This window comes from Phaseolus vulgaris, chromosome 2 (genome assembly GCF_000499845.2).
Source record: "Phaseolus vulgaris cultivar G19833 chromosome 2, P. vulgaris v2.0, whole genome shotgun sequence".
Lineage (NCBI taxonomy): Eukaryota > Viridiplantae > Streptophyta > Magnoliopsida > Fabales > Fabaceae > Phaseolus > Phaseolus vulgaris.
The window spans coordinates 28,328,414-28,394,866 of record NC_023758.2 but is presented as its reverse complement, the minus strand read 5'-3'; the positions used below and the strand labels follow the sequence as shown (position 1 = coordinate 28,394,866).

The 66,453-nt window shown below is 31.0% G+C and overlaps 7 protein-coding genes across 10 annotated transcripts; 4 read left to right on the top strand and 3 right to left on the bottom strand.

The window, feature by feature from the left end:
* The first annotated feature begins 2,615 nt into the window (after positions 1-2,615).
* Positions 2,616-5,912, top strand: LOC137811239 (binding partner of ACD11 1-like). The gene is made up of 5 exons (XM_068612902.1): positions 2,616-2,834; positions 4,093-4,196; positions 4,301-4,376; positions 4,994-5,074; positions 5,167-5,912. The coding sequence occupies exons 1-5, from the start codon at positions 2,829-2,831 to the stop codon at positions 5,737-5,739; spliced, it is 840 nt and encodes a 279-aa protein (XP_068469003.1). The 5' UTR covers positions 2,616-2,828; the 3' UTR covers positions 5,740-5,912.
* Positions 5,913-11,616: 5,704 nt separating this feature from the next.
* On the bottom strand, positions 11,617-12,389 carry LOC137811238 (uncharacterized). Its single transcript, XM_068612901.1, has 3 exons — positions 12,110-12,389; positions 11,969-12,016; positions 11,617-11,885 (listed from the first exon to the last, which is right to left on the bottom strand). The coding sequence occupies exons 1-3, from the start codon at positions 12,309-12,311 to the stop codon at positions 11,758-11,760; spliced, it is 378 nt and encodes a 125-aa protein (XP_068469002.1). The 5' UTR covers positions 12,312-12,389; the 3' UTR covers positions 11,617-11,757.
* A 1,384-nt stretch (positions 12,390-13,773) lies between these two features.
* Positions 13,774-14,986, top strand: LOC137811243 (uncharacterized). The gene is made up of 2 exons (XM_068612905.1): positions 13,774-14,051; positions 14,333-14,986. Exons 1-2 carry the CDS (start codon positions 13,921-13,923, stop codon positions 14,775-14,777), a joined length of 576 nt encoding a protein of 191 aa, XP_068469006.1. The 5' UTR covers positions 13,774-13,920; the 3' UTR covers positions 14,778-14,986.
* Positions 14,987-16,019: 1,033 nt separating this feature from the next.
* On the bottom strand, positions 16,020-20,639 carry LOC137811241 (plastoglobulin-1, chloroplastic). Its single transcript, XM_068612904.1, has 3 exons — positions 20,003-20,639; positions 17,408-17,603; positions 16,020-16,593 (listed from the first exon to the last, which is right to left on the bottom strand). Exons 1-3 carry the CDS (start codon positions 20,593-20,595, stop codon positions 16,282-16,284), a joined length of 1,101 nt encoding a protein of 366 aa, XP_068469005.1. The 5' UTR covers positions 20,596-20,639; the 3' UTR covers positions 16,020-16,281.
* A 3,865-nt stretch (positions 20,640-24,504) lies between these two features.
* LOC137811237 (inactive poly [ADP-ribose] polymerase RCD1-like) lies at positions 24,505-33,616 on the top strand. Of its 3 annotated transcripts, none has more exons than XM_068612898.1 (8): positions 24,505-24,902; positions 25,288-25,350; positions 29,211-30,445; positions 31,213-31,454; positions 31,729-31,826; positions 32,769-32,894; positions 32,973-33,068; positions 33,320-33,616. In XM_068612898.1, exons 3-8 carry the CDS (start codon positions 29,358-29,360, stop codon positions 33,344-33,346), a joined length of 1,677 nt encoding a protein of 558 aa, XP_068468999.1. In that variant the 5' UTR covers positions 24,505-24,902; positions 25,288-25,350; positions 29,211-29,357; the 3' UTR covers positions 33,347-33,616. The 3 variants fall into 3 exon arrangements, with proteins under 3 accessions (XP_068468999.1, XP_068469001.1, XP_068469000.1); XM_068612899.1 differs by having other exon boundaries at positions 24,622-24,902; positions 27,435-30,445; XM_068612900.1 differs by lacking the exon at positions 25,288-25,350 and having other exon boundaries at positions 24,537-24,902.
* A 2,430-nt stretch (positions 33,617-36,046) lies between these two features.
* LOC137811236 (inactive poly [ADP-ribose] polymerase RCD1-like) lies at positions 36,047-42,605 on the top strand. 2 transcript variants are annotated; one of them, XM_068612895.1, is made up of 8 exons: positions 36,047-36,485; positions 36,865-36,922; positions 38,781-40,049; positions 40,873-41,114; positions 41,475-41,551; positions 41,799-41,942; positions 42,025-42,120; positions 42,286-42,605. In XM_068612895.1, the coding sequence occupies exons 3-8, from the start codon at positions 38,929-38,931 to the stop codon at positions 42,331-42,333; spliced, it is 1,728 nt and encodes a 575-aa protein (XP_068468996.1). In that variant the 5' UTR covers positions 36,047-36,485; positions 36,865-36,922; positions 38,781-38,928; the 3' UTR covers positions 42,334-42,605. The 2 variants fall into 2 exon arrangements, with proteins under 2 accessions (XP_068468996.1, XP_068468997.1); XM_068612896.1 differs by having other exon boundaries at positions 36,104-36,443.
* Positions 42,606-48,113: 5,508 nt separating this feature from the next.
* LOC137811235 (probable inactive shikimate kinase like 2, chloroplastic) lies at positions 48,114-52,339 on the bottom strand. Its single transcript, XM_068612894.1, has 8 exons — positions 52,051-52,339; positions 51,066-51,256; positions 50,795-50,989; positions 50,499-50,560; positions 49,730-49,796; positions 49,526-49,644; positions 48,852-49,028; positions 48,114-48,599 (listed from the first exon to the last, which is right to left on the bottom strand). Exons 1-8 carry the CDS (start codon positions 52,246-52,248, stop codon positions 48,490-48,492), a joined length of 1,119 nt encoding a protein of 372 aa, XP_068468995.1. The 5' UTR covers positions 52,249-52,339; the 3' UTR covers positions 48,114-48,489.
* Positions 52,340-66,453: the final 14,114 nt, after the last annotated feature.

Genomic DNA, 66,453 nt, shown 5'->3' with positions numbered 1-66,453 from the left:
AATTATTTTAGAAAGGCAATTATGGAATAGGAATAATAACTTCGGGAAAAATTATTGTGGAATGCAAAAGTTATTTTATGAAATCCCTTTTCTGAAAGTGATTATTCTTATTTTGGAATTGTATTTCCATAATGAATTTTCTATTTATCAATTTAATTATGGATTTTCAATTATAGAATGCATTAGAGCATCTTTCGGATTGCTTATTATGGAAGGTCTTTCCCGAAAATGATTTTCAAAAGTCTATCTTTTGTTGTTTAACCCTAAAATTCATATTTAATTATTGTTTTTTACCAGAATCAGCTAACCTAAGCTTCTAAACACGCCTTTCACGCACAACACCGAATTTAAATTTTGCTTACACCATCACTCGAAACCATCAACCGCCAACACATTCTCACTTTTACACTATTTCCTTTCAAATGAAAGGTGCAAGGGCAATTGTAATATTTAAAAAAAAATGGTATAATGAAGGTCACAAATAATAGTGCAGGAATCAAAAAGACTACCTAAAATTGGTAAAGGCCAGATAATTTGGTATGGTTGTTTCTTCCCGCACCAGATCATATCATTTCAAACCTGCACTCAGCACAATTATATAAAAAAGTCTATTTTACTTATTTAAAACATAGGTTCAGTAAGGCACACACAACACCTGGGTCATTCATTCCATACACTTGAACATGGCGATAGAGATGGAAGGAATTGTCAGAAGAAGTATGCACGGGAAAAGGCAGTGATGGTCGTTGGAAATCCCACATCGACTAGAGATGAGAGTCTTTCATAGTATATAAGTGGGTGCAAACCTTAACCCTATGATCTGATTTTATGGAGTTGAGTTAGGTTTAAAATTCACTTCGTAATAATAGTGGATTGTGATACACCGTTCTTATTCGAGAAGAATATAAATTTTCGTAAAACTTTTGAATCTGTATATTCTGAAGTATTATTTTTATTACGAATATCCATATCCATAAGTCAAATCATGAATATCAACAATCTTCCAATGCAAACATCCATAACTAACTGACCTAATTCCAGATTTCAAAATTCAAAATATATAATAACTAATTTTGAATTGTTTCATCCATAAACAAACTTGAATAATAAAGAAAATTTTGAATTATAAATTTTATGATGAGTGAATGTTTGAAATGATCTGTGTAAGATGAAAAAAATCATTTGGTATTATTAAAGCAACAAGAATGACCCCTTACAAGTCCAAAAGAAAGTAGCCTAGAATTGTCATAATCATACCAGATAAAAAGAACAAAACATAAAGACTTAAAATGCATTTGTTACAACACTACTATATAATATAATCATAACAACACGGAAATATTTAAGAATAACAAGTAATGCAAACACGGTGATCTTAAATTTATTGTAATATATTTTAATGTTAATTACCTTTATATAATAAAATTTGTTAATTTCCTACAATGATAATAATATGATAACAATGCTAATAAAAATATAATAATAATAATAATAATAATTATTGAAATGATGAAAATAATTGTAAGTATTAATGTTATTAGTGATAGAAAGCATTGATAATAACAACAATAATGGAACAAAAGTATTTCTTTTAGATATTTTACATTTTGAAATAAAAAAGTTGCCTCGTGACTTATTAAAATAAAAATAAATAAAGTTTATGGTATTATATTATTATTGTGATTGAGGTTTTTGTGTAATTTTTTAAAATTAAAAATAAAATAGGAAAATTTTATGTTTAGTGTGTAGGAGAAATTATTGTTAAGAAGTTTCATTAGGACAAGTTATTTTTTATTTTAAAATAAGTTTAATTTGTCTTTTTAATTTGATAAATGCTAACAAGTGGTATTAGGATTTTGATTTAGAAGTTGGTGTGAAATTTGTCTTTTTATGATTTTATCAGTTAAAAGCCAAAGATGAAAGTTTATAAACAAAAAGGGTGTAGAGATTTTTGTATGAGTAGCAGAAGCTAGAGTTACCACTTTGCTTAAAATGGAAAGATAAATAAATATATATAATTACAAATGGTAATAAGAAATGAAAAAAAATATTTCTTTGAAAACTAAAGTTACATTCTAGAAGATGACTTGTTTAATTTGAAATCATGTTTTTTAATACAACTGAGATTTTCTTAAATTGGAAGCAATCATCATGTGGTGGATGATGATGGAGAGAGTTCGTGAAACCCATGACAAACTCACATGCATACATAGGGATACACGTCAACTACTTCATGCTTGGCACAACCATAATGTTCCAGGAATTTTTTTATAAAATAAAATAAAAATTCTAATTGAGAGACCAAGTGCAGGGTGCTTCTAGGTACACCCAAAGATCACGAGATCATAATTTTTTTTTATTATAAAGTTTTTAATTTCTCAATCTGGATTAATAATGTTTAATTCATATAAAAAAATCAAATAATCAAAGTTATGTGAATATTATATATCAAGCTCATTATGATTATAAGAATGGTGATAGAAATTTCTGAAATATTCAATAAAAAAAGTCATTAGTAAAACAAAATAAAATACTAACATTCCTAAATTGAAAGGGAATCTGTTGGGAAAAGTTGTTTATTCACGCGTATTCATGCTTAGTTATTTGAAATCCTCAAATCCACGATTTTGGCACGTGATCTCTGAGCTTCCACGTGCGAGTCTAACCGAGTTTAACCAAGGCACGTGTGTTGAATCGCTCTTAAATCCCGAAACATTTTTTTCTTCTTCGCTGATCTCGCTCCTCACATCACCACTTGCGACACCACCAGAGTTTACTTAAGCCGCCACGTTTTCATTCACCGGAGATTCTATCTGTTATCATTTCCGATGTCGGTGAGTTCTCACCGCACCGTTTCTGACTCTCAATCCGCAAGTGTATTCTATGATTTTTTCTTCTTCTCACATTTAAGATTTCTGAAGATTTTCTGGCATGCTAATGAGGTTTTTCTACTGATAAATTTATCTCACATGGTTAGGAATGAAAATTTTAATTGTTTTTACAATATATTTAATTGCTTAATTTGTGTATTTTGATTGGTAGCGATTGTTGAGCGGTTGGTATTTTGGGTATACGAACCTGAAGACATAATTGTTGTGTTCTTAATAGGCACTCAATGTTCGATACAAAACAGTATCGGTGTACTGTTGCTTAAATCATTGAGTGAATAGAATCTAGAATTCTAAGTTGTTGTTCCAATTTGACATGTTTTATTCTTTTTAGTTCTTGTGAAAATTTAGGGATTTGTTTCATGGTTGGCTTATCTTTAGGGATAGTGGAAGTGTCCACAAGTAGTTTCGAGTTTATAGTGATATTGATATGAAACTTTTGACTATCTGTAAGCAACAAAAAGATTGAGTTGATCCCAGACAGATGTTCATGTTGATTGTTGCACATAATATAATATATGTTCTATTACTTCTGTAAAAATTGACATTTTTTTTTCGTCACTGGGTAATCACGGTGAAAGAAACATGATACGGGAATGAAAAATTCATCTTAGTTGTTGATAAGGGTTTCTGGGGATGGAATTACTTGGAAATGGCAAAGTATTGAATAGTGAGAGATTGGGAAGGGTAAATTACCTCTGTTGAGATTATAAGATTTAGATTTAGTTAGGAAAGGAGGAAGAGAGAAAGCAGACTTTGAATAACAGTGCGTTATGATGAGTTAAGAGTTAAGAGATACAAAGCACTAAATTTATTTATTCTTATACTAGACTCATAATCCTAATCAAAGAGGAAACATATTAAAAAATATCCTTTTAAAGGCAGTTTGTAAATGCATAAATAATAATTACAACAATTTTCAAAAATCATTTTATGAATCACTTATCTTCTGTTCTTAAACTTTCTGTCTACTTACAGCTTCATAAGATATACATTATAAAAATAGATTATAAACATGCTTACAAGTTATTACATATGAGACATCATAAGAGGATTTCTCTTTAATAGTAAGTATTTCCGTTGAGTAATGTGCTATGAAATTTGAATTTGTGCTTTTTGAGTTTCAGAAATTTATTGCATATGACGAAGAGAGTATTCTGTAATTCCAGGCTTCAGAATTTTAATACTTGCACTCTTTTCTCAGATAAAAACTGTCAAAGTCGTTAATGTTTCCTTGGGAGCAACTGAACAAGACATTGAGGAGTTCTTTTCATTTTCTGGTGGCATTGAATATGTTGAACTACAGAGGTCAGTTATTTTGCTCAGTTTCTTGAATCCCCTTTTAGGTTGTTTACATTTCTAATTTAGCAATTTTTGTTATACAAATAATAAATTTATGTATATTAATGCAGCCATGATGAACGATCTCAAAATGCTTATATTACCTTCAAGGAACCACAGGGAGCTGAGACTGCCGTACTTCTTTCGGTAATCCACTTGCTCTCGTTATATTAATGTTTGTATCATATTAAATTTGTTTCAACAACAAAAAATGTCATATTCATTATTGGTGTTGAGATTTCAAGCTTTAGAACTGCAGAATTGTTTGTCATTATCTATAAGGCATACACTGTGCAGAAACGTTCAGCTTTTTAGAAACTTAATGCAGTATCATCGAGCTACCTAAAAAAAAGTTCTATTTGAGAATCATGGAATTCCATATGATTAAAGATCTTACAGTGTTTCTTAATACTGGAAATCAATTTTCTGCTTTGCATTGACATGACATTACCTTTTCCAGTGCAATTATTTAAAAATTTCAATCATCCTCCAGAATGAGATTGAGTATAAATGTAGTTTGATTCGGTTTATTCAACAATCTTACTGATGGTAATCTGAACATGTGTTGTTTTTGTGGTGATTCAAAAGAATAGTCACTTGAAGTATGGACAGTTAGCTGTAATTCACAATGTGCGACATTATCTGATTGTATTATTTCATGTGACTATTAAATTTAGTGGCTTTCTTGTGATTACACTAATGACATACACCTTGCTCAATTCCACAATGTATGACCAAATATAACCTAGATTCATTTTTCTTAGGGAGCAACCATAGTGGATATGTCAGTTACAATAACTCTGGATCCGGATTACCAGCTTCCACCGGCTGCCTTTACATCATCTGTGAGTCCTGCTAAGACCCTCTAACTACTACTTAAATATTGTACACAAGTAACTTTGTTGTTTTGGTCTTGCAACCACTAATATTTTTGCAGGAAAAGGACAATCAAACTCCTGGTGGTGCCGAATCTGCTTTCCGGAAGGCAGAGGATGTGGTCTCTGGCATGCTAGCCAAGGGCTTTATCTTAGGGAAAGATGCTGTCAGCCAAGCAAAAGCGTTTGACGACAAGCACCAGTTATCGTCCACAGCCTCAGCAAAAGTTTCATCTTTTGATCAGAAAATTGGACTCACTGAGAAAATAAGTGCTGGTGCTACAGTTGTTGGTGATAGAGTTCGAGAAGTGGATCAAAAATTTCAGGTTTCTGAAAAGACCAAATCAGCATTTGCAGCTGCAGAAAAGACAGTCAGCAATGCTGGTTCTTCCATAATGAAGAATCGGTATGTGCTTACTGGGACATCCTGGGTCACAGGTGCTTTTAGTAAGGTTTCTAAGGCCGCTGGGGAAGTAGGACAGAAGACTAGAGAGAAAGTGGCGAGTGAAGAACAGCAACAGAAACAAAATGTGGAAGATCAGCACGCACAGGTCCTTTCTGAGTCCTCCAGGCAAGCAGAAGCAAGTGAGCAGAAGAGTTCTAAGCCTGCTCCTGCTCAGGGTTTGATCCTTTGATTAGCTTCTTTGTATGTATGTATATACTTTCTCCGAAACTGTCGCCAAGTGTTTCAGGATGATTACAACCTTTGTTTTTTTTCACTTATGATGTGAATGTAGGACTCATTTACTGTTGGACATGAGTTTAATTATTTAATTTTCTTCTATAATATACTTTCCTAGGTGTCAAATAATTTGTTTCTCCTATTTATTTTGGTGACAGTAGTCCAGAGGAACAGAGGAAGGGAAAATTAAAACTACACAGACAAATAACAATTACAGGCCGAAATTAAAAATGATAATCATAAAATATATAAAATAGTGTTTTAGAAAATACGTTAATTTCATTTCTCTTCAGAAAAGTATGAAGTTATACTGTTTTAATCACTGTAACCCTCAGAACAATTTGATCCATCAAATTTATCATGCGTCCCAACTTAAATTGTCTCTCAAAATCCACAAAATGTCAATATTATGTGGTTAAATATATTCTTGGTCCTTATATATATTTTTTTTAAATTTAACTTTTGCACATGTATATTAAAAATTAATTAATTAGTTCTTAAATGTAAATTTAGTCCTTTTTTTATCAATTTTGTTACAATAAAAACCACCTCTAAAACTGAATTTAAATATAAAAAAGGATTAACATTACATATTTTATGAATTTAGTCTACTAAAAATTCTGTAACAGTAATAAAAATCCTCACTAAATATTAAATTTAGATATAATAATATTAAAACTATATATTTTTATAAATTGGAAGATTGAATTCATTCCTTTGTAAGTACAAGGACCATATAATTTTGAAACAAAATACAAGAACCAAACAGTTACTTTTCCCTTTTTTTTCTCTTCTGATCAAGGTCGTGTATACAAAAAAAACTAATAAATACAGTGTATTGGATTCGAAATTAAGTTCACAATACCTTATATATTTTAAAAAATAATTTAAATTATTAGGTGGTATTTTCTTATATTCTTTATATTTAAATTTTTAGTATGATTGTATAATATAAAATAAAATATGTATATACATACACATTGCACTTAATTGGGAAAATTTATTATTCATTTAGAAAGTTTTACAACAAAAAAAACTTGTTGGTTTAGTACGCACTAATTTGATACTAGTGGTTTTGAATTTATTATTTTATAAACTGATAATAAAAAAAAATACTGATGACATAAATTAAAGTCTTACTAGAAGTATTAAAATAATTTTTTACATGCAATATTATTAATAATATTTACAATTATTAGCATTTTCAAATGTAATTTTTTTTATAATTAAAAGTTTTAAATATAATTTGAGAATTTTTATGTTGTAAATCGGTGATTGGATAGATTACTATTCGTGGTACATTAAATTTGTTTGATTAATAATAATTGGAAATCTTAAAGTGTGATGATTATATCTATAAATAATTTGTGATTCAGTAACTTGAGACAAGTTAAAGCTAGAAGATTACTCTCTTTCTCTAAATACTGATATTTTCTATATTTTACTATAAAATTGCTATTAGCAATATATTATAGAGCTTAATATATAGCAATGGCTATAAGAGGTATGCTCCCACTTTTCAAATTATTATTCATCACCAAAGCATTAGAGAAAGTAACGACTCTCCTTAAGTTTCAATTAGAAAAATTAAAAATTATCTAAAATGTTCTTATTCTCAACATCTTTAATTATTATATGTTTACGGAAGATGTTAACCTTTAGGAAATTAGTTAAGAAATTGAAAATAGTTTTTTTTATTGAGATGCATTCAAAATGTTTCAATGTAATTTTTAATACATTTCATACTATTTTTAATAAAAAAAATATATTCTTTTAAGTGGATGGTGGTTTCAAAAGTATGTGTTTAGTAATTTTTTTTTATGGCTTTTTCGTTAAGAGTAAATGACTGAATGAAAAATTTATATAAGTATTTTGTATCAAATAAACAAAAAGTTTTGTATTTGAATATTGAATATCAAATATTTATAATAATAATAATAATAATGATGAATAATAATAATAATAATAATATTTTTTATATCTGCAATGAAAAGGAACTATTTGGATTTTCACACTTCACATCCTTGGTTCTCCTTCTCACTCAATTTCATTTAGCGGTATATTAATTTTATATTTTTGTTATATTTTCCAATAGTACTTTTATCACTCCATTACCTATATAAATATCTCAAATTCAGTAGTCATTTATAATTTTAAGTTTAAAACTGAAATCATACTAATTTTTTTTTTATTGAAATATGTTTATGAAACTGTAAACTGGAAAGGGTCTTAATTTTTTTAAATTAATGAATTTTAAATGAAAAAATATTTTAATCATGCAAAAGACTATATTCACAATGAATATGAGTCTAATAATAGAACTTTATGACACGACTCTGATACTTAGTCTAACTTAAATGTCTAACTTAAATTTTTTCTTTAAAATTTCATTTTTTTTCTAACATTGTACCGTTATGTAACTGATGTTCCGACTTTAAAATTATTAAATTAATATTATTAAAGTTAAGCATTACATATGAAAATTTGAAAATTGGAAGCTCCATTTAAGTAGTGTATATAAATTTTATATTCAAATGATGAGGGGGTTTTTTTCAAGGTTACCGTTGAAACGTGAAATTGAAAACTTAAGGCGATGCCGGCATGAAATATTTATTTAAAAAATATTTTTAAGTTTAAATTTAATTTTACAAAACCAGTTAATAACGTGAGTTATACTTATATTTGTAAACTATGAAATTGTGGTATTATATATTGAGTCTGATTATTTTTTTTACATTCTTGTAAATAAGAATAAAATTTGTATAAAAAATCTTAAATAATAATAAATATTTTATATAATAATTTCATAATTTTTTTATATTATTATAATAGTTAAAATAACAAAATTATGTATCATCACATAAAAAAATATTATTAGAAATAATATAGAAAACTAAAACCAATTTATATGTTAAGAAAAATGATATATAAGTAGATAACCATAAAGAATTATAAGAATAATTTGATTAGAAATCATTTCTTCCTAAACTGAATAATTTAGTTGAAAAATATTCTTCTTAATTAAAATAAGAATATTTTTATTCATAATTGATTAATTGATGTGGGATTTTACTAATAGCAGCCACACATGCATGACATGAATCTATGTCACTTTGTTTTAAACTTTTTGCATTGTGAAGTAATTTGTGGAATGAGAGAACTTCTTCAATGTCTATTCACGAGTTATATAGTTTTGCCAAGTTCAGCTCGTGAAACCATGCCCCACATTCTTTTATTTATTAAATAAAGTTGTTGTTTGGTGATAACTGTAGTTGGGATATGGACCATTTCCTCTTTATTTAAACTTTCATGTCATCATCAACTTTTAATTTTCAATAAATGCAAAACCAGAAGTTGTGGTGGGTACAGTGGATACATATTAGATGAGTTTAGAAGAGACAAAACCAATGAGATATAAAATTTATCAATCATGAAATGTTATCATAAAGTAAATTTTTAATCCTCAATCAATTAAATTGATCAATTGGTAAGCTTAATCGTTACGCAAAATTGCTTAGTAGGGATTCAACTTTAGCCCCACTACCAACTAAAAGGGGAGGAACAAAAAAGTGTGCTTCAGGAAGAAAATGGAGCATAGGTGTCAGTGGGAAGAACTTTGCATCATTGTTATGTTCGCCACATGACTTTGTGGATATACTAACCACTTACTGATTTTTTAATATGTTAAAAATTTATATTTTATATTTTAATTATTTAAATAAAGAAATTTAAAAAAAATTAAAATAAATAAATCAGATAAAAAAAACATAATTTTATTGTAAAAAATTGTGTCAAAATTACATAAATTTAATATATAAATTAAAGTCGTGTTAAAATCATGTAATTTATTATAAAATTGTACAAAAGTAAAAATCTACACTGCTTCAATAGTGCATATGTTCACAGAGGCCACTGTTAAATTATACCTATGTAATTATATATTTCACAAGTATATTTATTTATAAATTATACAGTATTATGATAAAAAAAATAAAAAATTCAATTTGTCAATGTATTGTAATTACCATTTGGTGAAAACAATAGTCAAGTGACTTTTTGTTTTTGTTTATATTATGAGTGTTTTGAATAATGGGATAGGTACTGAAGTGACATTATTGGTTAATTTAGTTGATTTTTTAAATTATTAATGCACCAGAATAACTTTCATAGATTATAAATAATGTTGAATTGAGAATGTCAAATTCATCTTGATGAAGTATTGATTAAGATTGATTTAAAAAATATAAAATAAAATACCTAAAAATGAGAAATAAGGTTTATGAAATTTCAAATTCTTAATTTTTTTTACACAGCAGATGAAATATGTAATTCACATACTTTATGAAATTCTAGTTTTAAAAATATTGCAACAATGTATTTTATTTTAAAGTATTTCAAATCTCTATTTAAATAAATTATTAATTGATTTACTTATTCAATTGTATGAGTTGGTAGTTTTAATAGTGTTTTTCTTTGGTCAGTATTAGTTTGTATTGTTAGTTCAACATTTTAATATTCGAACATACATATATTACCATTTGGCCAAGTCAACTCACGCAACCATCAAGGGATGACGATACTTTGACACTGTTTTAATTTTTTTATATTCGTTCTACAACCAATAATAATAATAATTTATTATAATATAAATTTAATTTAAAAAAAGTTGTAAAGTATTTTTTTTTCACTAAATTGTATGAATAAATTATATACGAAAATTGTACAAATTGATTAAGTATCCAAATTTTAAAAAATATTTAAATAAATAAAAATTATCAAGATACACAATAATATCTAACATATTTAATAAAAAAATTGGCAATTATTTCCTCTTTGGACTTTTTTTTGCCAAATGTACCCAGTCAACAAGAATTATACATGTTTATTAATTAGTTTAGTCTGTAACGATTATCTAATATTTCTAAGACAGTTTTACACTAATTTGTGTGTCAAGTAATATCCAAAATGTTTTAATACTCTCCAAACAATAATAAAATGCACTAAATTAATAAATAGTGCATACTTCAGCTGCACTAGTATAATTTTATTATTTCAAATATTACTTAGGAATTAAAATAATACTGGACAAATATATATATATATATATATATATAAAATAATTTATTTTGGTGTTATCCGAGGATTAGGCTACGTGTCTTCTTCTTCCAATGGATGTCGTGAATGCAATATAAACTATATATATCTAAAAATTGATGTGATGATATATTCTATCATGCCTATCCTATCTATCTTTGAATATCATTAGGGAGCAGCCAATAAAAACCTCCAGGAATGCCCCACGTACCAGACACACACACGCTATCATAGTCTGCGTCCGATCATACATATACTTTACTAACCATTATTCAAGTTTCATCCAAACACACATAGACCAAACAAATGAAGAAAGGTTCCAAGCAAACACATATTTATATCATGAGTTTTTCACTTAAGCACCGACACTTTTGCCCTCTACAGTACTTTTCCTGTTCGTTGCTTTCCATTAACTCCCTCATACAATGACACCTGGACCTAACCTCAGAGCAACTCAGGTTGCACGGACTTCCCATGCACTCAGCGGTAACTCTTTCAGTTTCTAAAACAGCCAACACCTCACCCCAATTTCCTTCATCATAAAAAAACTCGTCAAATTCCAGCTGGCACTTAACCGCAACCCGAGGGTGCAGTAACGGTCCCCAACTCCAGCTGTATCCAACATTCACCGGGCGCACGCAGGCTATCTTGCGCCCGGAACACAATACCGTGAACACTCTCACTCACTCATTTCCTTAGCAGAGAAATAGAGATGACAAAAACAAAATGGAGAATCTAAGCAGGTGAAATTGGTTTTTATTTTATTTTAAATTTTGTGGCGATAAATAAAAGCGAATCGGATGTACAACGTGAACAAGAATATAGAATGGAGGCAAGGGAAAATATTACGGAAGGCGAGGAGCGAGCACATGTGAGCTTAAAAATCGGCGAGTTTCCGGTGAGAGCGAGATTTCGGAATCTGTTGCAAAGTTCGGATCGCCAAAACCTCGCTTCTTTTTACATCCATGTAATGTCCAATGTCGCCGCCGATCTTGTCCGGCAAATCTAGAAACAGATCGATACAAATGCATGAACAAAAAATAATTTAAAAATAAAAAAGAAGGTCGAAATGCATTGCTTTTGCGTACCTAAACGATGCGAGGGCGAGCGGTTGAATCCGGAGAAATGATTCAAGTCTGAGAGGAGGAGGAGGAAGAGATGAGGGATTTTGAAATTGAGAAATTGAAGTATGTGATATTATTATATGAAATAGGTGAGTGGTGGAGTACCTGATGGAGAGGGAGCGTGGGAGAAGAGGTAGAGGATGAAGAAGCAGAGGAGAGTGAGGACAGGAATGAAGTGAACGAACTTGTGCGGTGATGGAGGCGGCGAGGAGAGACGGTTAGGTTTGGGAGCATCGTCTTCATCGGAGAGGAGCGCCTCTAGTTTGGGGACTTTGGGTGATGGTGAACCCAGGGATTGTCTCTGCATCGTGGCTGCTACAAACAACAGAATGAGATAGAGACGAGAGAGAGAGATAGAGAGTGTGTTTCTTGTCCACTATGAATGAATTTTATTTTTAAGCTTTTTCTTTTCTTTTCTTCTTATTTTATTTTATTATTATTATTATTTTTATTTTTATGCTGAGTTGCTTGTCTTCTTTCTTATTGTGTTTCCTTTTCCTTTACTCATCTCTTTGTTTTTGCCTTTTCACTTTGGGATGCCTTTTTAGGTTCTCCCACCTCTTTGCTCTAGGATAAATTAAAGAAAATTAAAATTTAATGTACTGTAATTTTAATGTTTTATTTTTAATACTATCTTACAAAATGTGGATGAATTTCTCTTACTTATTAAAATAAATTTAATTTAGTTGAATGAGTTTTAATTACTTATCCTTAGGAAAATCAAAATATAATATTGGCATTTATTTTATTTCTAAAATATTATATTATATTGGGTACGTTCATTTATATTTTAGGTTCTTTAAGTTTGTTTGATGAGAAATTATCGGTAATAAATGACAGTGGATTTTTCTCCCTTTGATGATATAACACGAGAATCCAATACAATTATGCAACCTAGGAACAAGAGATAATTAGGCTTATTTAATCAACCCTAAAAAAGCGAAACACGAAGGACACAATGCAATAGGATCAGCCTAAAGAACCCAAATAGGCTTCACCCACACAAAGCCCAATATGAATTCGGCTTTGCTGTTTCTACTTCTTATTTTGCTAAGCTTTTACACCCTATAATTTTTGTAAATTTTGTTTAAATAATTTTGACAGAAAATTCCACTATTTAGAAAATATACAATCAAAATATGTCTTCATTGTGTTAAGAGAGAGTGCATGAATCAATACAAAACTGAAACATGTTTTCATTCTGTATTGTGAAATTCTTAATTTTAATTATTTATTTACTCAATGTACATGTATATTTTCAAAATTTTAGGTCGTGTATATAGAAACTACTCACTATAGCCCATATATGTATACTTTCAAGTTTATTACCCTTTAACACATTTTTAAATCTATTTTATTTTATGTCATTCCAAATTGTAGAAACTATTAAATAACTAACATTTTTAAATATATCGCCTACGTAAAAAACAATTATAAATTTGTGTATATAATAAGTTATGTGATAATGCAAATTAAAGTTAGTGAAATAATTACAGACTTGCTTAACTGAGATTATTTTTATTGTTACATTTTAGAAATATGAAGTAAGGGCACGTTTTTTATTTGACGGACGTGCCACTTCAAACTATGGGGTCACAGAATGTAAAGACGTGCATAAAATAATTGCAAAATATTAGTATTTTTGGACATTGGGCTGAGCTTGAAAGTTCAAGGCCCATATGAAGAAGGTAGAACAGTTGAGAGGTGCAAAGGCAAAATTGAACGCCAAAAATGGTGCAAGAGGAGGGGAAATGAAAAACGCAAGAAGGAGCGTCACCGAAAGAAAATTCTGGAAGCGCAAATGAGAAGGGGAACAGAATATTGGGCGGCAACAGGAAAAGGAATTGTCAACATTAGTGTTCAAGAACATTAGAAAATCGAAAGAGAGGAAAAAAGTTGTAGAGAGAGGAATTTCAATGGTGTTGTGGGAGATAACGCTAGGAACCGCGTATTTCTTGGGTCTCAAGCGAACATACAAGCTCGCTCTCAGGATTCAACGCAGGGTCGTAAGCCCCAAGTACCCTAAACTTCGCCAATTTCTTCACAGGTTCCTTCCTCTCTTCGATTCCCAATGCTTTTCTTATTCTTTTCTACCGGTAGGCAATAATAGGGTTTTGATTTTATTCACACAAAATTGCAATAATTTTGTTAAGGATTGCTAACTATTAGAAAATGAATTGTGACCTCAAGATCCAGTGTTTAAAAGGATAGTCATTAATCAATGATCAATCAATTGCTTTTAGCTGATTAAAAAGAACTAAATGTAGATTCCATCATGAAATTACGAATGGATGTTAGGGACTTACGTTTCTGTTCGGTGTTTTGCAGACGGACCCGTGGTGTGTTCGATGTAGCAATCAAAGTTCATCGGAACATTCAAGATAGGGACATAGAAGTAGGTAGGAATATCGGGAACTTTATATTGCGGTGCCTGGACCGAATGAAACCATCGGCGCAGATTCGTGGTCCACCACCTTCGAATGGTAAGCCCACTGAAAGCATTGGAAGGCATGCCGCAGGAGGTGGCAGTTCCAATCACAAAGGTTCTGGGACGTTGAGGAGGGACTCTGATAGGAATTTGTTTACCTCAGCAAGGACAATGGCGTCTCCTACAGTTCCGAGAGTGATACGACGGTCAAATCCTGGTGGGACTACCATCCATGGCAGGCACTTTAGCGTTTCTACGCCTCAAATTGTCTCATCAAATTATAGAGTAAATTTGTCAGGGGGTGTTGTTAGGAAGGACATTATGCAGTGGATGATGCATAACTAACCCTTTTGGAAAATGATGGTGGTGGCATACGCAAATTTGTCGTTCTGTTATCGTTGTCTCTTTGTATTCTGTATAGTTCATCAGGCTTCCTTTTGGATAACCAGTGGTTAAGCGTTTGTTTTTAGTTTTGATTAAAAGAACTAGTTGTTAATATGATGGATAATTTTCCTGTTGAATGAATAATGACATGGAGATTGTGCTGTTCTTTAGTTTGTTTTTCCCAGCAAAATTGGTTTGTGCAACTTGTAGTCTGATTTTTTCCATCCGTCAACTGCTCAGGCATACCGTGTTTATGCAAATCTAGGTACCGTGCTTATATGATATTCTAATGCATTCTTCTTTGGAGGTGACATTACCCTTTTTTTCACAACTGTTCTCACGCAAAAGTACAGATGCGAATGTAGACATAGCAAGTATTATTAACTAACCAAATGCAGGAATCACGGAACTGGTTTTCTAGTTTTATTTTTTGCTCTCGAGAATTTGCTGATTTTGAAGCAGAGGCTAACAAAGCCCGAAAAGGTTAAGCTGATGAATAATTGCAAGTATTTATTCTTATAATGTATTTATACATTTTAAAAATACCCATCAACCGAAGTTGGAGCTAGATTTTCAAATGTTTCTCCAAGTGGTAAGTGATAAATAACCTAAAACTTCAGCTTCGCTGTCTAGACAAAAATTACCGCATTCATTTCTATCAATTCTAACTTATCTAGCCGACAGAGTATGCGTTACGAACTATGCGTCATCTACACAGTCATCAATTCCTTTACATTTAGTTCGGTACGAGAAAATCGAAGTTATTGTCTGTGACAGACTATGGCATGTATCTTAGGTACAAAATGTAAGACCCTACATAGATGATGACATAAAAATTTTAAGTTTTTATGTTTAAAATTGTTTTTCTTATTGGCGGATTTCTTTTCTGAAAACTAACAAAGCACAACACAATAAACGAGTCCTAATTCCTAAACATAAAGGTCAATGAAAAATAAGTTTTGTCGGGAAAACTACTAATTTCCCTGGTGGGTTTTTTTTTCTTTTGAAATGAATTGATAATGTTCAGTTATCAAACGGTAGCAAGAGAATGCATGCCATTATGCACCCCAAAACAATCTCTTGAAGAAGGGTGAGAAATCAATAACAACCAAGTCCAAAGTATGCAGAACAGCAACAACTGCGTACAAAAATACCCATTTTGCATATAATTTTAATCTAGCTCCCAACTAAGACAAAACAGTCTCAATCTCAAAAGTAGCTTCATAAAATCGATTTCATATTCCCTCACCAAATCAATATTTCACCGAAGCTAATAAGGAGTAGACACTGTCTTTCCGATACTTTTATATACTGTAAATTGCAGCCTGAAAACATAACCCGTCATTTTTAAATATACATCAGCTTGAGAGGAAAAAGAATTGAGACATTTTGAATAAACCTTTCAGATTATTTTCAGGGGACGGGGACGGATGGGAGATGAAGAAAGACTATGATGATTACTTTCCTATTGATCAAGAAGGGGACTTCCTTCTCTTGCCAGGATGAAAAGACCACCATCCCCTCTTGATATTCGCAAGTCCTGATCAAGATATGTAGTAAGAAGCCAGGAGCTTGTCCTCTCGCCAGGGATGGGAATCTTCAGAGGCGGCTGACCAGAAATGACCCGCGATATGTTTTCCACCAGACCTTGCAGTGGACCAAGGGATTGTTGCAGAGGCTGTAGGCTAAGCTTTTGGCCAAAAATGTCCACATTTTCTGGTAGTTCAACTTTGGACTTTATCTCTGGAGGTTGTACTGAACCTTCTTTAAAAGTGACCTGCTCGCATTTAAAAATGTTAACAAGAGTTCTCTGATCACTGAAATCTCAAAAGTTCATATGCACACTACACAAACTATGGATTAACATACGACTTTTGCCTGCATAAGAATTGCAATATCATTAACAATAAGCATTATACATATCATATTTGCGAGATAGAATAGAAGCGACTATATATTTAACCACTTAATTATAAAAAGATGAACTCTTTCAAGCACCAGCAAATTACAAAGCATGGAATGATAAACGTAGTAAGTATTTTTCTTTTAACATCATATTAGCTGTACATATTATCCTTTATCCTCTTCTTTTTTTCTTTTGGCCAATAAATCAATACAGTCAAAGATGTCAAAATGCACAATTGAGGAAGTAAGGTGAAGCGTCAGCACCTCTTGCAGTCTTACTGATCAAAACACTGTCTTCAGCGTTACAGGCGTGTCTTCATGGTCCAGGTGAAGCACACCCTTAATGAGTTGTCAACCATTGCAAAATAATAAGGTCATACCATCTAATTTGCATTAGACTTTGACAATTTTGGCACAACCAGCTCATGGTTTTGTGAAACATCTTAATCTTTTATTTATTGTGAACATTACCTTTATGGCTCAAATAGTTCATTTATATGGAAATCTGATGCAATATAGTGAAATATTTTACTCTTCCTTTTAACATTAAAATAATTCATCAATGAGAAATTCACTTTTGGTGCCTTTCACCTTTAGATGTTAACCCCTAGAACCTTTTGTCATTTTACTACCTTGTCTTTAAAAAATCAGCATTCATTAAATAATAATGTTTTTCAAGGGAATACCTGTATTCTTGCAGGGCTTCGAACTTCAAATGAGGCAGATGCACTGAAAGACAAAGATGCAAAAGGGCTAGATAATGTTGTGGAGTTTATAATGGTGAAGCTACTGGTATCAATTGTTTGAGAAATCCTGTCCACCTTCAACAAAGGCAATCTTCCTGCTGCTAGAAGAGGAAACAGTTCAGAAGATGCTGTGTACCTGAAAACAGTTTGACAAGCAAAGAAACAATGACTTTATTTAAGAACTAGCACAATACATTCTGAGTTTATTTTAATGTCAAAAGGAATATTAAGTGTTGAGTAACAAAAACACTTCAAAGGTTTATAATTATGAGTTTTGCCTGTAGAAAATTTTACTTGATAGCTGTTACCCCAATATTATCCTCAATTTTCAATCAGCCAGCAATGTAATATAAGCACATTACACTAAATATGAATCCAATAAAAACCAGAGACAGTATGAGAAACCACCAAAGTACAAATGGCAATCAACCTTTTAAGATTCTTATAATGATAAAAAAAAAAAGGAAAGAAACAGAGCAAATCATTCATCCCGGTGGACCAGGGTTAATTAGTTTAGTTAAGTCAGCATTTGGTTCTGAATACTGCAATACTAACATTAACCCTTTCCAGTAAAACTTCCTCATGACCTTTTTCACCTTTCCAACTCGACTTGCTGGTTGTCCAGCCATTTCCAGGGCTGATTAGTTGAATTTAGAATAAATATAAATATATACTGTAAAAAATGTCTATAAATATAAATTACTTAATTGAATATATTTAAGCAAGAAAACAAAATTAGAAGGAGCCATAAATCATTATTGGTCAAGTTTAGATAATTTTTCCCTCCTTTCTCAAACATCTAATCCACATGCACTTAGAAATTGTTTCATATATTTTTTTAAGTGATACTTTTCTATATATAATTATTTGATTTTTGTGATGTGCATGTGATGTGACGTGCCTTTACCATTACTTCATATTGCCAACAAATATTTGATAACATTAATTTAGTAGAAAAGTAATATTGATATGGCATTATTCAAAGGTTGTGTTCCTTCCTATAATTTTATTCAAAATATATAACATATCATCCCTTACTTACAATTCAACATTATTTAAAGGTGGTTCAAGTTTCCTCCTCCTAAGGATCCTTTTGGTTTCTAATAACTTATTTCATCCCTTATTCAAATTTAAAAAGGTATCCTTTTGCTATTTAAAAGATTAAATAAAAAGTATTCTTAAAAATTAACATTAAATTTTAAGGATTAGCTTAAATTTGAGGTACAATAAAAGAAAATTTAGCTTGCAGCTACAAACATTTAAAATTGTTCAATTGTAAAAAGTAAATATTATTTAAAAAATATTATAAGAATGAAACTTCTTTATTCACAATATGCATCTCTAAAAAATCAAAATAATGATATGTAGACAAATATTACTTAAGAATTATATTATATTTTTTCTAAACACACAGGAAGCTATGGATTAAAGAATTTAGAAAGATAAAAAAAATCTATAAACACACCTAATAATAATTTATGGATATTGTAATTATTTTGTTCCTTGCACAAAAATATTCAATTAAGTAATTGGTATTTATATGAAAATTTTCAAAAGTTGCGTTTTTGTTGTTGGTTATAAATTTGACTTAAATGACTGACAACCAACATGTTATAATTTCCCTTAGCTGACTGGCTCAATGAAGGGATTTAGTTCCTTGATGGGATTCCTAGCCCACTCTAAAAGGCTTTTTAACAGTTGCAAACTGAAGTTCAGCCAAGTTATACTACTGCAATGCAATTGCTGTAAAGAAAGTGTTCTAAACTACAAAAAAATAACATGGCTTCCCAACAGTCACAAAAATTCCGTCTCAACTTATCCTGGAAACTCTAATCAACAATTCATACGATGATCTTGTGCCATAAAGAAACCAATGAGTACTTCGTACTTGTTTAGAGGTTGAGGTTGATGAAGAACAACAATCTTAGTTCAACAACTTCCTCTCACCCACTTCTTCTCCCCTATGAATTAGTTGGTGATGTAGATGATACAGGCTTGTCATTCTCAAGGACATAAACCATGAAGCCTTATCTATCAATCAAGTAATAACATATTCGTAAGAAAAGACATCCTACATCATACAACAAACCCCGTGACAGGCTCATGAGGAAAGAGCCACCAACCCCTCAACATTTCACCTATAAATATCATATGGCAACCTCAGTCAAATACACATAATCGATATACAGTAGCCTTTGCTCAAGTTCAACAGAAATGTCAACCATGAAGCACTGTTCCAGTTCTCCATAACATCAACCAAACTCACCTAACCTAATTATGTGAAACAGTGATCTTCTGAAAATAGTCTCAGATGTTCATCGACTTAAAACATGTTTAAATCCTATAATCTTCTCTTACTAGGTTCACATGATGCGTTTATACTTATCTATTGCTCCAGTCAAACACTCATTAAACAATTATTGGAAAACAATTCATTCAAAAACGCAATGATACATAAATCATGAGACATTTTATATGCATAACGATATTATAACACACACGAAAATCACAATTCGTAAAGAAATTCACACTTACAGCAACACCCAGTTCCCATCTAGAATGGCAGGTTCCTCCACCGGAGCAAGGTTAGGGTTCACCGCTTCCAACTGAGTCACCAACTCGGACACCTCAGCACGAACCTCGGACCCGGCTTGAATCCCTAACTCGGTGCCATAGAGAGTATCTACCAAAGCACGCTTCAGCCCCTCCACCTTATCATCCACTCCCTCCTCTGCCGGAGTCTCAGCGATCGGAGTTCCGTTCCCGCCGTCTATATATCCGCCAGCGTCGGGTGCTTCACCTCCTTCCTCCCATTCGTCCTCGTACTTGGGAGGATCCGAGTCGGGAAGCTTGGACGACGACGCTTGAGCTTCGGGCTCGAGGTCTTCGCCCCACTCGTCGGAGATCTTCCCAGCCGGTTTGCCAGCGTCGTCAGCGGCGGAGGCGCGGAAGCGACGAGAAGGGAACCTGGGAGAGCGAGGTGTGAGAGAGAGGTGAGAGAGCGGAGAGGAGAGAGAAAGTGGTTTAACGTTTTGAGAGAAGATGAAGGGAGTGCGGGAAGTCACGGGGACGAGAGCCATCGGAACAGGGTGGCTATAGGGTGAAACCCAAACTGAAATCTGAGCCATTTTTTTCTGCTTCTCCTCTGGTTAGTACAACACAGTTATGCTTTATAACAACCACAAATAACTAATTGACAAATTAAAATGAACCATGAATAAGAAATTTGACATTTATTAATAATATTAATTATTTTTTTTCACTATTAATTTCAGATGAGTCGATATTAAAAAAAATAAAAAATGACATGTAAAAAAATATATTAATTAATTAATTAAATTTTTTCTTCTGTAGTTTGTTTGAAGTTTTTATTTTTAATTTGTAGTTTTGAAATTAGAGGGTATAATATGTCCATGTTAAAGTTATAATTGATTTAATGGTGATAGATAAAAAAATAATAATATTTTACTAAAAATGGAGTTGTTTGAAATGAATTGGAAAGATAATTAAAAATAAAAATTATTTTACTATATATGAGATTTGGTATTTTTGAGAATATATATTTTTTTTATCTTAAGTTTATTTGTATATAAAAATTGTCTATTAATATTAATTTAAAAAATTAAAAAAAAAAATATTTTTTTAGATAATTCATATCAAATAACAAAATAATTATTTTTTTAATAAAATAAAATACATTAAACGAATCAGAAAAAATTTATGTAGAATAAGGGTATAAAAAAAATCTTCTTTATATACCTATATAAATTATTATTGTTTATATCACATTTTTATAAATCCAAAACCCATAATTACTTTTTTTAACTTTTTATTCTAGATGCATCTCTATTTAAAATGCATAAATTCGCCTATTTTAAAAAACATTTGATATTTTCTTACGATGACGTGTGTGTTTTTAATAATTAATTTCATTTCTTATTTAATTTAAATTGAACAGTGTATCTTTTCAACATTTAAAAGTTTAAATAAAAACATTTTCTTATGATAACGTTAACTTGGATGAAGTTTATTTTTTAAAATAAAAAATAGCATGTAATTACAAACATTTTAAGTTTTCACTATTTAACAAATACATAAAACAAAATAATTGTATATAGACAGGTATTAGTCGATAAACTATAATATTAAACACATCTTAAATGGATAAACATAAATAGACTATATAATTGAGAGACAATCGTGTTAAAAAAAACATATGATAATAATAATGGATATTTCTATTGGGTTTCTTATTTAATTTTAAATAATTTTTTCTTTATCCATTATGATCATCTATACATACAATGTATTTAAATCACATTGGCCACACAACTCATCAATCAAGTTATATTTAATGCACATGTGAGGTAACATACTGTAAAGTCAACCTTAATGTTACATGATACTATTACTAATTAATAAAATAGTATAATAACATCCCAGAAACATATGCATTAATATATTTATTAAATATCACATTAATTATAATGATATATATTAGTGACTAGTTAAGATCGTCTAACTTTGTAAGTAAATTTTGATTTCATTAACATTAGTATGATCTATTAATATTTTCACACAAAATCTCATAACACATGTAGCATAAACAGTTTGGATGTGTGATGATGATACATATTTACTATATAAAAAAATCTAAAATATATTTAAATTTTTAAATTATATATGTATGTGTGTTTTTTATCTTTATAAAAAAACTATATTTTCTACTTATTTTTAGTTATGCAATTCAATCAATCTCACTTTTTATTTTTATTTTTATCATTCTCTTGTTTTGTATATTTTAATAAAATAAGTATATAAAGAATTAAAATTAAACACTAAGAAGATAAACATAACACTGTAACAACATTTTTCATATAACCAAAGGTCCAAACAATTTCAAACACCTAAAGTCTAATGTAAAAATTAAAGGATAATTCATATTACATAAAACCATTTAAAGTAAAATAAATAAATAACAAATAACAGTCACTCATTCATGTAATCGTATCATAGATGACTTCAAATTCCTAAATAATAAAAAATGGTAGAAAGATACATAACTAAAATAATCAAAATAATCATAACTAAAATAATTATAACAATCATAAACATGTATGTTCCAACCAAATAAAGTAATAAGATTAATAAAGGTAGGTTTTAGGATTTAGGGTATATTAACACAAAAATATATCTTTTAATATAACTTTAAAAATCTTTATTTTATCTCTTAAAAATGATTTTTTTTTATATTTTTTTAATGAAAAAATATCATGAGACCAGTTTTTTTTTTCTTTTTAATTTGAAACAGTTAAATTTTGTACAATAAAAAATAAATGTCACCCTATTTTTTTTTTTTATTACAGGTAATATTAATACTGTTTGTTTTCATAAAAAAAATTATTGATTTGAGAGTTTAGGTTTAGGATATGTATTTTTTAGAAGCAACGTGCAATAATCAAATAGGAAGAAATTCCAAAATAATCAATACTGATAACCTAAAGCTGTGATGGTGGCAAAATGAGAAATGTGTTCTAAATGGTTATCATTTCTAAGTCTCAGTTATTTATTTTAATTTTTTAATATTTTTAAGATAAGGTTTCAATGAAATCAAATAAATGATATATCTAAAACTATTATGACTAACAATTTAAAAGACGTTTACCTAAACTTTAACTTATTGTTTAATTGATAATTACAAAAATGAACACTTTTGAATTTATCTGTTTAACTTGTTGCAAAGGCTATAAAAAAACAATTGTTTTTTTAGCAACAAATCGTTACATGAATTTTTTTTATTTTTATTTTTTGTTAAATCTTTTCTTTTATAAATTAATTCAATTTTTTAAAAATTATAGCAATCATTTACAAATTTGAAATAAAAATAATAATTATAAATTTAATTCATTAATACGAAAATATTTCTATTTATTCTGTATGTATTGTTTATATTATAATTTAATAAAAAAATTATAACATATATTTTACTAATTAATGTTATCATTATCATTATGATATCCATTACTTAGCTTAATCTATCAAACCTAATGTTGCATCATTTTTTTACTTTTTAAATTATTGTGTACGTCGTCACAACCATCAACATCGTCAACCCCACGACCATTCTTCCCATCTTTCATGATTACAGACTATCGCAACAATGTCAGAACGCTTAAGGGGTTAAGTCAATCGTGATCGAAGAGGAGGCATATTTTGTAAGAGATATTGTCGTCAACCGCCGACAGTCTTGCAATCACCAAAAACCCTAAACCAAAATGTTTTCTTCATATAATGAAGTGTCCATAATCGCGATTACCTGGCATAATGGATTACCTCGTCATTCATAATCAACTATTTATACTAAAACTTACCATTTTACCTCTCTGTAACTCTAATTTATACGATATTGCTCTTTCGCTAACCACCATGTCACAACCTCAAAGACCCAGAACGACCCATAAATATGAATGGAACACCATAAAACCACCTCCCGAACCACCAAAATCTTTACATGCATGAAAAATAATATATGTATCATGAACAATGAAAAACATGCAGAACTACCATGCAAAAAAAAAAAAAAAATTTCATATTTATGAAGTAACACTTAATTTTTTTATTTTTTCTAATTAACGAAAGTATCAAACATTATTGAATCACTCCACTAAACTCTGAACCAACATAATCTTTGCATACATAAAAAATAGCATATAACATCATGAAGAATAATGACATACAAAACTACCATGCACAAAAATAAAGTAAAAACATTTTTATAATTATAAAATAAGAACATTTTCATCAATTGAACATACTTATCTTTTTAGTATCATAAAATTAGAAAAACATTTAATTGATGCAATTGAAAAGCTGAAATGGTTGGTAGTATTTATTATTTTTATTTGATATCAATGTAAGACCATTACTAATAAACAAACTAAAATCATCATCAACATTGAGCAAGATTTGATGAATGATCAAGGGTCATTAATAAAATTTAAATTCCATAATTAAAATGTAGCCGATCAAAATTATGTAATTAAGTTTATTTTTTTAATTTTCAAGATGCAAGTCCAGTGAAAACGGGCTGTGAGAAAGCAACATGCGAGCCTGGTAGGTTTATCAAAGCCCTAGAATGAATCTTGCATGAGTTTACTTGGAAAAGGGGTGGTGGTGAGAACACTAGGGGTCTATAGAGTGGGAAAGGTCTCCACTGTTATGTTTGTCCTCTAGTCGTTTGGGTTCTACCAAATCCTGTCATTCGCCGACTCAACCACATAGGGTTGTTCTTCGGCGAAGAACACTACCATTGCATGTATCTTCATCCTAGTTGATGCACTGGAGTTGAGAATAGAGATTAAGAAAAACAAAAAAAAATAAAATTCTGTGGCAAATAGGTAACTCTGTGTAGTTTTCTGTGTTTCTACTGTCTGAGGTAATTCTGAAACCTTCTCTCGATTCCTCCATATGTTTTATTTTCAATTGGTAGTTTGAATGATTGCGGTGATTTTGAAAATTTTTCGCTTTTGTTTGGCTTGCTTTTGTTTGGCTTTGCCATTAGAGGCAGTATTTGGTAGATCGGTTGGGATTGGTTGTTTTCTGTATTTGATCTGATTTTGATGTTTTTTTTCCCATGAATTTCTAGGCTGATTTTGCTATTAGAATTTGGAAGTGATATAAATGTGGAATTCTTTTTGGCTGTGTTTTGTTTATAGAATGTCTTTGCTGGTTTATTAACTGCCACGGACCTTTCGATTTCTTGATGTTTTTTTTTTCTCTGTTTTTTTTATGATTTTTATGCTATTAATTTCCATCACCAGGAGAAGAGCTGTTTCAGGAAGAAACATGTTGAGTATGCACACACTAGCTGCATGCATGGCTGGGTACGCTTAAGCCTTTTAAATTCATTTATACATGCGCGATTAGTTAATTTTGTCGTAAATCTTATGTTTCTCTGATTTGTGAATTTCTTGATGTTTAAGGTTTGGTGTTTGTCTAGGTTGCCTAGATAATTGTTCTGGTTTGGTGAGAATTTAAAATAATAAATCCAGTTGCTACCTGGAATTTAGTTTATTATTTTTTATTCTCTTAGTTATCCATCAATCTCTCATTTTATACAATCAGGGGTTACTCTTAGTTTTCTTGGTCTAATTGAATTTCGAATTTTGGTTATTTTCCTTTCTACCTACTCTTTGTGGTCGTACTTGTAATGGCATACATCAAGCATGCATGATTTTTGGCCTGTTTTTTCTGGAGATATTTTTGCATTGCAAACTTAATATAACAGCAGTGCATTTTTTTCATATATTTATATTTGCATCTTTATATGACTCTATTGGAGTATTTAGATGATAGCAAACACAAACTATTTGGATATAAACTACTAGTAATTGGGTTCAGAAGTACTAACTATTCTCGAAAATCTATTAATTATCTAATATTGAATTGTGCATTTGTGTTGGTGAAAATTGTATATGATCTTAAAGTTTAAGTCTTGTAAGGGGAGGACTTTCTCAAGCCTTAGTTAAATACTTAGGCTGTGTGTATAGGTGATGTGGGACTAAACACACTCCTCACTCCTAGCACAATGAAGGTGCCAACAACCCTCATGCCTTAGGATATTGGCTTGCAACATATATAATGTGGGTGATCCAACAATGAATCGAGGATGGACTTTGATCACGTATTATTAGAGTATAGTTTTACTCTGTTATTTTTCTTTTCTATATACTCTGCACATCTATTGATGGTAGGCTGTTTTTCATTCTATTGTACTTTCTAACTTAGAGTTGGTTAGAGCACGGGTCTCTAACTCTTATCATATAAATACTATATTACTGTTTTCAGTGGGCTTTCATTTTAGATAATAGTTCAAAAAGTTCCCCAATATCTTTCTCTAATCCTAGATCTATACGTGAACAATGCCTTCTTTGATGACACCCTTGAGGAAGAAGTCTACGTGATCCAACCTCTTGGATTTGAAGTCTCAGATAAGTTTTTTGTCTGCTGGTTGAACAAGGTCATTTATGGTCTCAGTCAAGCTCCCACCGTTTGGTCTGACAAATTGAGAGCCACATTGCTTCTGTTTCAGTTTTCAGCAATTAAATGTTATCCATCTCTATTGGTCTATTGTACTCAAACATATGTCATCTACATTCATGTTTATCTCGATCACATTATTATCACTAGGAAATCTTCTACTTTGATACAAATTTTAATCTCCAAACTTTTGCTCTCTCTTTAAGGACCTCCATGTGCTTGTTTACTCTTTAGCCATTAAAGTCAAGCATAAGTTGGATTGTTCACTCATTCTCACCCAAGGAAATATGTTCATGATCTCCTAATAAAAATCATTGATTGGAGATGGGACGACTAATTGTTTAGGTTATTGCATGTTGCATGTTGTTATCTTAGTCCTATGTTGCAGTATAATAAGAAATTTAAAGCTGATTTTTAAATGAAGCTTGGAATGTATGATTGTTAGATAAGTTGGTTGGAGATATTGATGAGATCAATAAGATTGATGCTTAGATTGAGAGTTTCAAGTGTAAATATGGATTATTTTGGTACTCTAATAGCTTAACATGCACTTAAAACGAAAACTCCAGCACAATAGTGGAAATTATATGGTGATGAACATCCACAATTACAAAGGTTTGCTCTTAGAGTATTGAGTTTGACTTGTAGGTCATTTGGTTGTAAGTGTAATTGGAGGGCTTTTGAGAGGGCAAGAACTTAAGTTTATAAAATTGATTTTATAATTATTTACTTATACCACCTATTATGTGGGTATGATGTGTTAGTTCATTTTTCAGTTATTTAGGTCCACCACAAAAATAGAAATCATTTATGGTGAAAGACCATGTATGATGTGGTGTTTGTGATGGCTAATTCAAGATTGAACAAGAAGGATGTTCAAAAGACAAAAATGACTATAACATTGATAATATTGCTTTTGATGATGAAGGTGAATGAAGAAGCAAATTCAACTTTGGATGCTTCAGATGAAGACATCTTAGTTGAATTTGGAGAAGATGTTAGTGGTGTTATTGCATCTAATGATGATTTGGAGATTCCTCCGGTTGTTGAAAATGATGAAGGTCGTGGAGGAGATGACATCAATGAAAATGAAGATAGTGTGAAGGACGATGATTATCCTGCTTTTAATATGAAAAATCTCCTTGGATAGTTTGTTTGTATTAAGCAATTATGATTCTACTGTTTATTATGAGTAATTTTATGAATGGTTAACCTATTTGTAGTTTGTGTATTGAATCTTACTACTTAAGACCTACTATGTGTTATTTTTATTGTCTCTATTATTTTAATGCATGCACAAGTCTATGAATATAGTTTTTCATATACTCAAAACTCTTATTATGATCCTGAAATTCCAATTTTTTATCCCGATCCTCGAGTTTGACAACATTGGTATTGTGATGCTGATTGGTCCTTTGACCTAGATAACTAATGGTCTAGATTTGGTGGTACTATGTTTGTAAGATCTAATTTGGTATCTTGGTAGTCTAAAATGCAAACAGTTTTTGCTCGTTCCAGCATTGTGTTAAGAGTATATTTATACTTTGTCTTATATTTCTTTTCTATGTACTCTTTTTATAGCATAGATGGTATGCTGTTTTTCCTTTTATCGAACTCTCTAACTAGCTCTTTTTGTATCACTATTTTCAATGGGTTTTCAATTTAGGAAATAGATCAGAAAATTTTCTTTGTATCTTTCTCTTAAATCTAATACAATTGGAATTATGCTTAATGCCTAACTCAATGACATGAAAACAACTTACAAGGTGAGAACTTCCTTAGCCTTAGTTATGAATACTACTTAGGCCATGTCTATTGGTCCATGAAATCATTAGACCTAAGAGTTTCAATTAGCACAGGCTAGGAGTGACTGCAATTAAGGCAACTTTCGAATACCTCTTATGTCTGGTGCTTTAAAAACCCAACCAATAATCAACTCAATCAATATACCGAGTTAATGAGTTACTAGGCAAACTAGTAAGTCACTAGTTGAACCACATGAGTTCTTTAGGTGACTTAAAAGAGAATATTGTGTAAATATACTATTTATTTATTATATATATACTTAATATTGTTATGGTCATGTGAGGATGGAGGTTCTGGTGCTTAAAATGCCTCGGGTCCTATTCTTGTCAAGGGGGGAATTTTACATTTTCATTCAGAGCATACATTTCCCTTTTAATCAGCACACAGCCCACAGATTCCATTTATTGCTATGTGCATTTACTGGACTTTGTGTATCAACTTTTCTTGGACCACATAATTGCCAGTAGCTCCCGGGGCCATGTGCTTCAACTTGCTCGTGGACCTCACCATAAAATGGTTGCCTGGAACTGGTTAGCCGGTTTTACAAGTGGCTCTGATATATGAGAAGAAGTTCATGTAAGATTGAAGAAATTTCGCCTAGAATGAATAGGCAATGGACAATAGCATTATCCTGTTCATTGAGTTTATTTATATTTAAAGTCTTCCAAGTCAACTGACTGTCTTTTGGATGTTGTTGATTACTCTTTTAACGATATTTTATTAGTTCAATGCTGTTTGAGATAGTACTTTTGCGATATTTTACTTGTGTAAGTATCATATTACTTCATTTTGTTATGCATGGAATGCTTTTATTGATTTATGCCTTGTTCTTTATTTTTTAACTTATAAAATGATCCTATATATTAGTTAAATATTCTAAAATGTTTTAAATATCCAGGGAATACCAAATATTCTTGATATCGTGGTCTTCTGCATTGCCGCCACAGTTTCTTTGAAGTTTCTCAGGGTCTAGGGTTGTATTCCATTAATGCACCTTAGAATATTTACTTAGGCTTGTTTGTAGATAGTTTTCTTGCTGAAAGAAATGGAAGTGAGAACTGCAAAGGCATTGGATCGGATTGCACTCAGATTGAAGAGAAAACGAGCTACCCAATATGCTGCACGTATATGCCGAGCTTTGCAGCCTTCAGGCAGGGTTGTGAAACAGAAAAAAATGGGTGAATTTAGAAAAAAGCATGCAAATGCTGGTCCTCATATTGGGCGGTCCTTGAGTAACCGCTTTTTAAGTTATAAAAAGAGTGGGAAACCGGCTCGTCTGATGTTCTATAAGAATAGCGAGTGGGTGGACTTTCCTAGGGATATTCTTGATTTTGTTAAGAAAGATCTTGAAGTCAAGAAGTCGGTTGTGGAGGTGGAGTTAAATGGGTATCATATGGTGTTAAATTTTTTCCGTATGTATATGTTGAACATGAAAACTGGTTTGCAACAACCGATTGCTTGGATTGATGAGGCAGGAGGCTGCTTTTTCCCTGAGGTCTATGCTGCTTATGATGAACAGCCTTATAATATCTGCAAACAGGACAGTGGAAAAAGTACAGAGTCATATGATTCTAATGAAATAAAATTACAATTAGAAATTGAAATAAATGGGCTGGATCAGTGCAAGTTGAGGGAGTGTACAGAGGAGTCCAATTCTTTAGTTAATGGTATTAGAATTGATACTAAACAAAAAAACTGTCCATATGATGTAGAAGTAGAAAATAGCATTAACAAAAAGGACTGTGAAAATGTTGACGAATCTATACAGCAAAATCAAGACATAGATTTAGATGCATATACTGAATCTATATATGGAAGGTTGGATTTCAATTTTGTACACAAGATATTTCTTAAGGGAATGAACAATAATGGCATTACTGATTCTGACATTGTTGGAATTGACCGGTGCTCAGGTGCGTCAATGCAAGCACGATTGGACCTATTCTTGAAGCAAGTTGATATTACCAAAAAATGTCATGGAAATGCTAATGTTCAGTATGCTTGGCTTGCTTCTACTAAAGGAGAACTGTATACAATGATGGAGTATGGGCTTGGCCACTGTAGACTATCTGCATCTAAAGGCATATATGGCACTGGTGTTCATCTTGCAGCTGTTACCTACCCTGACACCAGGTTAATTTTGATATCTTCAACTGCAAACAACTTAATCTTTCAAATTCCTTTTTTTTGTAGTCATGATCAACTTATATGTGGCTTATCTATTATCTGGGTGAAAGTAAGATGAATGGTTGTGTACGAGCTTCTTCTGATTTCTAGATTTAGCTGCAAAGTTGATGAACAATTTGATTCTATATGTTCTAATGCAATTGGTCACCAAAATCTATCTAAATTATAGCATGAGTCATAGTCTCCACTACTGCAATTTTATGTTAGAAATTTCTATGCTAGTATTTTTTCTCATCGTCGATCTTACTTTTGTTCTTGACTGTCCATATGTTCTTTCTCTGTACTCTATGCCATTGAAGAAGTATTTATATTTATATAATTTTTAAGGTAAACATTATTGTCTAGATATTGATAAAAATTGAATATATCCTAAATTTATGTAGTAGAATACTGGTTATAAAGTGTGTTATTCATAACTGCTGGAATATTCTTTAACCAGTTTTTGCTGTACTACTTTTACTTTCGGTGTAGAGTTGTGAGCATATTTTCTTCCTGGTTTTGTTCTTTTCCTAATTATTATAATTATGACTGTCAATTTTTTTGTTGAGATTGTTTTATTATATGTATATTACACACAGTACTTTTTTTCCAATATCTACTTTTATCATATTATTATGTTTATTTCACACTTTATTGTGCCTACTATTATGTATTTTATCTATATCATTCTTTTGGAATGTTTAGAGAAGGATTAAATTTTGCTGTATGTACAGTGCACGTTATTGTGATGTTGACGAAAATGGGGTTCGACATTTGGTCCTTTGTCGTGTAATAATGGGGAACATGGAGATTCTCCATCCCGGCACTGGTCAGTTCCAACCCAGTAGCTGTGAATATGATAATGGGGTGGATGACATTCAATGTCCGAGATATTATGTGGTGTGGAATATGAACATGAACACCCATATCTATCCAGAATTTGTTGTTAGCTTCAAGGTGCCTTTTGATGCTGAAGGTGATAAATTGTTCCTTTAATTTTCCCTGTTACTATTTAATATTATGTACTTAGTACTCAATGAAGTAGAACAAAAGGCAAACTAGTTGATACACGTGGATCTTTCTTTCCTTTTGGTTGAAAAATTTCTATAAGATGTTAGTATTAGGAAACATTGCTTCTTCAATAGATTGTTGATACCTCCTCGTGGGTGGTTTCTGATGCGAAGTTGTATGAGTGTTATACCTTTCTTAATTTTTTGTCTTGATCATTAATATGTGATGCATTTTTACAGCTCTTTTTTGTGGAAGTGAAAGGAAGAATACTGTTTCTGGGGTTATGACAGCCTGCCATGGACCTCAAGGACTCTTAAATTCTTGTGCAGTAGTTAAGGTATGTTACTTGATATTTGAGTTTTAGACTGATTCTTTCCCAGGCTTTGTATGTTAATACCTATTTTATAACATTTGATTTTACCTGCAACTGTTATCTTTGTTTCTGTTTACCTTTTGGCCTTGTATTTTCAATTTAATATTTAAAAGTACATTGTGTGTTTTAAGGGAAATAACTCAGAAGGAGTTGGAAGTTTCATGAAGGTTTGACTATTAAGGTAGTCTGATAGTTATAAAATGGTCTGAGTTATGGTTGCAAACACAAATTAGAGTTTTGGTGAGGAAAAACAATATTTATGCCAGAAACAGATTAGGGTATGGTTTACTTTCCCAATAATCAGTTGGTAATTTAGATTGAAGGTGATTGGGACATTACGATAGCTTCATAACATATTTGAAGTTGTCTGAATGGTAGTCTGTTTTCTCCCCCACAAGGAATTCAGTCATTATTGTTTTAATATCTCATTTTTTTGGTTTTTAGGTCCTGTTTTGTAGATAAGAGAGAAATGGAGTGAATGGAAATAAAAATAAGTGAAAACAGGGTGAGAAATAAAGTGGAAGTTAAAGATATTTGGTTGAAGATAAACGGAGAAGAAATTAGGAGAGAGAGAGAGGAGAGGGGAAATAGATTAGAAATAAAGTAGAAAAGTACTGGTGGGACCCACTCATTTTTAGTTATTTCCTTCTATTTCTTCTCTATCAGACACTCTTAATTAAATGTATTTTTTCTATTTTCACTCTCACCCTCCAACCAAACACGTTTGGTTTTCTATTAGAAAAGTGCCAAATGTACAGTAACCAGGAAATACTAGTTTTACTTTTCTGTTTACAGTTTCCAACAAACACTTTTTTGAAATTTGTCTTAAGTCAATATTGTTGGCATTATTGCCCCATATAAAGATCATAATAGAAACAATTTTGGATTTGTGGGATATTTTTCCAGGGAACAACTGCCGCAAGAGGTCCAACATCGCCTTGGATGCCTTTTCCTTTGCTTTTTGCTGCTATCAGAAACAAGGTTCCTCCTAATGATATGGAACTTGTCAGAAGACATTATGAACAGTTCAGGGTATGTAAAGTAGCTCCACTTGTTGCCTACGCCTTGATTGATGAAATATCTCTAATATATCGTGCTGTTCTTGTTCAGTCAAAGCAGATATCCCGGGAAGATTTTGTGAAGAATCTGAGGTTAATAGTTGGAGATGCTCTATTGAAACTTGCAGTGACCCAACTTCAATCGAAGGTATAGATTACCTTTTTTTTTATAATAGGTACTGTTTACTTTTTAAAAAACTTAATTTTGGCTTTGAAATCTTGCTATTGGTCTTCAACTGTGGTATAATATTAGTTTATACCTTATAAAGGAATGACTGGCTATTAAGTATGTTGGGTTATGAAATTCGTATTTGTAATAAATTTTGAAATCATAGGCAACTAACTTGCTTCTGCTATGTGGTCATACCTCCTAAATGATGTTTAACTGGCTGCATGCAGATACCATCCAATGTTAAGAAAGGCTAAGGCTTTAGTATTTTGATGGATATTTCTGCTTTTGGAGGCAAATATTTTCAATTTTTTGCTGGACAAGTCAATTGTGATATTATTAGCTCCTCCTAGCCATTTCTTTTCATCTTCTTTCGTCATTTTGGAGTTTGAATGTAGTTGATGCTAGAACTTCATTAGTTTACTTTAAACCATCTGTTTTCAGATACATTCTCAACCCACCTATTTGCTACCTTATGTTTTTTTTTTATAATAACATTCATTAAATATTTCCTTTTGTCTTTTTCACTTCCACTTCTCATCCGTATTTTGGATTGGTGTATCGCATCATAGAAAATAAGTTTTGAACAACTCTGGACATGGAAGAAGACCCCAATTTCTTGAAAGATGAATCAAACTTAATCATTCTTAAGGGACATAATTATTTGAAGATATTGTTAAAATTAACAGATAACAAACAATTTATATTTAGTAACAATTTATATTTAGTTACTAAGGTTCATTGACCTACGGTCTATTAAAACCTGGTATAGTTACTTTTTTTTTAATCTAAATTATCCTTCTTTTTTCACGTGCTTTGTATGTCACATTTACAAATACTGTATCTCCACGTGTAATCTAAATTATCCTTCTTTGTATGTCACATTTATAAATACTGTATCTTCACGTGTAATCTAAATTATCCTTCTTTGAATGTCACATTTATAAATACTGTATCTTCACGTGTAATCTAAATTTTATCCTTCTTTTTCACGTGCAAACAATCATGTTACTGATATAAAAAGAGTCATCTATTTTTTATATTAATGTAAACATTTAAGTTGTGCTCAATAATTTCATAAGTTGCAATGCATTTACAACATGGAATACCACGGGTGTAGAAAACAAGAAAATTCTCAATTTCCTACTAGACATTACAATAACTTCACAGAAAATGATTTAGGTTTCCCCATAACAGAATGAGGAAGCTTTTTGTGAACCTTCAATTTTTTTTATAGATTGCTTGTTTTGTCATGTTCACTGCAATTAATTATGAAATTGCATGATTGTTAATTGATACGTGGAAAGGAAAATAATATATATTTTTTTTGTTAGTTTGGGGATAGGTGGGTATGAATTGTTTTTTTTGGAACCAATGGTGAAATGGAAGAAAAAAAGAACCCTTTTTATTATTTATGTTAAGTTTCTTGTTCTTCAAACCAGTCTAAAATGGTTGTCAGAATGTATTTGATTTCAGAACTAAATTAAATTTTAGGAGAGAAAACAAACCAATCATACAAAAACCTACATTATGACAACGACGTTAGTACTTAAGTCGTTGATGCATCGAGGGTATATGTGACGAAAGATGAAGAAAATCTGGATGAGCTAGCTCCTTCTTATGAAGCTTTATGCTCATTTCTTCTCCAATGTCAATCCCACTCTAACCAGACACTTCCTAAAACTCGATGTTTATAATCGTTGAAAATCCTATAAACTCGATGTTTATAATCGTTGAAAATCCTATAATCATGGTTTGCATATGATGGAGAATTTGCAACAAACCAGATCATACCTGAAGATAAGTATACATCATCATCTCTGTCATTCTATATACTGCATCATCATCTTTTAATGTAACAGAAAAATCAAATTATATATATTTTAAAAAATAATTGGACGAAATTAATTTTTAAAAAAGTACTAAACTAAATTAACTGTTAACCCTTAATGCAGGGATAAAAGATAATTATATATTAGAACTCGTGTATAAAAAGAAAAAAAAAAATCTTAGGAGAAATGTTTTATTTGTTTCTGATTAATAGCTGTTTACTAATTGTTTTGCAATTTATCTTATCCACTTTATAAGACCTATGAGGTTCAATTTTATCCAATGTAGAATGAGATTACTAGTCTTCTTATATAAACAGAAATTTCATTACTGATCCTAATCTGAAATACCATAACTCACGTAACTAGTCTTTAAAAAAAATGCTTTTATTATTAAAACGAAAGTTACAATATAAACAATTGTCCATATATATATATAACAAAATCTAATCATTTATCACATTTTTATATTAACTTTAATTCTATATTAATTAAATCAATTATACCAAATTTCAAAGTCACAAATTTATCAAATATTTATTAATACATTTAATATATACATCATCTAAACCTTAAATAAATAAAATATGATTTTAAATATTTTTTTTAAAAACAATAAATACAAAAAATTAATCATTAAACAAGTCGTACACCAATAATATTATTTTAATCTTAAATAAAAGAATTGAAATCTGTACAACTTTGCACTACTTCAATTCTTTTTATTTAACACCCTAAACCCTAATAAGAATTTTAACTAAAATAATACCTATTAAACACAATTTTTTTAAATAAAACTTTAAACTAAAATAGTTTAGCATAATATAATATATTTCATCCAATTCTTACACCATCACTACTTTATCAAACAAAATTAAATTGTACAACAAAATACAACTTACCAGTAAATTTTTTTTTTCTTAACAATTTTGTAATAAATTAACGCACCATTATGGTGCAAAAATTCTTAATTTACTCATAAAAAATATTAAAATACATTTATATAGTCAACCTTTTCATCATCAGCAAAAAGACATCTCTATGTAACTTCTTGAAAAAGAAAATAATTATATTATATTATTTAAAAAAAAAAGAGAAGAAGTTCTAGAAAGAGTAGAAGATATGGACGACAGAATTGAGAAAGAAGAAATCAGAAAAGAAAAAAAAAATAAACGTTGGTGAGTCAGCAAGCAACACGGTCCAATAAAACGGAGTCTGTGACAAAAGTAAGGATAACCGTGGGTGAGTATATGAAATTCTCAGTGTGAACCTTATGTGGGTTTACTTGGAAAAGGGGTAGCGAGAAATTGCAGAATCTAGGGGAAACGCCTCCATTATCAGTTCTTTTTCTACGGCGTTGTTTTCACTTAACCCTACCATTTGTCGATCCTTCAAGTTAGGGTTTTTCGCGTTCAGCGAAGAAAGGTGTAAATAGAAACCCTATCCCTCCGATGCACACCAAGGGAATTGAAAATAGAGTAAAAGAAAAAAAAAACAAAAAAAAGTGGTGAAAAATTTGTCTGAGGTAAATAGGTAATTCTGTTGTTTTGCATGTTTGTGCACTCAGGTAATTTCTGAAGCTTATCTGGATTTTTCGTTGTGCTTTTCAATTCAGAATTTTTGTATCTGCGAGGGTTTGAACATTTTTTTTTGTCAGTTTGACTTTTCGATTTGGGGCTTGGATTTAGTAGATCGGGCTTGGGTTTGGTTGTCCATGGTGTTTGAATCAATTTTTCCGTTTATCTGTAATTTTTTAGAGCTAATTTTGCTTTTAGAAGTAATATTGATAGTTTTTTTTTGGGTGTGGTGTTTTAATTTGTTGATTATCGACGATGCGGTGTCGTTGGTTGTCGTTGACCGCCACGACTTTGCTTTATTATACAGTTTTTTTTATATATGTAAATTTTTGTAAATTTTGTTTTTATTCTGTTAAATTCAATCATCAGGAGCAGAGCTGTTTCCGGGGAAAAGCATGTACAGTATGATCACTAAATGCAGTGCTGGGTATGCATAAATTTATTTAAATTAGTGTCTTTGATCAATTTCGTGGTATTTCTTAAGTTTGTTTGATTTTGTGAATTTCTTGTTGTTTAAGATTATCTGTTTATAAGGGGCAGCGGTACGAGGGATACAGTCTTTTTTGTTAAATGATTTTTGTATCGGGTGCACTAGGTGCATTTGGAGGCCTTAAATACGAAAAATTGGTATATGGTTTTGCATCAACGCCTCACACACAACCCTTTTCAAAATTTAAGAAAAAGAGTTACTAGTGTGTTACATGGAGATTGGTCCAGATCACGTAATCCCGGAGTGTGTAATCATTTATCCTCAAATACATCCTTTTAAAATCCCGCCCACACATATATTTTATGCTCTATTCTTCAGTTTCAAGCATAGTACTAGTTTGGTTTATTCGTATAGCCCTTTCATAGATGGTGAAGAATTGGACAATGTCTTGCAGTTGAAATTTGTTTTCTCCAAATGTTGCATTAGATTCTTGTATCTCCTGCATAACTTTTGCATCGAGTACACTGTAAATTAACTAAAAGCTTCCGAGGCAGTTTTAAGCAAGAGAGTTCAGTTTTTAGGTGTTTTTTTGTAGTCCTTTCTGTGAGGATAGGTGGAGTAGAGTTGAAGTCAGGGAATGGGTTTATTAGTGCGGGTGCCACAGAAACAGCTACAGTTATTTTTATGAGTTTATTTGGACCGTTTTAGCGAGAGTACAAAATAATAAAATTGTGATCCTCTTGAATTGATATTGTTGTTTTTTATTCCCTATGTTATCTATTTATTGTTTGATGTACATTGTAATCATTAGCGTTTATTGTTAGTTTTTGTACTGGTCTAATTGAATTTTGTAATGTAGTTAAAATCGTACATGATTTACTACCTACTTTTCTTGGGAAACTGTTGAATTGCATAATCACAATTACAAGGAATACTATTTTTGGTCTATTCATCTATCAGTCGTGTCTGACATAATTAGACTATTGAGATGTAAACTTCAACTGGGAATGGAATACTATGTTAAGGAATCTATTAATGTTTAATTGCTCATCTATGTTTTGGGTAGAACTAACTGTAAAAGATAAGTGCCTTTATATCAGATTTGTAAATTTGAAGAACAGTCAACCATATTTTTGTCATCTGTTAAATTCTGTTATATTTTGGTTTTCAAAACATAAGTAGCATTGGCCTTTTAAGGTCTAGACCTCAAGGTTATTTATGTTTTGCAAGAGAATTGGTCGATCTTAAATATAAATAGTTTTAGGGTTATTTTTTAATAAATCTTGTTAGCTTTAATATCACATTTTATACATCTTTTAAACTTGTATTTTCTTGGGGTTTGCAATTTTTGGTCTCCCAAATATCATTTGACATCACTAAAAAGTTCTCGTGATGTAAAATTGGATAAATTCAGCTTCGAACGAACTAACATTACCATGTTCATTGAATTTGTTTTGGGACTACTTTTGAAGAAACTTTTCGTAAGTGCTTCAAGGAATAGGAAGGAAAAAAACTTTATATTTAATAAGCTAATTTTACCTCATAAAAAACTTTTTTTTTCTTTTTCTTGAAATGCTCAAGGGATAAGTTTATCCAAACCTGTCCTTTATTTAAAGCCTTTTGAGTGTTACTACTTTTGTATATATTATAAGTTCAATACTCTATTTATATTTAATCTTGTTGGAGATAATACTATTGCAATATGTCTCCTGTGCAAGTGTTTCAGACTCCTTGTTTTGTTATCCAGGAATGCTTTTATTAGTTATCCCCTTGTTCTTTATTTGTCAACTTCTTCAGTATGTGTTCATTATCCTATGTATCAGTTCAATATTCTCAATTTTTTTTAAACATTCAGGGATTGCCAAATATTCTTGATGTCACGGTCTTCAACATTGGCACCACAGTTTTATTGAAACTGCTCAAGGTCTAGGGTTCTATTTAACTGCTGCACCTGAGCTTTTTATATTTAAGCGTGTTTATAGATATTGGGCTAGTAGATAGAAATGGAAGCAAAAATCGTAAAGGCATTGGATAGGGTTGCACTCAATCTGAAGCGCAAGCGAGCATCCCGATATGCTGCACATTTCAGTGGAGTTTCACAACCAATTTTAGGACATTGGCCATCGTATATGTCACCGACGAGCAGGGTTGCCAAAAGGATTAGATTTGGTGGATGCAGAAACAAGCTGACAAATGCTGGTCCTCATATTGGCCATTCCTTAGTTAGGCGTTTTTCAAATTATAAAAAGAGTGGGAGACTGGAGCGTTTGATGTTCTATAGGAACGGTGAATGGTGTGACTTTCCTAAGGATGTTGTTGACTTGGTTAAGAAGGATCTTGAAGTCAAGAAGGTGTCAGTAGAGATAGAGTTAAATCGGTATCATCTTGTATTTGATTTTTTACATTTGCACAAGGTGGACCTGAAAACTGGATTGCAACAACCTATAGCTTGGATTGATGATGCAGGGCACTGCTTTTTCCCGGAAATCTATACTTCCTCCGATGAAGAACCTTATAATGTCAGCAAACAGGAAAGTGGAAAAAGTCCAGACTCATATGCGTCTAATGAAATAAAATTACATTTAGAAGTTGAAATAAATGGAGTGGATCAATCCAGACTGAGTGAGTGTAGTGGGGAGTCCAATGCTCTAGTTAAGGGTATTCAAATTGATACTAAACAAAAGTACTGTCAATATGATGTAGAAGTTGAAGATAACATTAACAAAAAGGGCTGTGGAAATGTTGGTGAAGCTATTCAGCACAATCAAGATGTAGGTTTAGATGCTTATACTGAATCAGTATATGGAATATTGGATTTGAATTCTGTACAAAAGATGTTTCTCAAGGGAATGAGTAGTTTTGGCAGTTCTGATTCAGACATAGTTGAGATTTACCACTGCTCAGGTGGGTCAATGCAAGCCCGATGGGAGCTTTTCCAGAAGCAAGCTGAAATTACAAAAAAAATTCACGGGGAAGCCAATATTAGGTATGCTTGGCTTGCTTTTTCTAAAAGAGAACTGTCTACAATGATGGAGTATGGACTTGGTCATTGTGGACTATCTGGATCAAAGTGCACATATGGCATTGGTGTTCATCTTGCAGCTGCTTCCTGCCCTGATGCCAGGTTAGTTTTTATATGATGGACCCTGAATGATAAAATCTTTTAATAATGTTAATATTGATGATAAATTTATGTGGAGCTTATACTTGATTGGCTAAGAACAAGATGATGATTAGCAGTGTATGGGCATCTTATTTTTAGATTAAGGTTTAAGGTTGATGAGCAGGTTGTCGATAAAAAATGGTTGATGAGCAAGTTAATCCTTTATTTTCTAATGCAACTGGTGACTAAAATCTATCTCTACTAAATTATAATTGGAGTCACAGTCTCTCTCTACATATTTCATTATATGTTAGAAACGTAAGGGATAGCATTTTATTCTCAGTCACCCAGTTTTAACCTATACTTGGCCTATGCTATTGTTATCTTCTGCATTGTTTTTTCTTTATAGTGTGCATGATTTAATTATTTATATTTATGTATTTCATAAAGATAAGCATTGTTGTCCCTGCATTAATAAAAGTTTAATCTAGTGTTTAGACAGTAGGATTTCCTTCTGCAAAAATTTAATCACTTTTTCATGTTGTCTTTATAACTTTGTTTTTTACTTGTCCTGTACTGGTCATGTTGAGTGTTATTCCTAGCTGCTGGAATAATCTTTAATCAATTTATGATGCACCTTTTACATTGAGGGTGCAGTGATGACCATATTTTCCTGTTGTTCTTCCTGTTATTATTTTTTTGTGTTGTTACATACAAAGTGCTTTTACTTCTGTCCTTATATAATCTATTTTTACTAATTTAGTATGTTATTATTTGGTATTTATATTATAGATTACACAATTGGAATGCTTAGAGATTGATTTAAGTTTTTCCATTTGTACAGTGTACGTTATTGTGATGTTGACGAAAATGGGGTTCGACACTTGACCCTCTGTCGTGTAATAATGGGGAACATGGAGATTCTCTATCCTGGCACTGGTCAGTTTCAACCCAGTAGTTGTGAATATGATAGTGGGGTGGATGATATTCAGTGTCCACGATACTATGTTGTGTGGAATATGAACATGAACACCCACATCTATCCCGAATTTGTTGTTAGTTTCAAGGTTCCTTCTGATGCTGAAGGTGATACATTGTTCCTTTATTTTTTGTTTCCTTTTTTACTGTTCATCTGGGCTTTCCCGGCAAAAGTAAGTTGTACATTTTAATATCGTGTAACTGGTGCTCAATGCATTTATCAAAAGGATGACTAGTTGATATCTATGATTCTTTCTTTCCACTTGGATGTATTTTTTTAATGAGTTGTTAGTATTCAGAAATAGTGTTTCATCTGTAGATTGTTGATATCAACTTGTGGTCTCTCTTACATTCATCAGATTAATTTCTTCACTCTGGTCAAATTGAACAGCAGGGGTTTCTGCTACTTGGCTGTTTACGAATATGATTCTCTTGCTATGATAATTTATTTATGTTCAATTTTTACAGGTCATTTTTGTGGACATGAGGTTAATACACCCTCTCATGGTCCTCTTGGCCTCTCAGAGTCATCCACAATAGATAATGTAAGTTATTTGATATTTTAGTTTTGTATCTAATTCTTTCGCAGGTTTTAAATGTTATTTAACAATTTTTGAACTGTGGTTTTTGTATCTTAAAAATTCCAATATATGTTTTGTATCTTAAATGTTTTGATTCCAATATAGGAGGTTTTTTAATGCTTTTGAAAGCTGTATAAAATCATGTATTGTTTTTATTTCCTATAACTACAGCATTATCCATATAATTTTGACATGTTGGATACCTCCTTAGGGAAAAGCTCCTAGTATAGTTGCTAGCACTCCAAAAGTCCCGAAATCCCCTTGGATGCCTTTTCCTGTGCTTTTTGCTGCTATCAGAAATCAGGTTCAGTCCAAGGATATGAATCTTATCAAAACACATTATGAACAATTCAGGGTATGCAAAATAAGTTCCAGTTGATGTCCTTTCTACCTTGATTGATGAAATAATATCACTAATATTTCATGGTATAATTCAGTCAAAGCAGATATCACGGGATGATTTTGTGAAGATGCTGAGGTTAATAGTTGGAGATGCTCTGTTGAGAGATACAATAACAAATCTTCAATACAAGGTATAGATGTTCTTAAGAATTAATTTGCCTGTCATCTTGTAATTGGTCTTCAACTTTGGATACACATTCTACAGAATTACTTGCTGTTATGTATTTCAATTACTATTCTCATCCTCTGCTATGTTGTGGTTGTACCTCTTAAATGTTTTAACTGACTGATTGCAGATACCGTCCAGTGGGGGATTAGATGACTCAATCAAGAAGGAATGCTAAGGCTGTTTTCCTAATGGAAGGTGAAGGTGGGAGATCTTCGGCCTTGGAATTGAATTTTGTAAACTTCTGGATAAATCAAAATGGAGTTGTGATATTATTTCTGTAGGCAAACTTTCCTTTTCATTTCCTTATGTCATCCTCACTTGGACCTGCTACGCACATGCAACTCGAACTTTGCTAAGTTTATTTTAATGTCTGTGATTATATGCCCTGTCAATTTTCCACCTTCTGTTGGGTTTTTATAATTTATAATAAAAACCGATAATTGGATATTCCCTATTTCCCCCCTTCAAATTTCAAAATGAGTGTACTTCGTATGGTGGATTTGGTGTATTGAACGGCTTGTGAAATTAATGGTGTTTTGAAGCATCTTAGGGATTTTTTTGTTTTCTCCAATCTGCCTGGTGTAGACTGTTACTGATTTTATTCTTGAATGAAGGTGCCTAGCTTTTTGGCTGGTTCATAAGAGTTAACATTGCTTCTGATTTGTCTGGGAAGTGTATCTATTGATGACGCAGTTGTGGATTTGTTTTCAAAAAAAATTACAACTTCAGAGGTTGGGTTGAGGTTGACTCCTTCAGGTCAGATTTATGTTGAAAGGGTTGTTCTTCAAATCATCGCATTCTTCTATTCAATTCATCGGAAGCTTCCTAGATCATAATTGTCACTTGAGTACCTGATCTTTGGCTGACTGGTTAGACAGTAATGCTAGTGTGTTAGTTTTTATTTTTTTGGTGAATCACCTCTCTCTGGTGTAGTCTTGTTGAAACCTATTTTCTGGAATGGCTTATTTTGTGAAATAGTCACCAGGCATACTTCTTAGCACTAAAAAAAAAGTGCGTACTCGTTCTTATGCTCCAATGGAGCTTTAAGGTCTTGTATTTGTACTAATGAAACGTACGTCAGACTGCATTTTTTGTGCGAAAGTAAAATTAAAATCTATCATCTAATAGGACGTTTGAGAACACCTGTTCTAGTGTTGAAGACTGACATACAAAAGCTGAAGTATTAAAAAATCTGATGAATTGAATCTTATTAGCATCAAACGTTGCTGATGAAAGTTTTTGGAATTTGAGTCTGGAGTTATCTCTCAGGAAATTAATTCTTAGTGTTAAAAAGGAAAAATAACTTTGGCCATCAATTGCTTCTATTATCTCTTCTGTTCAAAGATCTATTGCCCCGTCTGTGAAAAAAGTTCAAGAAACTCGATCTCGACCTTTTTTTCCCGGGTTTCTGAAATATTTAAGATCTGTTTTCTTCTTCCATGAGATTCTGTAAGGTGAAGATTTATGTTTGTTTGATGATCCTTCTAAAAGCAGGTTAACATCCATTCACATGGCATGCCAAAACACGGAGAATGATTATGTGAAGAAAAAATTTGGGGAAAGTACGGAGATTCCATTTCAACAGCAGTTGCAAAAGGCAGACTCAAAATTGAGAGGTCACAGTCAGGAATTGCTTAGTTTTAAATCAGCTCCGTTATGAAAACTCTATTATCCATAGTTTTAAAGCTGATTTTAGGTCTTGTTCTAGTCGGATGAATATTTTATATGCAATTGATGGCTGTGAGGAGTGGAATAATATCATATTTAAAGATGGAAAATAGCTTGACTTGTAGCACTTCAAGAAAAATATCGGCAATGAGCTTAATTTTTATGCATATATATATACACACACAAATAGAAATATATTTTTTAAATTTTAGTATATTTTATATATTTGATATTTCTGAGTTTTTTGTACACCTATAACAATTTTGATACTCCCAAAATATATTTTAAAGACCCGCCTTTAAATATAGTAAAGTTATGATCATTTCACAGCTGCTTTTTTTGCTGGTTCACTCGTAGGTTTAAGGTGTGTTTGAATGAATGTCATGTTGGGTATAGCATTCAATTGAAGGTACATTGGAAACTATTTTATGTTAAACAAACACATTCAGTCGTTAGATGAAGAGTCATTAGCATTTAATTGGTGCTTGGTTGGAACACAAATAGTGAGTGTTTGTTCACATGCTTTGGTGGACGGCTGATGCTGCAGGTTAGATGATTTGGTGTAGATCATGACAAGTGTGCATGAATAAACTATAATATGAACATCCATCCTCTGAAGATTGAATTCTGATGGTTTGCTTTGGATGAAACCGTGTTATATCAGGAGGTGGGATCATCAAATGTGGCTGTGCTCTGGTAGAAAATGAGAAACTATGCCTGTGCCTTCTCGTAGTTGGGTGTTGCCTTTTAAGAATCTGATTCATTTTTCTTACTAACTTAAGAAAGATATTGGCCATGTTCTTAGGGTCTCTGGTGGAGGTGGAACTGCAAAATTAGAGAGGAGAAAAAGTGCTCCCCTGATGCTGTTATTAAAAATGCAGAACAGAACAGCTTCCACCTTCACAGGTCTGATATTGAATCTTGGCAGCTCTTGGGGGAAGAAGGCTTTCTGACTTGCTGATGTGAACAGTTAGGAATGAACATTTTTATCACATACAAGAAGCATCTTGTTTTACAAAAGAAAATATGAATTAAATTTTAAATTGTGGCATGAGCATTTGATTACATATTTTTTTTTTAAATCGAGCTTATTAAAAAGTGTAGAAAAATCTGTCTTTTAAGTTAATTTAATCTGCATAAGAATTTGATGTGATCGAAATTTAAAGATATACCATATTGTACACATATTTTTATTTTATTTTAAATAACTCAAAATAATTAAAAAACTTTTATCACACAAGTATGTAGCATGTTAAAAATAATCTATATTTTAAATCATAAGAGAAAATAGTTCGACGTAATTTTTGTTATGTATATTTAGTTTCTTATATTATAGTAGCGATGAATAAAAAATCAACTACGAGATAGTCTGTCATAATCAGAAGACTAAGAATCTTGATTCTCCATTAGAAAGGATTCAAACATCATTTATAATGAAAATCGTCACTGATATCCATAGATGGAGAATGAAAAATCTAAAGTTTGTTTAAGCTTTTACTAGCACATATGAGTCTAATTGAATTTTTTGTTTATATTTTGTAGGTTCACTAAAGAGGACAACTCTAGGATGAAGGAAGATATAAAATATATCCAATCAGACCTCAAAGTTATCAAAACGTCAACTAGAGCGTAGTCAGAAGAATGCAAGAAAACTAACTCTCAGTTGACTTCAAAGGAGACAAGTTAACATCACTTTGAGTTAAACTTTAGTTTTATTAATTGTATAAACATGGAGTTGTACCTCTTTGGCATGATAAGCGTGAGCCTTTGGCATGATAAGCGTGAGCCTTGGAAAGGAGAGCATGAGCATCCACATGGTATATCCTCAATGGAGAAGATTTTCCATCAATGAAGATAGGACACTTGTATTTGAGAGGATTTGCTATAATAAGAGAGAATCATTTTTCATCATGGGAGTAGAAAGGTTTTAGGTTTAAATTTCGAACTTGGACATCATTTAGCACTATAAATAGGAATACTTATTCTCTTGTAAAATTCAGCATGAGGAAAGTGATGTTGTCCATTTTCTGGCCATAAACACTCGTTCTCGAGCTCTCTCTAGGATAGTCTCTTATGTAACCTCCCCTAAACTTCTTCCTAGTGAGTCGACCTCACCTCTTATTCTCCCAAATATGTTTTCTCCACTTCTGCATTCATTTTCAACAACTTCTACAATTCCATACAAAATTACAAATCAAAACAATGCAAGGAGAAGAAGGTTTCCATAATTTGGTACCAGAGCTTGGTTATGTTGAGATAAGTAGCTTTTCTTCTTCTAAACTTTTTACATCACTTTTGTGTTGTCTAAATTGTATTTTGATTGTCTTGAACATGTTTAGGTTTCATTTTACATTGGATTCAAATCACTTGTTTCTACTTGAACTCATATGTTGTTTTAGATGCTTTATTTTGTGAAATTGTGTGTTTTTGTTTTTTTTAGTCTTGTTTCATTTTTTTTTGTTACTTTAATTTAATTGTGTGTCTTTTTAATTTTCTAAATTTGTCCATGTTGTCAAAAACATGTAAATCCACAAATGTCATAAAATTTAGTAGTATTTTTGTTTGATTTTACTTTTTTTCTTGCTTTTGTGTCTAGAATAACAAAAAATTTCAAAAAATTGTTTGATGAGACTGCATTGGTTTGGTGCTTTTAAATTTTTGTATTTAAATTTTATTTATTTATTAGTACATTATTGATAAGTTCCTTACAGTTAAATTTTCTTTGAATTCATAATCTTCTTTCAATTCCATAGGTTTTCTTCTCTTTGTTGTTTGTTGATTTTTTGTACTGGTTGATATTTGTGATAACTTCAATATGTTTATGATTTTCTGCCAATAAGGCATTTCCAATTCACAGTAGAAAAAAAATGATAAGATTCTTGATTTAGTGTATATTTTGAGCTAAAATTTATTACTTATTGTGTTAGCAATAAGACAATATGTGGCTAAAATTTGGGAGAAAAATTTAATTTAGAAAAAAATGAAATAAATTCTTGAATTTTAGTGATTTTTTTTTTATCTATTTTAGTGTCATTCTTAAGTTTCATTTGTATGTTTACAATTTCTAGCATCCTTCATTTTTTGATTTGAGTCTTTAAAATTATTCTTTGTGTTTTTCGCATAAATCTCTTTTTCCAAATTGAAATTTGATTGATTGATTTAAACTTTTTCTTTTTTTTGGTCGATAAAAAAAGCTTTTTCCTTTTAGAAGTGGTTATCTTTTGTGATTGTAGAAATTATGAGAATTGGACTAACTTGATAAAACAACTTTAAGGTTATTTTCTTAAAAAGAGACAAGTGAAGGCAATGGTGGAAAAGAAACATTTGAGGGAGAGATATGAAGATTTTAATTTTTACATAAGTGTGATTGTATTTTTTTTTAGTTGTAATTGCATTTTACTCTTTTTAATAGTGGATTAATAACTTGTTTAGACAAGTGTGTCTCAAATGTCCAAATGTGTTAGTGTGTCTCACCATTAGGATTCGCCTAAATTAAATTTGTTGCAATTCAAATTCTTAGTTTTTAAGATTTTATTTCTTTAGAAACCTTTTTGTTTGTGTTGAAGAAGTTTCTTTAGGAGGAAGTTTGTGAATTGGAGGATAAACTTTAAGAAGTTTCTTTAAGAAGAAGATCTAGTACATTCCAAAGAGAGAATATTTTATAAGGAAAAGATTTTATGTGGTCAAGTATCAATGAAAGTTTGTGATCTTTTGTTAGAATGAACTCAACAAATTAATCCTAAAATTATTCATGAAGGCTGTACTAATAAAGTAACTTTTGTTCATTTGTACTCAAATTTTTGTTAGCTTAAATGAGAAGAGTTATGCTGTATATTTTTGGCCATAAACACTTGATATTGAATTTTCTCTAGGTTAGTTTTTTGTGTAGTCTCATCTAGACTCCTTCATAGTGAGTTGACCTTGCCTCTCACTTTCCCAAACCCATTTTCTTCACTTCAAATCCAAAGTATTCTTCATCCATTTCCAATAGTTTCCACAACTCCATACAAAATAACAAATCAAAACAATGCAAAGAGAAGAAGGTTTTCATCAAGTTCATTAGTCTTTTTTTTTATAATATTTAAAAAAAAATATAAAATATTCTTAAGATATTAAGTAAACATTTTCTAAATTTTCAACTGATTAATTAATATTTCTAACCCAATAAATTAAGATTATTACTTTTACATATCAAACTGCTTAATCATCGATCATCTAATTGAATAAGAATTAAGACTTTATCAAATGCTTATGATTAAATTAGTAACTCACTTTTTTAGACATCAATTAATTTCATAACAAATTAATTTACATAGCTCATTATAAATTGTTAATTTATACATACATTTAATTTTACAAAAGGCCCTCCATTGCATTTTATATCAGTTACCAATTCCTTGTCTTGTACATTCCAACAAGAATTTGGTTCCCAGTTGCTTTAATCGAGCAAGTCCACAGCAGTTCAAAAGCTGTATCATCAGTTTTGCAAACAACAAGCCCTTAATTATGTTACACCATCCAACACATAGTTATAAAACTACAGTGCATTGGTTTTTCTGACTAGAATAACAGCATGAACAACTGAATCTGTCACTTGTATTACCTTTGTGGTAGATAAACTTGTATAAACAAATTACATGCTACTCACCAATTTCAAGTATCATTAATGAGTGCCAAGACTTGTGTTACCTTCACTTGATGGATCCCAACCAGGGGGTTTGATGTTTGGCCAATCACCACGACATCCCAATCTTACGTAGAGGCTTTTTTTACCTGCAAGATGACAGTGTTAAAGTCAATCTTGGGCTAATGAAAAATTGTTCAAATTTCCTTATTTCAATCTGAAAATCTCCTCTTTCCACCTGTAAAAAATGCCCCCAATCATTTTCACCTCTATTTTTATTCTTTTCCTTCTCATATGTTACTCTTAGAAAGTAAGGATGCTACTTACTTATAAGTTATAAACCTTATTTTCAGTCTTTCCATTTCACCCCATGAAATAACATCCTAATCTTTTAAAAGTACCTGGAAGTTTCTTGTCTGACAGGATTAACTGTTTAAGGGCACTTAAACATGCTTGCGCTACACTTTTGGCATAAGTAGGATCCCAGCCTTGTAGCTTAACAACTACATCTGCATTTGTGTATGAAATTGTGCCATCTTTGACACTTTTATGGGTCTCCTGCCTTGCAGAATCTTCATCTGCATTTCAAGTTTTCGAAATCATTTTAACTGAAAACAGCATGCTGAAGCAACAATGCAAGTAAATATGCAGGGGAAGTGTGGTGAAGGAATCAAAAGAAAACGAAGGCAGAGGGAGGGCAGAATATGAATGGTGAATTAACAAGCTTCCTTTCCTTTGTATTTTTAAAATCCTCCAAAGTACTCCAAGTTGGTGGAATGAGATATAGAAAAATTAAGGGGGCTTATTGGGAGTTACACATTGTAATCTCACATTTCCTTCATTATAAAACTTCCCAAATAAGAGTGACATTTGAAACTCATGCCTTCCCCTCCTAAATCCCTCAGCTAAACACAACCTCAGTAGTAGTAAAAGTTTCTTAATGACTTTTAAGATGGGGCTCAGGTAACTCATCTCTTTTAGTTTCCAAGTTGTGAATAAACGTGAAGGTTCAAAACAAGGTTGCACTGAAGACATATAAGATGTATAAAAAAAACTCAGATGGATCAACAATTACCTAGTGCATCAGTCTGTGACAACCAGACAGTAAATCCAGCATAAAGATGTTGCCATTTATGTGCTCTTCCAGAAGCGCCATGTTGCCCTCCTAATGTTGCGACCACTGCCCTGGCATGACTGGAAAACCACTCATGCAGCAAATAAATCTGTTAGTTACCCATAACAAAATGATCCAGCAAATGAAATGAAGCCATCGACTTACCTACTTATGCTTTCAAGAACAGCACTTTCTGCTTCTGCTACCGAGTCAGAGCCTTCAGCAAGCAGACCTGGAATTCATTGCATTTGTTATTACACGAAAAATGTAATATCTAAGTCACTTCAAATACTTGGATTCATGCACTTGCTATTTGTTATTTCCATATTCTCTGGCATTAAAACAAAGATGCATCACCATTGTAATAGGTTTCAGGGAGAGAGTGGAGGGGGTTTGACTCAAGAAAACTTGACAATAAAGCACATAAATGACAGCAAGGATAATGGAGGAAAAAAAGGAAAAAAATAGTGTGCAAGGAACAATGATTTATATAAATGTGCTAAAGGACAACTAAAGCTTCAAATAAATACAGATTTTTCAATCATAGGATTATAGGAAAACAGATTTTGTTTTTCCTTTTGTAACACATCTTTTGTCAACGAAAGAAAGTAGCAAAACAAAATAGCTACAAAAACTGGTACTATCACGTATCAGCAGTTTCCATAAGATGCTGATTGTTCATTTGCTAAAAAGAACAATTGGCACATCCCTTTAATTTCAACAATTAGAGTGAGGTGTAAATAAAATTAATGTAACCTATTTTGTAAGACACCATTGAAGGCACTCCTAAGATTGATCACAGAGCACCTTTAGTAGTATCAAACTACTAGTATAGAGAAACTTTAAGTCTCTATGTTTGTCAGAAAGCTGCAGCATGAGAGAGAAACATAGAAGGCTTTGTCAATAAGAAGCAAGGCATAGAAATGACTCTCACATGAATCCAAAGTCTGATTGGTATATGTTTCCAGCAACTCTTTTGTGCTAAGTGGTGTGTACCTGAGAAGAATACCAAACTCTAAAATTTATAACCCATTGATGAAAGTTACACACAAATGATAGTATCTAACATTGAAGGGCATCCTTTGGTATAGTTTTGTATCCTTCAAAGCTGATTTAAGTTGTTAGCATTTTTATTATATCCACAACTGGAAAACATATTTCCCAAAAGTGATAACTGATTTATGTAAAACTGGAAACAAGATTTATCTGGACAGAAGATTCATATTGTACCCTAGACCAGTTGCCAGCTCATGAGCCACTTTTTGGTTGATTTCTGTTGAATCACCAACAAGATATATTGATGTTCCTTGCAAAAGTTGTGAAGATCCTGCAGAAAGTGATTCCCACGACTCCATGATGTCAGGCCATTTCAAATCTGGGTCCTGTTTCTTGAAGTTCACAACAAGTTCATCATCATCTATATACCTGTCCAAATCAGACAAATCAACTAAGGCAAAAACTAGAAACATTTTTTTTAGTACTTCCAAATACACAAACAAACCATATTGTTTCAGAGGATTTAATCCTATCAAAAAGAGGATTAGTTTCTATAAGTGTGATAGGAGCTCCTGGCTGCAACACTCTGATAGCTAAAGAGGTATCTTTTGTATCAACCGATATGTCTCTTGAGCTTCGGATATCCAAACCTCCTATTTTTAATCTTAACTCCACCTCTGCAGAACCATCGGAAAACTGCATTTTTGAATTTGGTAACTAGCTAGTATCAAATATAATCAAACTCGAAGGATAAAAAGAGAACTTTTAGTACATGAAAAATCATCAAACCCCTCCGGAACTGTCCATCTAATATCCACCCCAACAGTTAACCATTTTTAAGGTACAATTAACCATCAATAAAACATGACAATAAAAACACTAATACACTATTAACCTCTGAAGCATATTTAACCATTAGCATCACAGGTACACAGAGAATTGCATACAGTAACTTGTTTACTCTTAATTACATGTACTTGCAAAACATATTTAACCATTAGCCTCATATGTATATAAGTATAGCTTGACAATTTATTACACACATTCATTTACCCTTAACATTTTGTTATGCTAAATTAACCGCCATTGGACTTGTCAATAACCTCCTACAATGACAGAATTATCCCTATATAGCCATCATTATTACAAGTACAGATACACAATCACATTCATTTGCTGATAAAAAAAATCACATTCATTTACTCTTAACCACTTGTAAAGCAAAAATAAGTATATTTTACCTTTGTGATGAACTAAAAACTACGTGTGATGAGTGGAAGCCGTCTCATTACTCTAAACCCAATACCCATTTGCAATTCGCATGTGAGAAAGTGTCCGACACAAAAAAAAAAAAAAAACTAGATTAACTGACAAGTGACATCATAGTCAACTACCCTTTTTTTGTTTTTCGAAAAGAAAATGAATTTAACTATTCTGATGTCTTGGTTTTGCTTGTGATGTTGGAAAGAGAAGGAGGGTATGGATGTTACCTCGTAGGTGGTGGTGGACATGGGGGCGATGGAGGAACACCTGCAGGAATGGAGAGGAAGATAGTGTTTTTGAGAAAGAGAAGAAGAAGGAGAGGGGGAAAATGAAGTGAGTGAGAAGACATTGGGTTTGAAAAGAGAGAAGTTGAGGTTTGTGTGGGTTGAGAGGAGATAACAGAGACGAAGAGGAGCAACTGCCATTGCAGATAACAATAGAAGGATGGTTGGTGCCCCCTTTGCTTTTGACTGTAGTTGCTTCTTCCTTACATTTGGACTTGGGCTACTCCTAGTAACCCCATAATTACTTTATCATTTTTGCTTGGACTATATTTTCTTTCAGAATTTTTAAGATTAAAATGGAATTTTTTTAATGAATTAAAATTAGTTTATATATACATTAATTCATAAAATAAATTATTTTTTATTTTTCTCTCCCATATGATTGTTCAAATAAGTATTGGGATGTGTTTGGACCAATTTCTTTATAAATATATTTAACAAAGAAAAACAATTACTTATCTTTAAGTTAATTATTTTTGGGAAAAAATAATTTTAATTTTTCCTATTATTTTCTTTCTCTTAAAATGAGCTTATGGATAAAATTTCTAAGTATAATAATTTTTTTAAAAGAAATTTTTTGATGAAAGCATTTTTTATTTATTAAAGATTAACATGTTTTATATACAGGTGTGTTTTAATGTAATTGAGTATTTTACTTGTCATGTTAACAAAATTTGTCAAATAACAAAATAAGAAATCAAATGTAATATTTAAATTATCTAATTAGTGTTAAATGGTTTGTTTATATTGAAAACTCAAGAGTAAAAAAATAAAATAAAACAAATACAAAGAATATTCAATTGTATTTTTTCCATATTTCTGACAAACAAAAAATTGTTTCCAAAACATTAATGGAAGTCTAAAGAAAAATTAGTCAAGAATAACCTCATACCAAGATAATAAATTGCAACACAGATTTTATTTTCTTTTACAGAAAATTTTACATTTTAATCCTTCATTTACTTAAAAGTTTATTAGAAAATTAAAAAATTATGTTGATTTTTTTTTCAGTAAAGAGCTTACACAGTGTTAATTATTTTAGTATTTTGAATCAAAATTGGACTTATACTTAATGAATCAAAATGAGTTTTTTTAAGCCATAGCTCACAAAAAAAAGCCCTATACATATTGGTTTCAGATCTATTTTTAAAAGGTCAAATTAATTTGTGTTTTTTTGCTTCATATGTCAGAATCTAGCTCAACCAAACCTACTTAAATATTGAGCATGCAATTTACATTTTTGAGAATGGATTAAATATTCATCTATTTGGTCTTAAGTAAGCTTAACACACAAACCCAAACCCAAACTAGCCTAACTAAAATCATTTTATAAAATACAAGATTTTAACTTTTAAATTTGACTATGAATTAAATTTATTTATATATATATATATATTTGTTAATTTTCAGTTCAAACCAAATCTAATAAAAGTTTGTGAAAAAGCCTCTTTTTCTTTTCAATTTTCTTCTACTTTTACTTTACGTTCTCTCATCACAATCTCACTTGATCAGGCTTACATTTTTCTAGTGAAATATTAAATTCATAAAATGAGACGTTTTTAACACTAAAAGATAAACTGAAATACAAAAAAACTAATGTATTTTTAAAAATTTAACAGTTAGACCCCAAACACAAGGTTACCAATGAACAATAAACTAACGTGTTGATCTAATAATAATTATATAACTTAAAAAAAAAATTAAATAAATTATATTTGAAAATTTTACAAAATTAATTTATATATAAATTCCTTATAGTTTATGAAAACTTTATTTATTTTTTTGTCTATTTTTTTCTTCTTTTAGACAGAATTTAGATAGAAATCATCTTTGTAATTTTTATTTTTATTTTATGACACTCATTTTGATGTACTTTTTTCGGGTATTGCAATTTATAACCATGCCATTTGAATCATGATTTCTTTGCTTAGTCTAAATCATAAGATTCCTGCCCTTTGTTTCTTCACCCAAAACATACATGCCTTTATTTAGACTCTTTCTTCCTACACCTCCATACCTTTTTTTTTCTTCTGCCACCCCAATACTAAATGTAAAAATACCATTTTCTCCTTTTTTGTGCCATCTCCATACATAATCCGGAAGATGTTTTTGGATCCGGAAGTGTTATTGAGATTTATAAAATTCGAAACTCTTTTTTTCATTTAAAATAAGCCTATAAATTATGTAATCCAGATATATTCCGGATTACATAATCCAGAAGTCAATCTCATATTTAGAAAAGACTTCTAGATTATGTAATTTTGACTTATGGATTATGTAATCCGGAAGTTAATCACACATTTGAAAAAAAGACTTTCGGATTATATAATCTGGAAGCTAATCTTATGTATAGAAAAGACTTCTGAATTATGTAATTCAGAATATTAAAAAATGGTATTTTTGGAATATAAAAAACATATGGGATGGCAGAAGAAGGTATGGAGGTGCAGGAAAAAGCAGCCCTTTATTTATTCCTATATTTGGGCCCAAACAAATCCTTTATGCTCAGCTTCCTCGGTTCACACGGCCCAATATAAATTCTAACGCAAGGTTGGGCCAGAATATTGGGCTCGCAGGGCTTATCTATCTGGTCCACAATTGTGTGTCGGAGGCCGAGATTCCATCTCATGGAAAGAACGTCATTTCTACAAGAATAATATTATAAATTTTAAAAACAAGCATGAATCTATAATTTGAAAAAATTAAAGGTGTTTCAATATTTTTCTCTCCTTAATCTCCCCTTTTAAGTTTTTGCTTGATTCTCTGTGTCACCCACTTTAATTTGAATATTGAGTCTTTAAATTATTCACTCCATGCTTTTTTATATCACTCCAATATTTTTCTCCCTAGAAGATATCACATTATAAAAGGAGCATAGTTGAAATTTGGAAAACCCTTAAGCAACAAAATAATACATATGTTGAGTGGAGATATTTCCCAGTATTGTGCATGGAGGTAAGTAGTGGAAGGTGAATTATATATAATATTGTTGAACTTAGAGTTTAAAATAAATGGATGTGGCACACACATAGGTGTGTGTGTGTTAATTAATGGGTGGTTACATTATTGAAACAAAGTGGACCCATTGTAAGTCTACTAGGTGACTGCAATGCTGACCAAATTTAATAAGTTGTTGCATGCGAGTCAACCATATCTTTCACATACATAACATAACATAACAGACAACAGCAACATGGTACAGAATGCAAAGAAATTGATGGATCCAAAAGAAATGTTAAGATGTGAAAAAGAATAAACTAAGATGGGAAGTGTTAAGAAAATGAGATAGAAAATGAATGAATGAATTTGTTTTATGAATTTTGAATGATCCAGGGTCTGACATGCATGTCTGAAATGGTTTGGAAATCTTAGGGTTCTCTTTAGTGAATGTGTTACTTAAGGAGAAGAATAATAGTATTATTATTATTATTATATGGGAGGAATAGTGGTCCAGAAGTGTGTGTATAAAATATGTGAATAAATAAAGAGAGTGAGGAAAAGTAGATTGCTATATATTACATGGGCAAAGCATTGGTGTCATTGTTGTCGCACAACAGAGATAAAATGTTTGAGCAAAGGTCACATCGTGCTGTGCCCAAAAGCATTAAAAGGAAGTAATTATGAATGAATGATTCACAGTTCAGACTCTTTGGGATAAAGATAAAGTCATACTGACGCTGTCTTCTGACACCTTTCGTCACCACCTACCCCTCTCACCATTACCATTCACCTCCATCATCCCAAACAAACCCCTTTTTTTTATATATATATATTTTTTTCTTAACAAAAACATCCCATTATTCTAATTCCTTCTTAATCACACATCACTGTTCGGAACAAAATATTTCCAGAACTTTAAGTGAACAGAATTGGAAATGAAATCTCCAGAACGTTCCCTATTTCAGTGTTTTGGTGAAGTGATTTAAGGACAGATTGAGGAAGATATATATGGCAATGAAGCTCCCAAAAATAAAAAAGGTTCAGAAGACCGTAAGTTGGAATGGGCCACAAAATGGCCTACCAAAATAGTATACTATTGATCTCTTAGTTTGGGTTTAAGAAGACGTCAACATTTTATGTTCTAAACTTAATTTGAGCTACATTGCTTTTTCTCTTTTTAAACGATAATGACACAATATTATCAAATGTCAATGCCTCACTGGCCCGGCCCAATTTAATGGAAGATCAAATTTCAGTCTTTTTCTTCAATATATCACATTCATGGGTATTGATCAGTACTATTTATAGAAAAAAAATGAATACTTGTGTTTCATAAATATCCTTGGGAGACAATAGAATCATATTTTAGATACAGTAGTAGCTTTTGAGGCCTATCTTTGAAGGAGTCTGGGTCCATGAAGCATTTGGCTTTGGTAACCCAAAATGAATTGCATGATTAAAAAAGGTTAAACCTAATCCAGCCCAAATAAATTAGATTAAAAGATTGGTTTTTTTTTTTGGGTGTAGTTTGAAAAGTGATAATTGAGAGAAGAGGAAAAGAGAATTAATAAAGTAGCCCGGCTTGAATGCTGGGAAGACAAAGACTGGACTGGGGTTGAATAGAAAGGGGAGGGGGACTACCCAGACAAAGAATGGTCACCATCGGGCATGAAAGAAAGTTTCTCTCTCTTGCCCGAAGTGCCCGAAGATGTGAAATAACAAAGTTCTTGTTTTCTCTCTCTCTCTCTGATGCTAAAACGACAGTGCGGTGCATCGGCATGTGGTGAGAGAGGCGTCAATCATAAAGCAATGGATTGCAAAATGATTTTGCCTCGTTCCTTGTGCTCTCATTTCTGTTTCCTTCCATTTCAATTCACTTCAAACCAAGAAAAAGACTGTTTTATTACTCCATTCTTATTATTCTTATTATTTTTCACTTCTCTCTCCTCAAACCCAACACAATTATGCCTTTCCCTCCCGCGAGAATCTCGCCTTATTATGCGTCGTCTTCTATTCTAACACGTCACTAGCGTCAATTTTTGTTAATTTCTCTCTTTTGTCTTTTCTCCCAAATCAACTTCCACCTATCTCGCTTCCCACCAACACATTCTCCCATTTCCCATTTCTACCTTACTCACTCTCCATCCATCCATCGTTTTTCATACTACTACTACACATGCAATGCAATGCAACATTTTTATTCTTCATATTTATTCACATACGTACGTACACATACATACGTATACTTTCTCCAATATACCTAAACCTATAAAATGGGGTTTCCAATTAGCCTCTTTCCATTAATCTGCTAAGTCTCTACCCCTTTTTTTTTTCTCTCTCACGCATAGCTAGGACTGGGCACGTTCCCAGTAAGATGACCAAGTGAATCAACTGCCACTCTGATGATTCTGCAGAAAAGCAAAATAAAGAGAAAATAATGGCAAAAGAAAAAAAGGAAAAAAATGTGTTAATTTTGTTTGTTTGCGTGGTGTTTATGAATTAAACTTGGTAGCTGCACGGGGTCTGACACCAATACTGAACATTAAATTGATTGCATGAAAATTGGATGGCAGTGTGTGTGAGGTAGTGGGCTAGGAGGGGCCCGTGTCGCAGTGCAACATTTCGATGCAATGCAATGGAATGGAAGTGAGTTTAATGGAAAAAGGGAAAACAAAACAAAACGACGACGCATGGGAAGGGGTGAAAAAAATAAGGGCGTGAGCTCACTGGTCGTTTTCGACGTTGTCCATACGGCATGCAGATCTGACGGCTGACAGAGAAACCCTTCATTCATTCACTCATTCATTCATTCAATTGTCGTCCACGACATTGACGTGACACGTGGGTGCAGATCCTGTGCCCAGGATTCAACCAATGAATCATAGCGTAATGATGAATAAATTATTTCAACTCTCTAGTACTACTACCACTATGCCTTGCCTTGTGCACTTACTATCTGTCTTTCGTCTTTCGTCTTTCCCCTTTCTTTATGCACACTCTTACTCTACTATTTCCATCACAAAATCACTGTTTTAAATCCATCACCTTTTTCTTTTTACACTCACCAACAATAAAAAAACATTATTAATCACTGTTATTTTTTCTCTAATTTAAACACATTATTGACAGTTAAGAACGTTAAACTAATATATAGTTTATCGAAAAACGTTGATGGCATAATAAATGCTTGTAAAAGAAAGCAGAGTTATATTTATTTTGTTGCACGGATTAATACTTGTCAGATTTTAAAAAAAAAAGAAGAATAGCACTAACTAGTAACTACTAAGGTTGACTGTGTTGAGTAGCTCAAGGCTTTAGAGGGTTGTTCTCTGGCTCCTTCAGTTATTACCACTGTTGTTTTGGCTAGCTTCTCTGCAATCTGCTGTGGAATACGTACTCTCACTATACCTATGCTAATGCAATTGCTATTGCTATTGCTATTGACCATGCACAGTTCCTGCTTTCTTTCTGTACCTATTTTATTCAAATCCAGTTTATTCATCAATAATGAATGTGTTTTCAGCTTCAGCTTCAAGCTGCTTTTAGCTTTTTTATAAATAAATGAACCAATTTACTATTAAATAATATAAGTGAAGGTACTGATCCAAAGGGGAGGGTCCTAGTACAGAAGTGACGCTGCCAATTGTAACACTTGCATGGCAAGTTTTTCAAAAGTAAAAAGTGACACTCATGAAAATGAGACAACGTCAAAAAGAGAAACGAAACAAAATGTTCCCAACTTTTTTTTCCTTTTCTTTATCCCGCTTTTCCTTTTCGATTTAGAATGAACTCTATTATGAATTTTGCTTTGCACTGTTGTTAGGATTAGTTTTTTATATATTGCTGCGTATCTACCACTTTATACATCATTAGCTTCATTTCTCAATAAATCTTAGCTCATTATTACTACGCCTTTTAATTACAAGTGAAATGGATGTGGACCATTTATAGAAACTCCAACATAATGGATAACCAAACAACTTAATAATTAATGTACTTATGTGTACCAAGAACAAATGATGAGATAGCTTTGTCGTAAAGGAAATGGGGAAAGAAGAAAAGAGTGTATACGTTGATTATGAAAGCGTTGAGTCCATCTCTGTCAATAAACATTTAGAGTTTTGCTTTAAAAAAGAGAACAAATGTCTCAAATTTATCTATAAAATCGTTGAAATTTAACGTGTGTCTCATGATATAGAGGCCTTAATCATCATGGGCTGTGGGACTTGCGTGAAGAGATTAAAGTTTGGAATCTAATAATTAAGTTACCAAAAATGATATGATTTGCTAATATGTTAATTACTTCCCCATCAAAGCTACTTCAAATTCCCATGTTTTATATTTAGAAGTAGCAAAAAAGCTTAATTGGGTAGGAAGCTTTTAGCTGGCTTTTGTTAAATCTATTAGAACAACCGTCCTTAAACAAGAAGAAATATTGCTTTTAAATACGGCTACTTTTTTATGCCTTTTTTAAGGTGTTTTTTCATTGTTTATTCTGAATATAGAACCAAAATCTGAACAATAAGAAGGAGAAATAAGGAGTAGAAGAAAAAGGGTTTTAATATGAAGAGTGATTTAATGAATGTGTGTAGGAGGAATATAATTAAGGTGGGTCAAATAATGCAAAGGGTGGAAAAGTTAAAGTACGTACTTGCATGTCACATTATAGAACTGGCACTATTGGAATTCCAAAAAATAAATCAGTTTTGTGAGTTGTTCCCACTTTTGAAATTGGTGTGAGATGATTGGCAAAGAAAAGACATGGATGACATTCGGCAAATAAGCAACAATACTATATATCGTCACATGCATGTGTATATACAGTGAACTTTATGATATCGGAAAGAAGCATTACAGTGACAAAATCACGTGCTTACATGTATACTTATAAAGGAATAATTTATTGCAGAAATTGTTGCTGCAACTGCAAAAGTGATTAAAGCAATTATAAAATTTGCAAAGCTGTTGTTAGAAGAGTGGATTGTCAAATCTAAGAACTTTGAATTTATGCATTTATGTAAGTGCATCAATACTTACGGTTCTGACAACAATGGACAGACCTATTGTTTTGGTAACACATTAAATAAGACAACTCTTATTATTAATACATTATTTCTTCTCTCATAATGGTCTAGACATGCTTAGTAACTTCTCTCATTTCTTCTGACTTTTCTTTAAAATATATTTTTTTACCCACACAGTTACATGCATGTCAATTAGAAAGGTATCTTCTATAAATATCTGGGCAATTTTTTTCGTTATTTCATAACTATATTTAAAAATATTGAATGTATCTAAAAAATGAAGAAATTAAAAATAGATACTTTATGCTAAAATTAATTAAACTAACTAACTTTATACTATGTAATTAAGAATATTTAATTGAATTTCAAATTGTTGACGCTAGTATCTTGCTAACTGCTCCTAAAATAGAGAAAATTCTATTTATTTAACGTTCTTCATGTACATATTAATTTATAAATTTAGATTTTGCACTAAGATAATTAGAATTAGAATTTATAATTAGAATTAAGACCAAATAATTTAATTAGAATTTATAATTTTTGAACCATTTATTTGAGTTGAACAATTTTAAATAAAGAAAGTTGTTTTAATTTTAATATATATACACGACATCAGTTATCTGATTTTACATAGAAGTTGTCATCTACACGTTTGACTTTTATACTCACGTTTTACATTAATTTTGTAATTCTCATAAGCAACTTATTTCTTGATCAAATTTGTGTTTAGAATGTACGATTTTGTCAACTTATTTCTTGATCAAATTTGTGTTTAGAATATGTACGATTTTGTACTGATACATTTTACACTAAAGTTATTTTCCTCAACCACACTACAAGAAAATCATGAAATATAAACTATTTTTTAGTGACAAAAATAATTAGTTGTTATAGTAACTAAATTAGAGACAATTTTAGAGATTAAAAAATTGTTGGTTTCTACATTAGTTTCTATTATTGTTAAATGATTTCTAAATTAATATCTAATTAGCAACCAAGGTTTTTGCTACCAAATTAGATACTAATTTAGATCACAAACCTTGATTGCTAATTAGATACTAATTTAGAAGCAATTTAACAATAATAGAAACTAATCTAGAAACCAATTTTTTTTAGTTTCTAAAATAGTATCTAATTTAGTTACTATTAACAAATTTCATATCACAAATCCTACATCACAATTTACTTTGTTTGAATTTGTTCAACTCAAACTAACTTACTAACAAACGTAATTAAAAAATATTTTGTCCATACTAATATATTTTTGGATAAAATTACACATTATTTGGTGCAAAACATATAAATTCTCTATGTCCAAAGAAATTTTATCTAGGATGTATGCATAGTGATATTTACATTACTCTTTCAAGCATCTATTTCGACAAATTTTAACAACAAATTTCTCTCACTTTTTTCCAACACACTTTTTTTATACAATTACATTCATATATAGATTTTATTCCTAAAGTAGTACAATTCATATATATAGATTTTATTCTTAAAGTAGTACAATTCATATAAATTTCAATGAAGGAAAGAATGTGTTGAAAAAAAAGTATAATTCTACTGCACACCCTCCTACTATTCCTCTTACTTGCCTTATAGGGTAAGAATGGATTTAATTTTATATATTTTCTTTTTGAACTATTATTTTCTTTGTAAAGTATTGGAAAGTTTTATATGCTACCAATATGATGACTAAAATATGATAATAGAAAGGGTACAAATATCGTACCCATTCCAATATCTAGATTTATAAAAAACAAATATATCATATTACCTCTTATACCTTTGTAAAAATCAACATTTATCACCATTCTCACACATATTGAATACTTTTATATTTAGAGCCAATAAATTTCTAAATTGAAGGCCTCTAAGAACGCATTTCATTAAATTTGAGGAAACTAAAATGATTTTTTTTTCTAATTTAAGAGACTGAAGTGAAATTCATCTTAAATTTTAAAAATTAAAAACATAATTATTTGTTGAGAGATAAAAATCTCATACGTCTAACAAAGAGTTGAATCCAATAGTATACCAAAAAATACATTATTATTATTATTATTTTTGTTCGAAAGCAAGTAGTATATATTAAAGTGTCATAATTGTAGCAAATTGATAGTTTAGTACGTGGTTTATATTTTATATAATTAACTTTTTTTCCATTAATAATGATTGGACATGCATGGTTTGTGAAGTAAATTATGTTGTATTCTTACTTTATATAAAGGTAGGCCAAGTCTATTATACAGTGAACAGATATAAACTAAAAATATATATATGAGTGAGGCATTTGTTTTTTAGCAATGTGAATGAATTATGGTTTATCTCTTTTTGTTTTGTATTGGTGGGAAAATGATTATGCCCCACAGGGTTATCTCAACACTCATCACTCCATGCATTCGTGCAAAACCAAAAGGAAAGTTAATAAAGCTGAAATAAAAACAAAAGCTAAAGCACCCTCTCTTTGCTTTTCTCTCATAAATGTTAAAACCATCTCTTTCTCTCTCTCTCTATTCTTTTCTTTCTTTTCATCAAACCTTCAGCTAACAACCCACCACCAATCACTACTCTACTTTCAAATCAAAACTCTGTTTTCTTCTTCTTTATATATCTATTTCCTTCTTTTCTCCCTCTATTGAATGTTTTTTTACACCTTCTTAATTGCCTCTTAAATGCAAATTAATTACCCCTGACTTCCCACTTCTCCATAGTCAATACCTCTTGTTCATCTCAAGAAGAACGCAGAGTAAAAAATGAAGAAAATCATAAACGTTCTCCAAAAACACTTAAAACACCTATTTATCATTTTCATTTACATGATGAAAGCAATGTCCTACTCGTCACTCCAATACTTAATGTTGGCTCATTTACGTCTTTTTATAAGGAATTTTGTTCAGTAGGACTTATTACTAAATCCATCTTACCAAAGATTTTGATAAAAATATAAAAAATGTTGAATGTTGAGAAGGCTAGACGTACCTTAATATTGTATTTAAAGAAGATATATTTCTTTTTTAGAGGTTGAATAAAAATAAACTTGTATTCGTTAGTATTATTTAAACTAGTTTCCATGTTAACAAATATATAAATATGAGTATAAATAATGTTTGATATTTTAAACTAGATATGTAAAGTACTAACTATGTGCATATCTACCCATGATTATAATATATCTTTATATTCATCTCCATTTTTAGTTATTAATTTTTTTAATTTATTCATATTCTATTTTAAAATTTATGATATTTTTGTTGTTGTTAATTGATATTAAAGTGCAAAAAGTGTGTATTTTTTATTTTTTTGAAAAAATTATTTAATAACTATTTAAGTGAAATATAGATATATCTTTTATCCAATGTGAATGAAAATGGAAAACAATCTTTATACGTACCACATATTAAAATAAATTTTTATTTGATGAAAACTAGCACAGTCAAACTTGGATGTTGATTGTTTTGTAACCATTTAGTTGAAAGTAGGGAAGTTATAATCTTTACCGTGTGTTCCTGTGCTAGAAGTTATTTTGATCTTACCTAGATAATCACATAATGTGATTGTCAAAAATATATTTTAATATTCATTTTATTTTTTTATTGGTGAAAAAATAATAAATAAATATGAGGTATTTTAAGATATTCAAATAATACTGTACCTCTTCTCTTAATTTGTTTCATGAGAAAAAGAAATTCTCAAGTTTGTTGATAATTATAACACACTCTGTTGATAAAATTGAAAGAAAATTATTATTGGAATGTCACTTCAAAAGAGGAAGCCTTATAATTTGGACAAATAAAAGTAGAACTCCTAACACAATCAACTATTGAAGCATAATACATATATGCTATGAATTGTTGCTTAATATTTAGTTTTTGAGAACAACATTTTCAATCATATATATATATAGATGTCGGTTCAACGTTCTAAAATTACGTCCATAAAAATTAGAAAAGAATATGTTTAAAATAAGATTTACGACATCTGAAATGGAATATAAGATTGGCAAAAGAAGAAACATAAAGAAAGAGGTAAGTAGTTAGAGTTTAAAAAATTCTGGAAACCCAATGTTAAAAGGACGAGATAATTATAAAGAATGGTATCACACTAATATCATATGTTGGAAGAGAGAAAAATAAGTTATATGCTTATTATCAAGAGACTTAATTAGGAGATAATATTCTTATTTAAACAATACGATAGGAATATTTTAATAAACTCGTAGTAAAATAATAATAAATCATATAGTATTATTTAAAATAAAAATAATATAGAACATTGCCTTTGTTATATTTTCTTATTTTTGTCTTCCTTTTTGAACATGTCCTCATGTTTACCAATGATGATGACTTTAATCCTGGCCACCGTCCTCTTCACCTGCATCTTTTCGCAACAATGATCTAACACTTTTCTTGACCAATAGAGAGTAATGAATAACAATATGTATTTCGCTGCCTAGATTTTATTCCAAAAAACATCACTACCTCGATATCAATATCCCATTGTTCAGAATTGTGACAGATTATGTACATGCTAATTTTGATTAACTAATTTTCTGAAAAGTGAACTTTATTAAATTGAAGAATAGGGAACATTCTTTATTTGAGAACCAATTGAAAGTCCGAATAGAATTAGTGAAACTTTGTCCCAGATTTATATCTAGTATTTTAGACCATTTGTAAATATGTTTTTAGGCATAAGCACTAGCTTGGGTAAAAGAAATTAACATTTTTATTTAAATTTGAAATCCATATCCACCTTTTCATATAACTATTTTTTATTTAATTTCATTCTATTTATCACATACTCAATATTTTCTTTCAATCTACTATTGTATTATAGATTACAATGGATATGTTGAAAATGAAAGTCTTAATATATTTGTTCTCTCATACTCATATCCTCTTTTGCTGATAATTTTTTTTTGTCACATTCTTTTTTTTTTTTTACTTATGATGCATCTCAAACAATTTTTTTTTGCAAGTTACAAAAAAGAAAACAAAATTCTCATTTGATAATATAAAAACATTAATTTTTTTTACTCTATTTATATCATTAATTTTCTTAATTGTTTGACCACTTCAACTTAATGTTGAGCATCCCTAAAATGATAGTTCATATGAGTGCTTCATTGAACATCACCCCATTTTGTCCATTTCACAACTTCCTATCAATTTAATGATAGTCATTATTTAGTGTTGTTTTATATCCTTCCTAGTACTACTTCTTTGCTACCATTTTATGTCAACTTTATCACTCATTTCAAGTGTCATATAGTTCAACTTCCCTAATTATCGATAGTCATTACAAACCTATTTCTATTTACCAATTACGAGTGGAAGAATTTCGCAAATGATTATAATTGATTTCCTATTCAAATTCCACTTAAGAATAAACCTACAACACTCCCTATTCAAATATATGTCTACTATGTTACCCCTAGTTTACTACCACACAAATTTAACACATATTTTTGAACATTTGCACCATTTACACTACAAAAGTTTTGTTTTGGGAACATATGTCTTAGCCAAGCCAAAGTCTTTAACTGTGCGATGCTAAATACCTCATTTGCATATACAACGAATTCAATCCTAAAAATGAATATATTTTTTTTTATTTCATATACTCGAGACAATAGTTATCCACATACTCTTCCAAATTCTATCTCCTTTACCATTGAATTTCATAATATTGAACTATTAAAAATGAATTTTAGCTAGATTATGATGAGTTATATTTACCCCTACCCACTTATTGCCCATATTTCAAACTTTGGTTGCTACTAAAGAAAATGTTAATAACATATTCTCCTCGCAAGCACACAGGTAGCATTGTTATCAAAACTTATTCCCCTATTCCTCAAGTTGTCTTTGGATGCCACTTTATTTATGAGTACCTTCCATGTAAAGGATTTCGCAGAGAGTAAAACTTTCCTCTTCCAAAACATCTCATAAATTTCTGTATTTTTACTTAAACATCTCTAAGTTTTTGTTAATAAATTTTTTGTTAATAATTAATAGAATAAATCGACACTGCTAATTTCAATCATATCTTAATCATACAACAATTTGTGTTTAAAATATCAATATCATATACATTAAAACGTACAAAATTAAAAAAACAGAATAAACCCTTGGGACAATGGTTTGGAGGAATAAGTCACCAAATTGATTTTGTGGGTGTACTTCTATAGGCAAAAAGGGGCCTATATAGTACCTGAAACTGTTGTACAATTACTAACGTGCCAGATATCTCCTCGCTCCTCACTTCAAGTCTCCTCCTTTAATTGGTAGAGCTCGGTTGGGGTTGACCTAAAAACGGTAATATGATGATCAAGTAAGTATTTTGTGTAAAGAGTGAATAGTGAAAACTGATTAAA

Coding starts and splice junctions, on each gene's coding strand:
- LOC137811236 (XM_068612895.1), top strand. CDS start 38,929: ATGGAAGCAAAAATCGTAAAGGCATTGGATAGGGTTGCACTCAATCTG. Junction 41,115..41,474: donor GGTTCCTTCTGATGCTGAAG/GTGATACATTGT, acceptor CAATTTTTACAG/GTCATTTTTGTGGACATGAG. Junction 41,552..41,798: donor AGTCATCCACAATAGATAAT/GTAAGTTATTTG, acceptor ATACCTCCTTAG/GGAAAAGCTCCTAGTATAGT.
- LOC137811237 (XM_068612898.1), top strand. CDS start 29,358: ATGGAAGTGAGAACTGCAAAGGCATTGGATCGGATTGCACTCAGATTG. Junction 30,446..31,212: donor GTTACCTACCCTGACACCAG/GTTAATTTTGAT, acceptor CTGTATGTACAG/TGCACGTTATTGTGATGTTG. Junction 31,827..32,768: donor ATTCTTGTGCAGTAGTTAAG/GTATGTTACTTG, acceptor ATATTTTTCCAG/GGAACAACTGCCGCAAGAGG.
- LOC137811239 (XM_068612902.1), top strand. Junction 4,197..4,300: donor GAATATGTTGAACTACAGAG/GTCAGTTATTTT, acceptor ATATTAATGCAG/CCATGATGAACGATCTCAAA. Junction 4,377..4,993: donor AGACTGCCGTACTTCTTTCG/GTAATCCACTTG, acceptor CATTTTTCTTAG/GGAGCAACCATAGTGGATAT.
- LOC137811238 (XM_068612901.1), bottom strand. CDS start 12,311: ATGCAGAGACAATCCCTGGGTTCACCATCACCCAAAGTCCCCAAACTA. Junction 12,017..12,109: donor CCACGCTCCCTCTCCATCAG/GTACTCCACCAC, acceptor TCCTCCTCTCAG/ACTTGAATCATTTCTCCGGA. Junction 11,886..11,968: donor CTCGCCCTCGCATCGTTTAG/GTACGCAAAAGC, acceptor ATCTGTTTCTAG/ATTTGCCGGACAAGATCGGC.
- LOC137811243 (XM_068612905.1), top strand. CDS start 13,921: ATGGTGTTGTGGGAGATAACGCTAGGAACCGCGTATTTCTTGGGTCTC. Junction 14,052..14,332: donor CTTCGCCAATTTCTTCACAG/GTTCCTTCCTCT, acceptor GGTGTTTTGCAG/ACGGACCCGTGGTGTGTTCG.
- LOC137811241 (XM_068612904.1), bottom strand. CDS start 20,595: ATGGCTCAGATTTCAGTTTGGGTTTCACCCTATAGCCACCCTGTTCCG. Junction 17,604..20,002: donor GATGGGAACTGGGTGTTGCT/GTAAGTGTGAAT, acceptor AACTGTTTTCAG/GTACACAGCATCTTCTGAAC. Junction 16,594..17,407: donor GAAGCCCTGCAAGAATACAG/GTATTCCCTTGA, acceptor AAATGCGAGCAG/GTCACTTTTAAAGAAGGTTC.
- LOC137811235 (XM_068612894.1), bottom strand. CDS start 52,248: ATGGCAGTTGCTCCTCTTCGTCTCTGTTATCTCCTCTCAACCCACACA. Junction 49,645..49,729: donor GTTCTTGAAAGCATAAGTAG/GTAAGTCGATGG, acceptor GTGGTTTTCCAG/TCATGCCAGGGCAGTGGTCG. Junction 49,029..49,525: donor GTCACAGACTGATGCACTAG/GTAATTGTTGAT, acceptor CTTGAAATGCAG/ATGAAGATTCTGCAAGGCAG.